At 40.4% G+C, this 71,498-nt stretch overlaps 5 protein-coding genes and 1 long non-coding RNA gene across 9 annotated transcripts; 3 read left to right on the forward strand and 3 right to left on the reverse strand.

Moving 5' to 3' along the window:
- Positions 1 to 200: 200 nt before the first annotated feature.
- Positions 201 to 14,532, reverse strand: LOC129748478 (signal transducer and activator of transcription C). The gene is made up of 3 exons (XM_055743119.1): positions 14,142 to 14,532; positions 13,706 to 14,009; positions 201 to 1,093 (listed from the first exon to the last, which is right to left on the reverse strand). Exons 1-3 carry the CDS (start codon positions 14,156 to 14,158, stop codon positions 944 to 946), a joined length of 471 nt encoding a protein of 156 aa, XP_055599094.1. The 5' UTR covers positions 14,159 to 14,532; the 3' UTR covers positions 201 to 943.
- Positions 14,533 to 16,642: 2,110 nt separating this feature from the next.
- Positions 16,643 to 25,282, forward strand: LOC129745224 (DNA topoisomerase 2). Of its 2 annotated transcripts, none has more exons than XM_055738164.1 (6): positions 16,643 to 17,038; positions 19,319 to 21,869; positions 22,294 to 23,753; positions 23,824 to 23,943; positions 24,002 to 24,316; positions 24,382 to 25,282. In XM_055738164.1, exons 1-6 carry the CDS (start codon positions 17,009 to 17,011, stop codon positions 24,457 to 24,459), a joined length of 4,554 nt encoding a protein of 1,517 aa, XP_055594139.1. In that variant the 5' UTR covers positions 16,643 to 17,008; the 3' UTR covers positions 24,460 to 25,282. The 2 variants fall into 2 exon arrangements, with proteins under 2 accessions (XP_055594139.1, XP_055594140.1); XM_055738165.1 differs by having other exon boundaries at positions 16,643 to 17,023.
- Positions 25,283 to 28,635: 3,353 nt separating this feature from the next.
- Positions 28,636 to 39,491, reverse strand: LOC129745678 (60S ribosomal protein L7). Of its 2 annotated transcripts, none has more exons than XM_055738949.1 (3): positions 39,369 to 39,491; positions 38,957 to 39,295; positions 28,636 to 29,172 (listed from the first exon to the last, which is right to left on the reverse strand). In XM_055738949.1, exons 2-3 carry the CDS (start codon positions 39,292 to 39,294, stop codon positions 28,713 to 28,715), a joined length of 798 nt encoding a protein of 265 aa, XP_055594924.1. In that variant the 5' UTR covers position 39,295; positions 39,369 to 39,491; the 3' UTR covers positions 28,636 to 28,712. The 2 variants fall into 2 exon arrangements, with proteins under 2 accessions (XP_055594924.1, XP_055594923.1); XM_055738948.1 differs by having other exon boundaries at positions 38,957 to 39,313; positions 39,369 to 39,437.
- Positions 30,250 to 30,889, forward strand: LOC129745679 (uncharacterized). Its single transcript, XR_008737166.1, has 4 exons — positions 30,250 to 30,516; positions 30,581 to 30,639; positions 30,698 to 30,764; positions 30,821 to 30,889. It is a non-coding gene; the product is annotated as an uncharacterized LOC129745679 (long non-coding RNA).
- A 1,995-nt stretch (positions 39,492 to 41,486) lies between the features above and the next one.
- LOC129745891 (CDK5RAP3-like protein) lies at positions 41,487 to 43,447 on the forward strand. Its single transcript, XM_055739264.1, has 3 exons — positions 41,487 to 41,624; positions 41,683 to 42,944; positions 43,053 to 43,447. Exons 1-3 carry the CDS (start codon positions 41,619 to 41,621, stop codon positions 43,288 to 43,290), a joined length of 1,506 nt encoding a protein of 501 aa, XP_055595239.1. The 5' UTR covers positions 41,487 to 41,618; the 3' UTR covers positions 43,291 to 43,447.
- LOC129745890 (myotubularin-related protein 14) lies at positions 43,326 to 60,427 on the reverse strand. Of its 2 annotated transcripts, XM_055739262.1 has the most exons (7): positions 59,945 to 60,427; positions 46,482 to 46,980; positions 45,697 to 46,420; positions 45,310 to 45,639; positions 45,003 to 45,107; positions 44,086 to 44,583; positions 43,326 to 43,990 (listed from the first exon to the last, which is right to left on the reverse strand). In XM_055739262.1, exons 1-7 carry the CDS (start codon positions 60,026 to 60,028, stop codon positions 43,834 to 43,836), a joined length of 2,397 nt encoding a protein of 798 aa, XP_055595237.1. In that variant the 5' UTR covers positions 60,029 to 60,427; the 3' UTR covers positions 43,326 to 43,833. The 2 variants fall into 2 exon arrangements, with proteins under 2 accessions (XP_055595237.1, XP_055595238.1); XM_055739263.1 differs by lacking the exon at positions 45,003 to 45,107.
- Between the last annotated feature and the right edge of the window lie 11,071 nt (positions 60,428 to 71,498).

The following is a 71,498-nucleotide window of genomic DNA, read 5'->3' on the forward strand; positions in this document are numbered from 1 at the left end:
TATTTATCCGAGACGGGCGTTGGTTTCGTATGTTGTTCACTACGGAGAGTTTTGCCATTATCTATAGATGACAATTGCCGAAGGGGGGAGACGGAAGACCCATACGCCCAGTAGTAGTTTTAGAAGATCGTAGTCCCCTTTATTTTCGAAACCGATCTTGGGATGAATTCTTTCAATTTTACTATATTGATTTATCCGAATGTTCATCAGGAAACGTACTATGTTTGCTCATTCTATTTATTACATATTCAATTAATACGTAGTAATAATTCATTGATCGCTTCATCAAACATCATAGAGACGAGCTGGAGATAAATAATAAATTTTAAGAAACGGAAATAAAAAGGAAAAATGAACTTTTTATTGTTTGTTTTGTGTTGTCTTCTGAGTTGAGATATTCACAATTATTTCTTACACAGTTGTTACATAAAAGATTGTAAAAAGACATTGGTTGAAATTTAAGATCACCATTATCATATCGTTATGGAATTTGTTTTTATTTTGTTTATGATACGTCGACCTATATTTTGTTTTCCAATCATTAGCATAATTTAGATAGTTCCCAATACCTAAAACACAAATTTAAAATAAATCTTCTGTGACAGTAAATTTCATAAAAGCATAGGTTGAAAATGTTTCTCTGAAAGTTTGTAGCAACGAAGTGTTCCAGTTTTTTGTAGGAGTGAGTTTTGTTTTTTTTTATGATTGCTGGTTTACTAATTTAACCTCGTTTAACGGCGACCTTGCAAATCAATTGTATGTGTAGTGTTCATGTGTGTGTATGTGTTTATGTGGGTGTGTTTGTCTATGTTTCCGATACGTATCCCAGTCCCCCAAAAACTCTCAACTGTAGACTACTGAACGTTTCCACCAGAAAATTTTGGTGTACGCGCACAGTAATCTTTTTTTTTTCAAGATTTTGTTTTCCGCAACTAAACAGCATTTACTGATGACCATGGGTGGAAATGTTGATCTTGTGAACCAACCGCCGACCCCACCAGGCTTCCAAATCGAACGGTGTGAAACCGGCTAGCCGCGGTTCAGGTACACTTTTGTAGAATACTGGCGGCGTTTGATTTTTGTCTTGAGTAATCTGAAAATGAAGAGAAAGAAACAAAAATTGTTGTGAAACTGTACAGTTTTATTCATCCACAGTGGGAAGAGGTCTGCTAAAATACATTTACTAGATTAAGTATTGATCGTTAAATTTCACTACAGCTTTTGCCAGTTGAAAGTGTAAAAAGAGAACAATACCGCGCTTCGTTTGTAGTATTTTTTTCAAATTCATTTTTGAGTCGTATGAAGCGGATGATTAAAGCAAATCCCAACGTCTCAAGTCGTGATTTGGCTAAAAAGATCGGCATGTCGCAGAGCTACGTTCAGAATGCAAAGAAGAGAGGTGGACTACATACCTACAAGGTACAGAACTTCTCAAACCACGATAAGCGGCAACAATCGACGGCTAAAACTCGGGCACGGAAGTTCTACGAGAAGATGCTGACAAAATATGGTCCATGATGGAGGACGAAAGGTCTATAAAAGCCGATTTTAAGCAAATTCCGGGGTTGGAGTTTTTAACCGGCAAGAGAAAGTTCGATGTGGACTAGACTGAGTCGATTTGGGGTCAATTTGAAATTTCTCAAACCCTGGGGTCTAAAAAGCTTCGTTTTGGTTCAAAACTCATCTATGATTTTTTGCAGAATTCAAATTCAATTTTTCTCATACAAACATAAAAGTTCAAAATAACTCAAATACTGCAAAAAATCATTGATGAGTTTTGAACAAAAACGAAGCTTTTTAGATCCCAAATCGACTCAGTCTAATGTGGCGACAAATTTAAGAAGTAGAAAATATCGAAGTTCGCCTCCAAATATCTCGTTTGGCAGGCCACATCTGCTCTTGCGGACTGAGGAGTGAGCCTTTCGTGATAAAAGAGGCACAGTAAATGGCGAGATCTACAAATCTGAGTGCCTCGAGAAGCGTCTTTTGCCGATCTTGCAGCAGCAAGACGAAGCTCCGCTATTTTGGCCAGATTTGGCATCACGCCCCTATTCTAAATGTGTCCTGGAGCGGTATGAGGCCAATTTTGTCCATTTTGTTCCAAAGAACATGAACCTGTCAAACTGTCTGGAACTGCACCCGGTGGAGCAGTACTGGGCAATAATGAAGCGGGATCTTCGGAAGAGCGAGAAGTCAAGTCGAAGACGAGAAGGATATATTAAGAAAATGAAAAAAAAACCGAGAAACTGGTACCAGATGACAGTTAAGACTTTGATGGAGGGCATCAAGCGAAAATGCGTTCAATTTTACACTCAATGCTCCATCGATTAACTTTTCTTTTGATTTTTGAAGTAAATATACACTCAAAGAAATCTTGTTGTTTGAACCAAAAAAAAAATTGATTTTGATTCAAAAATATATTCTATTGAAAAAATTTCTTTTTTATTTGAAACAATGTATTATGAGTACGATTCTAAAGAAAAAATTTTGAAACAAAGGATTTATTCTTTGAATTTAAAAAATACTTTGAATCAAAGAATTTGTTTTAATTTCAAAGGTGAAAAATTCTTTAAAATAAAGGAAAACAGATTAGAGATTTTTTATTTGTCCCAGAATCAAAGTAATATTCCTTTGTTTGGCCACTAAACAAAGTAAAATTCCTTTGTCCTAAAAAACTTTTTCGCTGCGTGTATGTATAAAACTACCCTAAAATTTTGGTTTGATTTTAAACATTACAAGAAAATTGGCATGACGTGTTCAGTGTCGCAATGATTTTGTGTTCGCCTTTTTATTACGTCGAGTGCTGAAAATCGAATTTTGCAAAAAGTTGGATAAGTTCTTTCTTGCTGTACGTTACGAAGATTGCTTTAGAAAAGGCCTGCTTTCCCTACTGAAAAAAACATTGTCGAAAAGTAGTACTTTTCGATACACTTTCAAAACAGTGTCGAACAGTTATAATGTTTTGATTTGGAAGGAGAAAACTGCAAACTGTTCCTTCAAGTAGGAAAGTAGGACGTAGGGCGTAATTATCCTACACAGAATTTTTTTTGACTATTACGTGTCACTGAAACTGCAACCTTTAAAATGAATCAACCCGTAAATAACAAAACCTGTAATTTTAAATTGTTTTCCTTAAAAGTTAACGAAGATTCATTTATTATTAGAGCAAGTTCACTGGTTGAGATGGAGTTGGAAATTTCGAAGGTTTACAACACATCACAACACATTTGCCGTACACCGGTGTTGGGAAAATCTGATATTCGAACAGTTTCGCGCTGCAAAATTTGTATCGTATAACACTTTTTGGTTGAGGGTGATAGAAAAACACGATATTTTGCAACACCAAACCGAGTGATAGAGTCGGCGTTGCAATACAGTATTCGTGCATGAAACGCTTAGGTGCTGCCATCTATCTTATGCTCAAAACCTCAGTTGAGGGGAAAATAAAGGAAATTGAGCAATTTCAGGATTTAAACATAAAGTGATATTTTCTTTTTTTTTAAATCTTTTATCACTTAAATTGATACGAATTGCAATGAAGTTAATCAACTCTGTAAAACTTACAGCCAATTTTTTTCATGCCCTTGCCAATCGAATACATTTTGAGGCGCAGAGATGCCAGATAGCTGGGTGAATAAATAAATTCTGTATGTATGTTTTGTTTGAGCGGTTTTCGGGAGTAGGAAATTGTTTCGCTTTTTTATTTGAAAAAGATATTCCGTCGGAATGTCCGGTAACAAGTTCGGAACGCCGTCTTTAATGGATCCATCATCTTTAGAAAACGGAACCCTCGCTGTTGATTCGACAAGTGTCAATCATATCAAACGCAAGGCGTCGTATCGGAAGTAAAATTCAGCTTGTGTCTGAAATATCTATACTTTTTATTTGTCACTTACTTAATTATCACTTTGAAAATGAAAGTTTTAGAAAGAGTTCAAAAACTTTATCAACTCGTGATATCAAATGCCCTCCAATACAAAACTCCTAATTCTGCAGAATACAGTTTAATATTGGGATGCATTATAACTTTAAAAAAAATTATAAAATAATAAAATTTTCATATTGGCACTACTATTTCAAGTTAATGATCAAGTAAAATAAATTTGATTTCAATTTTCAAACGGTGAATTCAAAATACAAAAAGTCAGTAAAATTACTGAAAAGCAAATTCTCTTGGCATCGCTGGTTGCTTTCAATTTTATACCTTCGTATTCTATCACACCGGTGGACGGCCAACCTTTTTGGTCTATATTTCACGATAGAAAAATTCCCATCTGTGCTACAGACGTCAAAATTCCTACCACTTTTTCCCAACACCATTGGACTTGCTCTTACAACAAATGTCCTGTAAAAAAGTTGTACACTAAAAATTAAATGTCACGTAATTTGTTTTTGTTACAGGACATTTGCATAATTTTACAGGAAATAATTTTTGCTGTGCACTAGGCAAGCCTCGTTGGATAAATTTACCACTCGTGCTGGAAAAAAAAACAACACTTTTTGCATCTTCTTTCATACATAACTTTTATGCTAATTCGAAGAATTCCCTTGAAAATCAATTGATGAATATACAAGAATCACGTCTCAACAAAAAACCGCGACCATGCCAATGACTGAAAATTTCAGACCAAGCAGGTCATGGACTGTTCTTTTGCAAGCAAAACAAAAACAGTGTCGAAAAGTTTTCTTTTCAGTACTGAATTGCATAAAAGTATTATTCATCCGTGGACGCGGGTGGGGGCTCATTTATATCTGCACCTCTATATAAATGAGTTTAGCTTGTCGTATGAGAAATTTATATTCTGATAGTAAAATATCACAATGTAACTCTCATAAGTACCAACGGATCACTATATGAGCTTTAGTGAAACGGAAAACAACGGTGCTGGTTCCACGGCTTTAAACCAACGCCCACCCATAAGCTCAATGGTCCAATCAGCAATGATTGTTTGACCTGTTTATTATTCTACGTGATGAACCTTTTTAATGATATTATATATTTCAGGACAATATAAGATTCTATTCCTACAGAGACGGATTTGTAAACCATCTACCAAGAAATTCAAGCACTTGTAACGTGAAAGTGTAGGTAAACCGGTATCAAAATTGTACCTCTCAAGTAAGTTATTTTGTTTTTCTTGCTCTCCATCAAGATCGGCTTCATTTAATTAAAAGGCCCAGGTTATATACAGATTATTGATTTTTTTCTGCTTATGATGTTGTTCGTTTCAGATACACACTTTTACACATCGTAACAAAAATACTCAGCCCACAGTGGCTATTATTGTCTGTTACATTACGCAACACAGCATTAGACATCGTAACAACAAAACTCAGCCCACAGTGGCTATTATTGTATGTTACATTACACATCACAGCATTACACATCGTAACAACAAACCTCAGTCCACAGTGGCTATTATTTGTCTGTTACATTACACAACACAGCATTAGACATCGTAACCACAAAACTCAGCCCACAGTGGCTATTATTTGTCTGTTACATCACACAACACAGCATCAGACATCGTAACAACAAAACTCAGCCCACAGTGGCTATTAGCTGTCTGTTACATTACACAACACAGCATTAGACATCGTAACAACAAACCTCAGCCCACAGTGGCTATTATTTGTCTGTTACATCACACAACACAGCATTAGACATCGTAACAACAAAACTTAGCCCACAGTGGTTATTATTTGTCTGTTACATTACACAACACAGTATAACACATTGTAACAACAAACCTCAGCCCACAGTGGCTATTATTTGTCTGTTACTTCACACAACACAGCATTACACATCGTAACAACAAAACTCAGCGCACAGTTGCTATTATTTGTCTGTTACATTACGCAACACAGCATTACACATCGTAATAACAAAACTCAGCCCACAGTGGCTATTATTGTTTGTTACATTACACATCACAGCATTACACATCGTAACAACAAAACTCAGCCCATAGTGGCTATTATTATTTGTTACATTACACAACACAGCATTAGACATCGTAACAACAAAACTCAGCCCACAGTGGCTATTATCTGTCTGTTGCATTACACAACACAGCATTAGACATCGTAACAACAAAACTCAGCCCACAGTGGCTATTATTTGTCTGTTACATTACACAACACAGCATTACACATCGTGACTACAAAACTCAACCCATAGTGGCTATTATTTGTCTGTTACATTACACAACACAGCATTAGACATCGTAACAACAAACCTCAGCCCACAGTGGCTATTATTTGTCTGTTACATTACACAACACAGCATTACACATCATGACTACAAAACTCAACCCATAGTGGCTATTATTTGTCTGTTACATCACACAACACAGCATTACACATCGTGAATACAAAACTCAACCCATAGTGGCTATTATTGTTTGTTACATTACACAACACAGCATTAGACATCGTAACAACAAACCTCAGCCCACAGTGGCTATTATTTGTCTGTTACATTACACAACACAGCATTAGACATCGTAACAACAAAACTCAGCCCACAGTGGCTATTATTTGTCTGTTACATTACACAACACAGCATTACACATCGTAACAACAAAACTCAGCCCACAGTGGCTATTATTTGTCTGTTACATCACACAACACAGCATCAGACATCGTAACAACAAAACTCAGCCCACAGTGGCTATTATTTGTCTGTTACATTACACAACATAGCATTAGACATCGTAACAACAAACATCAGCCCACAGTGGCTATTATTGTTTGTTACACTACACATCACAGCATTACACATCGTAACAACAAACCTCAGCCCACAGTGGTTATTATTTGTCTCTTACATTACACAACACAGCATTACACATCGTAACAACAAAACTCAGCCCACAGTGGCTATTATTTGTCTGTTACATCACACAACACAGCATTAGACATCGTAACAACAAACCTCAGCCCACAGTGGCTATTATTTGTCTGTTACATTGCACAACACAGCATTAGACATCGTAACAACAAAACTCAGCCCACAGTGGCTATTATTTGTCTGTTACATCACACAACACAGCATCAGACATCGTAACAACAAAACTCAGCCCACAGTGGCTATTATTTGTCTGTTAAATTACACAACACAGCATAAGACATCGTAACGACAAACCTCAGCCCACAGTGGCTATTATTGTGTGTTACATTACACATCACAGCATTACACATCGTAACAAAAAACCTCAGCCCACAGTGGTTATTATTTGTCTGTTACATTACACAACACAGCATTACACATCGTAACAACAAAACTCAGCCCACAGTGGCTATTATTTGTCTGTTAAATTACACAACACAGCATAAGACATCGTAACGACAAACCTCAGCCCACAGTGGCTATTATTGTGTGTTACATTACACATCACAGCATTACACATCGTAACAAAAAACCTCAGCCCACAGTGGTTATTATTTGTCTGTTACATTACACAACACAGCATTACACATCGTAACAACAAAACTCAGCCCACAGTGGCTATTATTTGTCTGTTACATCACACAACACAGCATCAGACATCGTAACAACAAAACTCAGCCCACAGTGGCTATTATTTGTCTGTTACATTACACAACATAGCATTAGACATCGTAACGACAAACATCAGCCCACAGTGGCTATTATTGTTTGTTACACTACACATCACAGCATTACACATCGTAACAACAAACCTCAGCCCACAGTGGTTATTATTTGTCTGTTACATTACACAACACAGCATTACACATCGTAACAACAAAACTCAGCCCACAGTGGCTATTATTTGTCTGTTACATCACACAACACAGCATTAGACATCGTAACAACAAACCTCAGCCCACAGTGGCTATTATTTGTCTGTTACATTGCACAACACAGCATTAGACATCGTAACAACAAAACTCAGCCCACAGTGGCTATTATTTGTCTGTTACATCACACAACACAGCATCAGACATCGTAACAACAAAACTCAGCCCACAGTGGCTATTATTTGTCTGTTAAATTACACAACACAGCATAAGACATCGTAACGACAAACCTCAGCCCACAGTGGCTATTATTGTGTGTTACATTACACATCACAGCATTACACATCGTAACAAAAAACCTCAGCCCACAGTGGTTATTATTTGTCTGTTACATTACACAACACAGCATTACACATCGTAACAACAAAACTCAGCCCACAGTGGCTATTATTTGTCTGTTACATCACACAACACAGCATTACACATTGTAACAACAAACCTCAGCCCACAGTGGCTATTATTAGTGCTACATTACACAACACAGCATTACACATCGTGACTACAAAACTCAGCCCATAGTGGCTATTATTGTTTGTTACATTACACAACACAGCATTAGACATCGTAACAACAAACCTCAGCCCACAGTGGCTATTATTTGTCTGTTACATTACACAACACAGCATTAGACATCGTAACAACAAAACTCAGCCCACAGTGGCTATTATTTGTCTGTTACATTACACAACACAGCATCAGACATCGTAACAACAAACCTCAGTCCACAGTGACTATTATTGTCTGTTACATTACACATCACAGCATTACACATCGTAACAACAAACCTCAGCCCACAGTGGCTATTATTGTTTGTTACATTACACATCACAGTATTAGACATCGTAACAACAAACCTCAGCCCACAGTGGCCCCTATTTGTCTGTTAAATTACACAACACAGCATTACACATCGTGACTGCAAAACTCAGCCCATAGTGGCTATTATTTGTCTGTTACGTTACACAACCCAGCGTTACATATCGTAGCATCCAAACTGCAACACATTTACACATTAACATAACGAATAGTAAAACCCTAAATTTGCTCGTAATACAGCTCCCTGACCTTCTAACCTATCAGGGAGCAACCAGTGTTCAATTGAGTGCCAGTGCTTAGTCCCTCTGGTGTATTACGGTCTCGTCCAACTCCTTCCCAATTCATGTACCTAGCTTTCCCCCGCGGTGAGAAGTTTTAGCCTCAAAAGGGCTCTGTGATTTTTCACAAGCTGCCGCATAAAAAAAAAAAAAAAAAAAAAAAAAAAAAAAAAAAAAAAAAAAAAAAAAAAAAAAAGAATTGCATAAAAGTATTAATCTTTCTAAGAAAATAATGCTTTAACTTCCGCACTGTTCGGTGAATTGATGGGGGAAATTGAAAAAAATGCTTTAAATAACTTTTTTTTTTTTTTTTTTTTTTTTTTTTTTTTTTTTTTTTTTTTTTTTTTTTTTTTTTTTTTTTTAAGGAATTTAACAGCAAGCTGCCATTCTTCCCAATCCCTTTAAATAACTTCAATTGCTCGATTGTTCAACTGTTATAATTTGTTATAGAAGAGATAAGGGCATGATGGCCACCTTAAGAAGGACGCTTATTAAACAATAGAAAACAGCTATATTATGTGAGTGACATCACTGTTTCGTGTTCAACACTAAAGTAGTCTTTTCGATATCTGGCTGATACTTGAAAAAGTAGAGAACGTTTAAAAAACATGCATTTTAAATTTTTTGTCGGAAGCTGAAAATCGGTCACTATGAGAACAATAATGAGGCATAATGAGAACCACCCCTGGGGCAGTATAAGCACCATTAATCGGCGAATTCAACTCGATGAAGTCAACTAAATTAGGCTGGAACAAATATCAATTTCTTCTTTTGTCAGACCCCCTTCGAAATTTCCAAAAAACGCAAAGGGGGCCATGAATGAATGGGCCATAGGCATGAACTGCTTTTCTTGTGCATTTACCTAGTTTTGTAGTGAAAACATGACGTTAAAAATCCAGTGCAAAGTCGAATTTAGGTGTTCGAACAGTCTCAGAAATTACACATTGATAAAAAGTTATAAAAACGACTACATTTGAAAAGTTGTCAAAAGTTATGTGTTTCGTATTTTTTAATTCTAAAAATGCCCGAATGGGACAAATTACGTCAGCTTTGTAATTAACTTTTTTTCAATTTTGCTATCGAAAACGTGACAGATTTAGTGGTTGATTGATTTAAAAGTATGGTTTTTACACCACTGCACTGAGTGAATACAGGTAGATAAGTAAAAAATAAATAAATAGAAAAAAAAGTATTAAATTCATTAAAAAAATGCAATTCGATTTTAAAAGAACACTCCCTGGGCGTGGTGGGGGGCTCAATTATATCACTCTGATATAATTGGGTATGCCTTGACGCCTAAGTATCCTTTCCGTGGTTATATTATCACACTTTTCGATACTTAGGAGCACCCTCAGTTCACTTAGAATGCAAGTGAACTGAGATATGGTGTTGGCCCCAGGGCTTTTTACAAACGCCCCACCAAGCATTCATTGGTCCGATCAGTAATGATTGTTTGACCGGAAATTTACACTTTACACTACATTACACATCATTCAGTGGTCAATGGGTCAATATTACATAACACATTATCTGTTTACTAAACATATGACACAACAAAACATAACATACCGCAGCAACAAAACTCAGCCCACAGTGGCTATTATTTGTCTGTTACATCACACAGTCCAGCATTACACATCGTAACAACAAAACTCAGCCCACAGTGGCTATTATTTGTCTGTTACATCACACAGTCCAGCATTACACATCGTAACAACAAAACTCAGCCCACAGTGGCTATTATTTGTCTGTTACATCACACAGTCCAGCATTACACATCGTAACAACAAAACTCAGCCCACAGTGGCTATTATTTGTCTGTTACATTACACAACACAGCATTACACATCGTAACAACAAAACTCAGCCCACAGTGGCTATTATTTGTCTGTTACATCACACAGTCCAGCATTACACATCGTAACAACAAAACTCAGCCCACAGTGGCTATTATTTGTCTGTTACATCACACAGTCCAGCATTACACATCGTGACAACAAAACTCAGCCCACAGTGGCTATTATTTGTCTGTTACATTACACAACACAGCATTACACATCGTAACAACAAAACTCAGCCCACAGTGGCTATTATTTGTCTGTTACATCACACAGTCCAGCATTACACATCGTAACAACAAAACTCAGCCCACAGTGGCTATTATTTGTCTGTTACATCACACAGTCCAGCATTACACATCGTAACAACAAAACTCAGCCCACAGTGGCTATTATTTGTCTGTTACATCACACAGTCCAGCATTACACATCGTAACAACAAAACTCAGCCCACAGTGGCTATTATTTGTCTGTTACATCACACAGTCCAGCATTACACATCGTAACAACAAAACTCAGCCCACAGTGGCTATTATTTGTCTGTTACATTACACAACACAGCATTACACATCGTAACAACAAAACTCAGCCCACAGTGGCTATTATTTGTCTGTTACATCACACAGTCCAGCATTACACATCGTAACAACAAAACTCAGCCCACAGTGGCTATTATTTGTCTGTTACATCACACAGTCCAGCATTACACATCGTAACAACAAAACTCAGCCCACAGTGGCTATTATTTGTCTGTTACATCACACAGTCCAGCATTACACATCGTAACAACAAAACTCAGCCCACAGTGGCTATTATTTGTCTGTTACATTACACAACACAGCATTACACATCGTAACAACAAAACTCAGCCCACAGTGGCTATTATTTGTCTGTTACATCACACAGTCCAGCATTACACATCGTAACAACAAAACTCAGCCCACAGTGGCTATTATTTGTCTGTTACATCACACAGTCCAGCATTACACATCGTAACAACAAAACTCAGCCCACAGTGGCTATTATTTGTCTGTTACATCACACAGTCCAGCATTACACATCGTAACAACAAAACTCAGCCCACAGTGGCTATTATTTGTCTGTTACATCACACAGTCCAGCATTACACATCGTAACAACAAAACTCAGCCCACAGTGGCTATTATTTGTCTGTTACATTACACAACACAGCATTACACATCGTAACAACAAAACTCAGCCCACAGTGGCTATTATTTGTCTGTTACATCACACAGTCCAGCATTACACATCGTAACAACAAAACTCAGCCCACAGTGGCTATTATTTGTCTGTTACATTACACAACACAGCATTACACATCGTAACAACAAAACTCAGCCCACAGTGGCTATTATTTGTCTGTTACATCACACAGTCCAGCATTACACATCGTAACAACAAAACTCAGCCCACAGTGGCTATTATTTGTCTGTTACATTACACAACACAGCGTTACATATCGTATCATCCAAACTGCAACACATTTACACAATTACATAATGAATAGTAAAACCCTAACTTTGCTCGTAATACAGCTCCCTGACCTTCTAATTTATCAGGGAGCAACCAGTGTTCAATTGAGTGCCAGTGCTTAGTCCCTCTGGTGTATTACGGTCTCGCCCAACTCCTTCCCAATTCATTTACCTAGCTTTCCCCCGCGGTGAGAAGTTTTGGCCTCAAAAGGGCCCTGTGATTTCTCACAAGCTGCCGCATAAAAAAAAAAAAAAAAAAAAAAAAAATTCGATTTTAAAAGAACACTGAATAGTCCGGTTTAGGTAAATCGACAGGTTGAGAAATATTAAAAAAAAAACCTTACACACATGCCGGAATGAGAAGGAATGAAACAAAAAAAAAGGGAATTGCGATCATGTAAACGAGTTTCAGGAAAGACGGTTGTGACTATTAGGTATTACTGAAAAAAACTTGGGTGCTTAATTGTAAGCTGTGAAAAAAAACAAGTGAAAATGTGTGGTTCTGATAGTGAGCACGACAACCACCTTTTTACATTATTTGTGGCTATGATCTTAAAAAAAAAAAATTCCATATGTACAACGCATAGCAGTTAGCTTCAGTTTACTTGGGCACAATGATTTTTTTTCGAGTGCTCAATATCGATCTACGTCCTTTTATTTAAAACATTTTTATTCGTTTTTTTTAAGAAACAATAGAGTTTCGGCAGAAAATGTGTTTGCCGTTATTTGACCGCTTTATGAAGAGATACACCATATCCGTTATTCGAAAACAACAAAACTTAGAAAAATTATAATAATTAAAAAATATACTATACGGTTGCAAATCTGTTGTTGAGTTTTGATGAAAAAAAATTTGTTTTCAACTTTTTTTCGTCATTTTTGTTGAGTAACTTCTGTGTTTTGACAAAAGTTGCCCGGAATTTTGGATAGTCTATTTTCAAATCAAATGCACAGATTTTGCCAGGTTTTCATAAAAAATTGCCCGGATACGTGCTGAAAAATTTCTGGCAATCTTTAGTATAAGCATTAAAGTAGCTCAAATATAATAAAAATTGGAAAAAAACAACATAAATCACCGATGAGGTTCATCCGAATTTTAGGCTAGCGTGTTAATGACTAAAGTCCTTCAAACTACTAAAAAATCATTCACAGTCAAATGCGTTAAAAGTCGACCGATTTTATGTGGATTTAAGATCAATCGAAAAGAAACATTTTGTCTAACGGGAATGAAGCGTAGTACGGCCCACTTGAGCAGTATTAGTCACTAGTCAGTGGAAAAAAAGTGAAAGCCACTTCTTGCCACCTGAATATAAACTGATCTAAACGTATCGATACGAAGACGCTGGTCTCTTGAACAAGCAATGCGAAAAATTCACACAATAAGATGCGCTTCGAGGAGTTGATTGCTGGTTAAAAAAACTGGCCTAAGCTGATGTGAGGTCGGGTTGATACTTACGCTATTCCATGCTTCGTGAATGTATCGTATCAGCTCGTCGTGCTGGGAGTGCTGGGGTTGGCTTGAACTTTGCTGCTGCTGTTGTTGATGTTGCTGCTGCTGCTGCTGCTGATGTTGTTGTTGATGTTGCTGATATTGTTGTTGTTGCTGCTGCTGCTGCTGAGATTGATTGGATTGATGGTGATGTTGATGTGGACTGGATTGCTGCTGCTGATGGTACGAATGTGATTGGTAGTTATCTCTGGGTGGCATTCCGCCACCTGGCCGCCTGGACATTCCCGGGGACATCATCGGTCCCTGTCGGCTGGAAGATACAGGAAGCAAACTTTTGTAAAACTCATTCGAAACCATGCCAAAAAAATGAAAACAGTAAATTCTTCCAGCTTTAATACATACACAAACGCGAAACGTTTCGTACACAATAAAAATCACTTACCCAATGCTTCGATCCATATTTTTTCCACACGTAAGAGAAAGGATCCGTATGTGAAATGCAAATCGGGTACCCACCGTAAATGAAAGAAAAAAAAACAAACTAGTTGTTCGCCACAAATCAGACTCGGAAGATGCAGCAGGAACTTCACTAGTTTGCTGCACTTCTACCTTTGCACGGTATAATTTTGCTTCGCACGATTCTTCTCCGGTCTACGAAATTAAAGTTTATAATGGGGGGAATCTTTTCGGAGCTGGCTGATGGCCACCAATGACAAAAAAACAGTATGAGATGTAAAAGGTAAACTTTTCGCAGATCGAGTTTTCTCCTCTTCGTTCGATGCTCTTTGTTTTGACAGTCGACGCTGGCAAATCGAACAGCGGAGTGTTTTTTTCGTAATTCGAGAGCCCTATTTTAGAGATGCGACATAAAAAATGTACATTTTGATTCACGAGCTTGTTCTTGACCTTGTAATTTAAATATTATTGAAAACTCTGGCTCATGTATTAAGGGAAATACAATGCTGCATCAACTACTCAGTAAACAGTCAGTTCTATTAAATAACGCATATTTTAACATCAGCAAGTAAATTTCATGCTCTACCTGTGCTAGGCAGAAAAGGTGCAAAACGGAACCAAACAGGCCTTTTGCAAGCCCTTTTTGGGCGAATCAGCTGTAAAAAACGATAAAACGGCCAAAAAAAGGCGACAAAACGAAATAAGAAGCCGCCAAATCTGACATTTGGTAGACCCACGGAGCAAAAACTTTGTGTTCGGGCTGGGTGCCAGATTTAGAAAATTATCTTATTTCATGAAATATTCATTTTTGTTACGAAAAAACGCAAGTATTTTCCCAATGTAATTAATGTAGGTTATAGATTTTTCCATCATTCCATCTAGATAAACGGTATAGAAAAGTTTAGTGGTCAATCTCTGGAAGATCGATCTTTTCAACTCAGGCCGATGACATAGGTGGACAATAGTGGACGGACATAGTACTAAAATGTTAATGCAATATGTATTTAAAATTTTCAATAATTGTTAAGAAGCGCGGACCATTTTTGTTATAACGGTTCTTTCTCACAAGTTCATGATTATTGTAGTAAATATAGGGACATAAAGTAAAATAAAATAAACAAGATAAAGGAATAAAATAAACAAAATACATCCTATGGAAGAAAAATATATGCTGATTTATCCATGATCTTATAAATTGTAAATACATTTCAATAAATATAGCAATACAAACCAATATACCTCACTTTAAAAAAAAACAAGGCCATCATGTGGAGAAAGTTATAACTATCTGTGCGGCCTGGTCGGGGCCGAGTGTTCACCTACGAGGACACACGTCGCTTACCTGGACATTCCGGCGATGGACCTTCTGGGTTACGCGTCACTGGCGTTCGTCGTCGCACGCGGCCGGTTGTATCGCGACTGTCCGACGAGGACGCAAGTGGTTGTGTGCGTGAGAGCCGAACGCATTTAATGACTTGTCGCCGAGGGGCGTCTTGATGGTTGAACAGTTGCATTGTGTAACTGTCTATTTATAGTTATTCGTTCTGTACAAATAGTTCGTCGTATGGTGTCCCACACTATCATGTATAAACATTGACAATCTTAATTACTTCTGGCTGATTCCTGATTTGTTGGTAGTGGATTGACAGTTGATCACTTGTCTCTTTCCAATTGACTTCGAACGATTTCTACCAGGTCGAAACGAATCCTGCTGCCAAACTGAATCGGTTTGACTATAGTTTCGATAGATTTCAACTTGCTTCATTGAAAAACACCAGACCTGTATCGACCAAAATATTGGCTCATTGAACAACTACCACTTAGCAGAAACCAATTGCTGAAGCTTGACTAGACGGTGGAAAAGGATACAAAACAGTTTCACTATACACCGGCAAAAAAGCGCGATTCTTGTTGAATCTAATGTGACTTAAGAGATATCTGTTCTGAATTAAGACCGGTGGTTCGAGTACTTGGGCACTCGTTTCAATTTGAACATAGATTTCAGGAGAAACGAAGTGTCACGTAATTTCTTTTTGAATTTCGTGACTTAATTCTTTGTAATTTCCCTGTGATTCGAAAGTTCATTATCCCGAGAGGAATAAATGCATTCTTATGCCGTATTTGTTTTCATCTGATGGGCAACCGGTTGTGCACCAACTGTTGTCATCTTCATATTAAAAACGCTTTGACAGCACTTGGTGCACAACCGGTGGACCACCAGGGTGAAAACAAATACGACATTAGTGATGCTCATGCGAGAAATAAAAAACTGAACTAAAACAACGCTTGGTATTCAACGTTGAATCAAATTCTTAAATATAAGTAAGTATTTTTTTTTTAAGGTGCCAGATGTTTTGCTGCATGGGTTTGTTGTTGTCCATTTCGGCGTCGCGCTGCCAAATTTCAAATCACTGGCCGCCGAAGAAAATCGTTAGCCGCCCGCTGGCTTTGCTCTCTCTCATTTTCATTTCAACCTCCGTTGAAACCGTGAGCAGCAGCATCGCATTTCGCTTCTAGACGGGCAAGCATTCGGCCGCATCGAGTAGCAGAGAGACAAAAGCTGTGGTCGCTTGTTGTGCGTTTTGTTTAATGGCGGTCTGTGTTATATTGTGGTGAAAAATCGCTGCTTTGAAACTTTGTGACCTGTTCACAGTGAAAATTCATTGGCGAAAGTTGTGTCGTTGTGTTCTGTAGCATTTGGTAACTGCATCGGAAGTAGATTTGGCATTATTCGTCGGAATAGTCGAAGGGTGTCGCCTTGAGGGAAGCGGAAAAACGACAGCCTGTCTGGAAACGATTTCTGGTGGAAAATCTCATATTAGGAACTTTTTATCGTTGAATTAACATACCAACATGACGGATATACGAGTGAGTTTTGAAAAAGTAATATTTCCATAGCATTGTAATAGTTTTTTCGTAGAAGTAATTGGCTTTAGAGTAGGGGGTGTGAAAAAAAGATGGAAAGCCGGTTGGTGGTTGCCGGTGGAGGGTAAAATGCCACCCTTCTATATGTGCGGCAAACGAAAGATGCCAACCTGTGCATAAAGTTGCATTTTCGATGTCCGCTAGTTGAACCATCAGTATTGGTGTTCATGACTTTTTGCAAACAGAACATTACAGTTACATTCTTTTAAATATTAAACAAAGTAATCAGTAACGGTAACGATTAAAGTTTAAACTCGTTAAGTGTAATTTTTAGTGGCGGAATTCATTTTTTGCCGCCATTTTTGTTTTGAATCGAACGGTAACATCTGCCAAATTATAATGATGCGTTTAAATCCGTTTTTTTGCGCTTCAAACGATGGGAATGTTAACTGTTTCTATAACATTGTCACTATGATTAATTAAGGCATTTTATTAATGTGAATAACGTTAACATTAAATGTCTTGTTATTGCTTTTCAATCCGTGAATCATGAATCAGTGTTGCCAGATTTATCAAACTTACAAGTTGACGATCAACTTCATAAGTGCTATGAATAAAGCCTTGTCCTTTTTTCCTTTTCACACTAGTCGCACTAAGCAACTTGAACTGCGATTTTTGGTGTGAGACGAACTTTTTTGTCTGTTGTTTTTGAGACGGTCTTAAAGACTCCCGAATAAAATGGGAGATGTTGAGACAGTCTTCTAGTGTGGGCTAGCCGAAAAAAGCATTTACTTCGATGGCTTTTACTCAACTCGAACTTAAGATTGGCAGAATTTGAAAGCATTTGCTTAACTCAGTATGAAAAACCTCAATGAAACATTACCTGCTAAAGCAGGCATGTCAAACTGGGGGTTCGCGGGCCGCATGCGGCCCGTTGCTTAGATCAATGCGACCCGCGTAGCCCCGTCTTAAATTGTCACAAAAAAAAACACCACTGATTTTATGTAAAATATTACTGCAAATAAACTAAAGCTGAATGTACCACTTCATATCAACCCATAAATAAGGTCGGAACAAATATAAAACTCTTCTTTTGTCACCCGCCTTCCTTGCTTCCGAAAATCCCGAAGAGAGGTAAATAAAGTTCAAGGAATTATATTAAAAAAAGAGAAATTCGTGTATAGAAATATATTGCATGCAAGCTTTTGTCCAACTTGTTCCAATTTATTGAAAATATGGGTTTGGAGTGACAAAAGAAGGATAACGAATTTATTCTGGCCTAAATGCAAAATATTATTTAATAGAATAATTAGATAATTAATTTAGGTAAATTGAATTGTTGCTTTCTTCATTTTTTTTTTCTTTTTTGCGATTAGCTTTGATTGTTACACTTAGAAGGGTTACTAAAAATCATATACAAATTTAACAATGAAATACTCACAAAAATACCATTTTGTAGAATGGTGCAATTTGAATTTAACTATTGATTTATTTATTTCCATATGTATTTGATACATGATGCAATAAAAAAATTGAAGAATGTTCAGTACACGATTCTTTTACCAAGCCATCAGTAAAAATTCAACGACAACTTTGCGGGATTTTTCGAAAAAATCAAAATTTGTAAGTATTGAGCAACAAAAAAGCAATCAATATTGCAATCGAAATTCTATAAAAAATGTGTCTATCTGTAAATTAAATTTCACCTATTGATTAGCTAAAGTTACACATACATATGTCTAAGCGTATTAAAAGTAATGTACAAAAAGTCGACTAAATTATTTTTAAAGAAATGAAAAAGTTTTAAATTTAGAAAAAAGAATAATAATGAAGATGGAACAAAATGCTTGTAAAATGTAAGAACGGTTGTATACTGTTTACCGGGATTCCATTTACCGGACTGTACTATTTACCGTAGCTATCATATACCGGATTTTCTTTGATATTTAGAGATTTCTCCGAAAATTTCGCCCAGAAGGACCATTTCCCAGAAATTTGAATATTTTTCTACAAATTGGTATTCGAAAAAAATACACTCGTTTCCAAAAATAGGATTTCTAGTGCAAATGGAACGTGGATATCGCCATAACATACTGTCAGGTATCAGAAAAGGGGTAGGCTTAACGGGAAATTTGTCAATAAATCAATCTTTACCTGGACTATATCAACTATCTAACTCTGTTATCTAACAAAATTCTTGAAGATATACTCGGTATAGTTTAACTGAAATTTAATGACATTAAGGTTTCTTTACATAGAATAAAAATGTTTTATCCCACTCATCCTATTTACTCGTAGGCCGCATTTGCTGCTCAGCAAAATGGTGCCGGGGCCGCCACATCTAGCCCCAAGATCGGGGGCAAATCCATCGAAAAGATCTACCAGAAGAAATCCCAGCTCGAACACATCCTGTTGCGTCCAGATACGTATATCGGTTCGGTGGAACAGCTCAAGGAGAACATGTGGATCTACGATAGCGAGGCCCAGAAGATGGTTCAACGGGAGATCACTTTTGTTCCTGGTTTGTACAAGATTTTCGACGAAATTCTTGTCAACGCCGCGGACAACAAACAGCGTGATCCGAAGATGAACGCAATAAAGATAGATATAAATCAGGAAACGAATACGATTTCAATCTGGAACAATGGTAACGGTATTCCGGTGGTCATGCATAAGGAAGAAAAAATGTATGTACCAACTATGATTTTTGGGCATCTCTTGACTTCCTCTAATTACAACGATGAAGAGGAGAAAGTGACCGGTGGGCGTAACGGTTACGGTGCCAAACTGTGTAATATCTTCAGTACCAAGTTTACCGTAGAGACTGCCACCCGTCAGTACAAGAAATGCTTCAAGCAAACTTGGGGAGACAACATGGGCAAGGCGTCGGAACCAAAAATTAAGGAAGATTACACCGGCGAAGATTACACAAAAATCACGTTCTGTCCTGATCTAAAGAAATTTAAAATGGAAAAGCTAGACGACGATATAGTCGGACTCATGTCTCGCCGTGCTTATGATGTGGCTGCTTCAACCCGTGGAGTTGGTGTATTTCTGAACGGCAAGAAATTGCCTATCAAAAACTTTAAAGATTATATTGACATGTACATTAAGGACCACAATGATGAAGTTGGTAGCCCAGTAAAGTTATGCTACGAAAGTTGCAATGAACGTTGGGAAGTTGCCGTAACTTTGTCGGACAAAGGATTCCAACAAGTATCGTTTGTCAACTCGATTGCCACTACAAAGGGAGGTCGGCACGTTGATTATGTTGCGGACATGATTGTCAAGCAGGTCATTGAAGTTTTGAAGAAAAAGAACAAGGGTGGTATTAACATCAAACCTTTCCAAGTTAAGAATCATATGTGGGTGTTCATAAACTGTTTGATCGTTAATCCAACCTTCGACTCGCAAACAAAAGAGAACATGACCTTGCAAGCCAAGAGCTTCGGATCCAAATGTGCCCTTTCGGAAAAGTTCATTGGCACCGTGACTAAATGTGGAATTGTAGAATCCGTGCTACAATGGGCCAAGTTCAAGGCACAAACAGAACTAAACAAGGCATCTGGATCGAAAAAATCGAAGGTTAAGGGTGTACCTAAACTGGAAGATGCAAACGATGCCGGTACTAAGAATTCATTGAATTGTACATTAATCTTGACAGAGGGAGATTCAGCCAAGACGTTAGCCGTATCTGGTTTGGGAGTTGTTGGCCGTGATACGTATGGTGTTTTCCCACTGCGTGGTAAGCTGCTGAACGTCAGGGAAGCTACTCATAAACAGATCCTCGAGAATGCTGAAATCAATAATCTTATCAAGATTGTAGGTTTGCAGTACAAAAAGAAGTATCTAACAATTGATGACTTGAAAACGCTTCGGTATGGAAAGATTATGATTATGACTGATCAGGATCAAGACGGTTCGCATATCAAAGGTTTGCTGATTAATTTCATTCACACAAACTGGCCAGAGCTCCTTCGTTTGCCGTTCCTGGAAGAGTTTATTACACCGATTGTCAAGGCCACAAAGAAAAATGGCGAAGAACTCTCATTCTTCTCACTTCCAGAATTTGAAGAGTGGAAAACAGATACGCCCAATGCTCATACATATAATATCAAATACTATAAGGGTTTGGGTACTTCGACTTCCAAAGAAGCGAAGGAGTACTTCCAGAATATGGAACGACACCGAATCCTGTTCAAGTATGATAATTCCACCGATGATGATGCCATCAGTATGGCTTTCTCAAAGAAGGCTGTTGATCAGCGTAAAGAATGGCTCACAGCTCACATGGAAGAAAATCGTCATCGTAAACAAGTTGGTTTGCCTGAAAAATACTTGTACACTAAAGCAACACGTGCAATCTCGTATAAAGAGTTTATCAACCTGGAACTGGTCCTGTTCTCCAACTCTGATAATGTCCGTTCGATTCCGTGTGTGGTTGACGGCCTAAAGCCCGGTCAACGTAAAGTTATGTTCACTTGTTTCAAACGTAACGACAAGCGTGAAGTCAAGGTTGCCCAGCTAGCTGGCTCAGTGGCGGAACAATCTGCATATCATCATGGTGAACAATCGCTCTGCGGTACTATCGTCAATTTGGCGCAGAACTTTGTCGGCAGCAACAACATCAATCTTTTGTATCCCGGCGGTCAGTTCGGTACCCGTTTAGCTGGCGGAAAGGATAGCGCTAGTCCTCGTTATATTTTCACCATGATGTCTTCGCTTACGCGGCTGATTTTCCACCCCTTGGATGATCCTCTTCTGGAGTACCAATACGATGATAACCAGAAGATTGAACCCACTTGGTATCTACCCATTATTCCTATGGTGCTGGTCAACGGTTGTGAAGGTAAGTAACGGAATCATATCTAAAAAGTTCATCATAATTCGTCTTTACCCACCTGGTGTCCATTTAGAATAATATGTGTTGGTTTGATTAAGTTTTCAACATTAATAATTTATTTTTCGAAGCATTTTTTTTTTAATTTTTTTTTTCGATTTTGAATAACGTAGAAATTAATGATTGTAGCTGAATTCTATTTGAGAATAATGTTTAAGTTATGTTACGAGGTTTTGAAAACTATAAATTTTGTAAAAAGTTGTTGAGAAACGGAAGATGTTTTTAATAAGTGACACAAAAAAATACAATACAATACAATAGAATCGAATTATTCAAAAGTCGTTAAACAATCATATAGATTAGAATAAAGCTTTCAAGTCTAGTCTTATCTGATTGAGTTGACTGATCTAAAGTTTTTCCATACTCGCTACAGGTATCGGTACTGGTTGGTCTACCAAGATTCCCAATCACAACCCTCGCGATATTATTGCAAACATTCGTCGAATGTTGAACGGTGATGAACCGAAAGTGCTTCATCCGTGGTACAAGAACTTCCGCGGCTCTATCGAAGCAGTTGGACATCAAAAATATCTCTCCGTTGGTAATGTTGCTCTGCTAGAGAATAATAAAATTGAAATTTCTGAACTTCCGATCGGAACCTGGACTCAAAATTATAAAGAAAACACTTTGGAGCCGCTTTTGAATGGTAATGACAAACAGAAACCAGTTATTTCGGACTACAAAGAGTACAACACAGACACAACGGTTCGGTTTGTGATCTCATTCCTCCCTGGTGAATACGAAAAGCTTTACGCAGAAGATGGTGGATTCCATCGAGTGTTCAAGCTTACCAGCTCTCTGTCTACAACTTGTATGCATGCTTTTGACGATAAAAACTATCTGCGCAAATACGAACATGCCAATGATATCTTCCACGAATTTTACAAACTCCGTCTGGAGTACTATGGTAAGCGTAAGGCTTATTTGGAGGGCATGCTGCAGGCGGAGGCAGATCAGTTGAGCGATAAGGCTCGTTTCATTATGGAAAAATGTGATAGAACATTGGTGGTCGAGAACAAAAAACGCAAAGCGATGATAGATGAACTGATCAAGAGAGGCTATCGCCCTGATCCTATCAAAGAGTGGAAACGCAAGGTAGCCCAAGATGAAGAAGAAGAGGAAGCCGCTGATGATGAAGAAGTCGAGGAGGGCGAAGATGTCAAGCCAGGTAAATCAAAGAAACCTGTTGATCCAGAGAAGGCTTTCCAGAGGTTGACGGATGTGAAAAAGTTCGATTATCTTCTGGGTATGTCCATGTGGATGTTAACGGATGAAAAGAAAAATGAATTGCTAAAGCAACGAGATAACAAGCTGTCAGAGCTCGCTGCCCTGAAGAACAAAACATTGGAAATGTTATGGGTTGATGATTTGGACGTACTTCAGAAAAAAATGGACGAGGTTGAAGAAAAGGAACGTCTTGATGCGATTAGTACTGAGAAAAAACTCAAAGGTGGTGCTGCTAAAGCAGCTGCATCAGGCCGAGGCATGAAGTCAGTCGCCAAGAAAAGCGCCATAGACGACACAAAACCGAGTGTCATGGGCGAAGAGGTCAAGTTCAAACTGTCCGACGAACTCATCAAAAAGTACGAAAAACTTGCTGCTGGGCCGACTCGAGTAAAGAAAGAGAAGAAAGAACCGGGAGAGGATGGTGCTGAAGGCGAAGATGAATTTGATGCCCTTGTCGAGGGTAAAAAGCCTAAGGTAAAAAAGGAACCCAAGGAACCGAAACCACCCAAGGAACCAAAACAACCGAGGGTGAAAAAGGAGAAAAAGGAAGGCGATGGTATGAAACAACCTAAGTTGACCTTTGGAAAGGGTGGAGGAAAGGGAAAAGTAAGTTTTCTAAAAATAACATTTCAATTTTAATGCAGATGCACTGAACATAATATCTTAATATTTGCAGAAGAAGAAGGCAACTAGTGATGATGAGGACGCATTCAATTCAGATGCCAGTGGAGACGATTTCGGAGTTTCAGTAACCGTTCCGGTTCGAGAAAAAACCAATCGACGAGCGGCTTCAAAGGTAAGAATTTTGTTTGTTTGCTTGTTTGGAACTTTAATTTACTTCTAACTTCCTCCAGAAAATAAATTACTCTTTCGACGACGAAGAGGACAGGAACTTTGATAAGTCAGATGATGAGCTGTTTGATAACAACCCGGAGGCAAGAAACACCAGCCGTGTAGCTCCAGCTCAGGGCACTTTAGATGACGCAAGCGACATCGAAGAAGCAGGTCCAATTAGTTTGGACAGCGAAGTTGATTCCCCAGTAAAGCCCAAGAAACCTGCTGTCAAACGAAAACTGGGTCCAAAGCCAGAAGGTGGTCAGACTCCATCAGCAAAGCGAGGACGAAAGAAGCAAAGCACTGGAAGTAGTGATGATGATAAGCCCAAAAAGGTAAAATTGATTGTCTTTACCATTCGTTGAGAAACTAACAAAATATCTTTTATTTTATTTGACAGAAAACCCAGAAATTTGCCGACAGCGCATCAGAAGAAAGCGAACCAGCAAACGATGATAATGATTCAGATTTTGAGTAAACATTCAACGTAACATAGGTTCGAAAATGGCGCGGTGTCGTCTGATGTGTGATTCCTTGAATCGAGGAAGAATTTTAGTAGCATAAAAATATGTCCCCTTTCTTCTTTATTGTTCATCATCGCTGTCTGTCAACAAGAGCAAAGACATCTCTTGGTTAACATCTATTCGTGGATTCATGCACTCACTTATCTTGACGTGGCAATTGCAGTTTTTAAATCATATTTTACAAAACCTGATCTTGTAGCCAACCAGTTTTACGTTTGAGTAGATTTAATTTATAGACTTTAACGCAAAAAATAACATAAGTGTGTAGCGTTTCCATTATCTAAACCAGCACATACACAAATACACTAGATGTTAAGGTTAATTTATAACATAAATATTGTAATAATGGACTCGCAGTTGTACAAGTTTTATTTTTTCCGTTATACGAGTCGTTGGGTTTTTTAATGGTTAATTATCAACCGACGAATTGAAAAGCTATGTGCAGAATGCATCTGCATCTCCATTTTGAAAATTATTACAGAAGGCTATGAATTACTATGAATTTCAATTATGATATCACTAACCCATACAAATGGGTTTCCCAAAAAAACTTCTATTGGAATCGTATAACTGTAACCTCCGGACCGATCAGCTACCAATCAGGTCGATTCTCTAAACACGATCTCAAGTTGATAGCCGGTGTAGAGAAAAGTGTTTGTATAGGAATATTTTTGGTTGTTTTGATATCAGTTTTCAAAATATACCACGGTTATCATTAACTGGAAATCAACTTGTATTGCTGTCTTTTGTAATAATAAAATCTGTAGATAAAACTGATTTGAATGCTGTTTGACGCGAATCAATATCACATTCCATACTTGCATAACTGACATAAACAATCCCCCTTATTCTGCGCCGCGCGTGAGGTGACGATAGTCGAATCGAGTCGGAGTCACGTGTGTCTTGTCACTTTATTCTCGAAGCCGATGTGACAGAGCATACGATTTGTACCTAACGGTGACTATTAGATTAGGAAAAGAACTCAAAAAGTTCATTCTAAAAGACGTTTCTCACCTAAAGCGACTACTGGAATCGGGCGACTCGACTATCGTCACCTCACGCGCGGCGCAGAATAAGGGGGAATGCATTCTGAACGAGTCATAAAAATGAAAAAAAAAAAACGGAAGAATCGGGAGTTGTAGTCGGATTACATCTGTATAGGTTAGATAGACAGGTTAGCACGCTGTCTACACGCAGAAAAATAGAAATTAGTTTCAAAGGAAAGTGTCACGAAAACAAAGGATTTTTTCCTTTGATTTTGGGACAAATAAAAATTACTTAGATTCAAAAACATTTTCCTCTGTTTCGAAGAAATGTTTTCCTTTGAATCAAAGAATGTTTCTTGATTCAAAATCTGAAATACTTTGATTCAAAATCTTAAATCCCTTGAACCTATAGCATTTCCGTTTGATGCCATAACATTTTCCTTTATTTCCAAGTTATTTTGATTTTAATTCGAAAACATTTTTTCTTTGTTCTTATTATTTACTTTCGTTTCTACCACAGGTACCACAAATGTTTCATTTCGAAGAATAATAATACATTTTATTTTTCAAATAATTTATTTATTTAAAGTTTTGTTTCCGGAAGTCTACCTGTAAAGAAGAGAGGAAAATAGAAAAAAATCAAATTAATAAAACACAAATGAATGACAAAAATATATTCCCTAAAAACATTGAATGAAATGTGAGGAAGGAAGTTAAGCACTAGCAATTTAAAGATTGTAGTTTGACAATACATGATATTGAAGGTACTCACATTTCAACATGCTAACATTGATCTGCAGACGAATTTTTGGCAAACAAGCGGATCATGTTATAAACTGAGCAACTTGGAATTTCGCAGCTTTCAATTCGTTCCTTCTTCAGAACTAGTCTTCGTCGGCTGAATAGTTGACCTAAAACTAATTAAAAAATTTAATAATTCACTCCAGATATATTTAAAGAAAACTCACCAAAAATCCTCCACGGCATTGAGAACTTTCCGCCACAATGTTTTCCATCGTTGTTGGTTTCGAAGAAAATTTAATCAAAATCAAAGAATTTTTTCATTGATTGTAGCACAAATTTATTGTCTTTTGATTTCAAGTACAGTACATCAATTAAAAATTCTTGTACACCAACTCAAAATAATTTTCTTTCCTTTTGATAGAAAAAAAAATAAAATCAAAAAAATAAGATTTAGATTCCAATAACACTAGAACTTTGATTCAAAAACGCATTTCTTTTGTTTTAATGGCACTAGTTTTCTCTGCGTGTAAAAAAAATTGTCGACTGTTTGAGACCCCCGAAGGTATGCAAACATTTTTTCTTTCAATGTACCAAAAAAGCCCATAGGCGGATCTGTATGCGAAATTTTCATAAAAAATTTGACATTTCCTGCTATAATGAACTTTAAAAAATACACATTTAAAATACCTTCAACATGTATCTCTTTTCATCTCTATTGTAAAGCGGGCCATAGACTACACCACATTGGTACAATTTCGATGAAATTCTGTCGCTGTGAACACGATTTACATCGTGTATGGCACTGCTTGAATGAGCGCTCAACGGTTTGTTTAAAGCGGGCCATAGACTACACAAATGGCTTGAGCAAATTCGATGATTCCACGGCGATTGTTTGGTTCTATGCTCGCTCACACACGATACAAACATACTTCACGCGAACACAAACGATTGCTGGCGTAAACAGTAACAACAAAAAACCACCTCCACCCCGGCTGAGGCTGATTTTCTACAAGCAACACCATACACCATGCCACAGAGGGTGGTTTGTGCAAAATATTTCGATCCCGACCGATTTTACTCAAACCGTTCGTTGGCGTGATCATTCAAGCAGTGTCATACACGATGCAAATTGTATTCTATGTCACCGAATTCATCGCATTTGTGCAAACGTGGTGTAGTCTATGGCCCGCTTAAAATTAAAAGCTCTTAAGCGGGCCATAGACAACACAACATTTTGTACCAATGCGATGAAATTTGGTGTAATTTTGTCGCTGTAAACACGATTTGCATCACAAACGATGGCTGGCGAAAACAGCAACAACAACGAAAACCACCTCCACCCTGGCTGGGGCTGATTAAACGGTCTGAATTTTGTACAAACAGCACCATGCCACCGAGGGTGGTTTGTACAAAATATTACGATCCGGACCGCTTATAAGCGTGCCATAGACTACACCACGTTTGTACAAATGCGATGAAATTCGGTGTCATTCTATCGTTGAGAAAACGATTTGCATCGTGTATGGTACTGCTTGAATGATCACGCCAACGGTTTGAATAAAATCGGTCGGGATCGAAATATTTTGCACAAACCACCCTCTGTGGCATGGTGTTGCTTGTATATAATCCAAGCCATTTACTCAGCACCAGCCGGGGTGGAGATGGTTTTTTTTTGTTGCTGTTGCTGTTTTCACCAGTAATCGTTTGTGTTCGCGTGAAGTATGTTTGTATCGTGTGTGGGCGAGCATAGAATCGAACAATCGTCGTGTAATCATCGAATTTGCTCAAGCCATCAAATAGTCTATGACCCGCTTTAGGCTTGGGCCTATTAAAACGAATAAAGCTTGTTCTTTACGCTTACGCAATTTCCATAAGAATGACAGCTTATTTGAATGAAATGGGAGTTAAGACTATAGCATTATCTGTTTAAAACATAGGAATTTGTATACTGGGCATTGCGAGCGCGCCTGTATCTCCATTAGTTCAGTTTAAAAACAGTTGCCTCCTGAACCGATGTTCATGAGTTTGAATTAGCCAGTGATGGCAGGTCGGCGAAAATTAGAACAACGAAGCGAAAAATCAGTAGCTTCGTTCAATCATAGCCCTAACCCAAGAGGAAGATTGAGAAATTTTCGGTTTTCGATAAACCACACTATTCTTTTGTTTCCATTTAGCCGTTTCAACATATTTGTGTCATTCGCTATTTCATATCAAGATGCAGTTGGCGGACAGTTATTGAAAAACTTCTGGTACAACTATGTTCGATGTTTACTCGATGAACATCGGCTCAGGAGCCACACAAATGAAGGAAAAGGCCATCGGATCAAAAAGTTAAGGATAGGAATAATTCACATAAAGAATGAATAAAAAAACGAAAAAAAAATTTATCTTACTATTAAGTTCAGTTTTTTTAAAGGTATGTGTTTTATTATAACCCTCGCTCACTTCCTTCTTCGGAACCATACAATTCAACTCGCTTAGATCATACGCTGGATAAGTTCATTGATCTTGTCTTCCCGGTTGCCGAAGTCTCCGCCCTCGACGTAGTGGTTGTTCTTCTTGCGCCATCCACCGGTGGGGGTGTTCAGCTTGAAGGGCCACAGGAAGTTGTTCACTTTGCGGAAAAGTGGACCGGCGGTGTAGATTTGGTACACCAGATCTTCCACGCACTGCAGCTTGTAGCCGGCGCGCAGCTTACGCTCGATCACAAAGTTATCGGTGATCGGGATGCGGCTGTGTCGGTGCTTGACGAAGCCACGCTTGTAGATCAGGTGGCGGACTGACTTCAGGCTCGGGTAACCGTAGGTAATGTAGGGTTCCGCGATCCGCAGCATGTTTTTAGTGGCCTTGTTCAGCTTGATGAACGTGGCGTTGTTGATCTGGCGCAGGCGGAACAACTGCAGAACCTTGCGGACCTTCGGGGCAACCTTGTTGATACTGAAAAACAGAAATTCGAGCATTAATGTAGGGCGCAGACAAAAAGAAGGATTTTTTACACTAGTTTCTCTAAACAGCTTTGTTTCTGTTGTTCTTACGGTCAATTGTTATTAAAACTTAGACCAAATTCAAGTAGTACAGGTTTTTTTAATTTAAATTTACTTTAACTGAATATTATGACATTATGGGTCTTATTCTGCGAGCACGTGACTAACGTAACTCATTGGATTTCAATACTAATACAGTTATTAGATGAGCTTCGATTGGATTTCAGAGCTCATTCGAACAAGCCTATTTTTTTATTGAAGATTTATGTTCAAGAGACTTCTAATTGAATTTTTTTTAACATGATTCGTAGAATAAATTCCAATAATTCTCATTAGTTTTTTCTGTGAATTTCTTAATCGGATTATAACCAATTGAGTATAAAAGCAAAAATTAATGTTATGTACTTTAAACTGAATAATTAACATCCTTAAAGACTCAAGTCTTTACAAACAATTGTAACTTCCGGTTTTATTTCTTTGTAATTATTTTTGTGTTTAATCTTAAGGAGGAGGACCCTTCAGATGTTAAAAAGAACAAATAAACGAAACTTAAACTGAAGTTACAAGTAAATATTGCATTATCTGTATGTTAAATTGCAGGTGCTTTAATTACTGAGCTGCAAATGAGAAGTTTCAGACAGTCAATATAAGCAGACTTTGATACTGCTTTGCATGTAAATGAAATAGAAAGATGACCGTATGTGTGAAGCGAATAAAGTACAAAAATGTCTTTCAATATGGACATTGCTGAATGACTGTCTTTAGCTTAACTCGTACGTAGACGACTTTGATATTCTTTCGATAACATTGACTACTAGACGTTGGTAAGGGTCCAACGAAATTGATAGAAATTTACCAGACTAATTATACCTAGTTGACTACAAGGCAAGTCGTGCTAGTTACAACGTGATGCTTCTTTTTGTCACAAATGTTTGAAAAAATGTTTCTCGATAGAATTACATTCAGAATAAGTTGAGTTCGCTGGATTTCAGCAAACAGGGTAAAAGTACTAATTATTGAACAGCAGTGTCACTGAACTGACTTTCGATACCGAAAGTGCCATTGAACGCACTCGCGCAATGACAGCAGGAGAATTCGAAGATGCGTTCGAATGTGTAGGTGAGAAGTGAGTTCAGGAGTATAGGCGGGAAAAATAAATCGAGATAGATTGTAAACAAAACAAAGATTGTGGAATTTCAATGCAAGTAGTATCGTTTGGTGATCAGAAGAAAATTAAAGCTAAGTTCGCAGTGGTTATTGTTGAGTTTGAATACTTACCCTAAATTTACGTGCTAAGGTAGGCCTAAACACCAAATTGAATTGCGTAACGCAAATAATAATTGAAAATTATCCCAATCTAGGCATTTGCAACTTTAGTACGAAGGCGCGAAGTGAAACTGCGCAGGGAAGTTGAGCACAGGTATGCCTATGAAAAGTGATTAAAAGTGATAGTTCTAATGCATTGTTAATTAATCTAGGCTACAATACCACGCAACGAAGCGTTTTCAATTAGGAATCGCCAGATTGAACCGAAATCGAATTGAGGTGAGAAATTGATTGAGAAAAGTGGAAATTGAATCTCTAACCTAGGTTTATTAAAGGTGTAGGGACTAGCAGCGGAAAATAGCTGGAATCGAGACGGAAGTAAGCGATAGGAAGTTCACTAAACGTAAGCTTGAAAATTGTTCTTAGTATATTCCAAAATTAATTTGTATTCAAATCGTAGGAATTTAAAACGTGTCCCGGTAGAGCTTCGAACGGACAAATAAAAGGGAACGTTACGAATCCGAAAACAAACTTTCGTTGTTACCACGATCCGGAAGTAACAATTTACATTTTAAATTCGTTTACGAAAATGTCCGATTCAGCCAGCACCGCAGCCACTGCTGCCCAAAAAGGTAAGAGCTTAGCGAGTAGTCCCCCTAAGGCGAAAAGTGATACCCCCCCTCAACTCAAGTCCGTTGCTCTTGGCCCTAACACTGAGAACGGCAAATCGAAACCAGGCACGACAAAAACCAAAAAGAAAACCTCTTCCGAAAAACAATACCCTATAGCCAATAACAATACTAGCCATACTTCCTCCGCGAACACGGTCGTTAATGTCGGTCACAGTTGTGGAACCTGTAAGTCGGTCGATAACAGCCAGATGGTTCAGTGCGATGATTGTGATGGATGGAACCATTTTAGTTGTGTGGGAGTGAACCAAAGTGTGGAGAATAGAAAGTGGAATTGTGCACAGTGCCAGGCGAAGCAAAAGAAGAAGAAGACGGGTGCTACGAAGGTTGCCAGGAACACCGCTGCAGCGAAGAAGGTCGAAAAGTCGAGGCCGGAGAAAACCAGCGACGGGAAGAAGAACAAGACTTCATCAGCGATGAAAGAGATGGAAGATTCTTTGCCGAGGAAACCCGTGGGAACCACGAAACCACCCAAAGCAGCATCTGTTAAGTCAGCGGGATCGAGAAGGTCGGCGAAAGCGCACCTGGAGCTGCAATTGCAGAAACTCGAAGCAGAACAGAAGCTGCTAGAAGAGAAAAAGAAGCTGATGGAGAAACACTTCAGCATTCTGGAGGAGTTGGTCGACCTGGAGGATGAAGAAGACGCCGATGAAGAGGAAGTGGACGCTGATACTAAGGTGCAGAACTGGTTAGGCGCCACTGGTGGAAGGCGCCAAGAAGAAGAAGAGGAATCTCCTAGTGCGGATGAAGAAGAAGAGTGCTCCGACGACGAAGAAGAGGAAGAAGGTGGAGAAATGGATTCCAGCGATGATTCCGAGGAGGAAACGGTGACAGACAGCAGCGATGACTCTAGTGAGGACGAAAAGGGAGGAACTAACGAATCCAGCTTCAATCCTAAGGGTCGTTCTACGCCAGCAAAGAAAGGCGAAAACAGGCGAAAAGACGTAACCAGTAGCCGGTTAACTTGTAACCTGACGCGCAATCAGCTCGCCGCTCGCCACGTTGTCGCTAAGGACTTGCCTGCGTTCTCAGGGAATCCCGAGGAATGGCCGATGTTTTTCTCCACTTTTGAGAGCACGACCCGGATGTGCGGCTACACAGACGACGAAAACATGATTCGACTGAGGAACTGCCTGAAGGGAGATGCGTTTGCTGCCGTTCGAAGTTTTCTTCTCCATCCGAAGACAGTGAACAGGGCGATGGATGCGCTCAAATTGAAGTTTGGACAGCCAAGGTTTATCATCGAATCTCTGAAAGAAAAGGTTCTTGCCATTCCACCGGTCGACCCTGAGTCGATGAACGCGATGGTCGATTTCGCGCTGGACGTCCAGAACCTGACGGTGACGATCGACGCCTGTGGTCGGAAGGAGCTCAAGCAGGATGCTTCGTTGCTGAACTCACTGGTTTCCAAGCTTCCGGGACCAATGCAACTACAGTGGGCGAAACACTCCAGAAGTATTCGGAAGGTTAACCTGAAGACTTTCGGCAAATGGATCTACGAAATAGGCGAAGACGCATGTCTGGTTTCGAAGCCGCGTCAGACCAAAGTATCGTCTCACAACCAGGAGCCACGCAGGAGAACTAAGGCATACGTGAATGCTCACGTTGAGCACCAGGGGGAGTACCACGCTCATTTGCCAGGAGGTAGTACATCATCAGCCGGTGCCAGAAGAGCCTACCCCACAGCGTGCATTGTCTGCAGGGGATCTTGTGCATCTCTCGCGAACTGCCAAGGCTTTCGAGAGTTGTCATACGATGGGCGGTGGGCAATCACACGCGAAGCCAAGATGTGCCGGAAATGCCTAAAGCGCCACAGAGGAGGGTGTGTGTCCAGGAACTGCGGAGTCAACGGATGCACAAGCAAACATCACCCATTGCTGCACAAGCAGCTAAACCCAGAGTCCGAGCCCATGCAGCCAAACTCAGAGTCTACGCCCATCCAGACTGGAGACAACGCGCAACGGGAAGAGCGGTCCTGTAACACTCACCTGTCCGGGTCCAGCGCTGTCCTGTTTCGCTATGTTCCAGTCTTGGTGCATGGAAACGGGATAGTGATTCAATGCTACGCCTTCTTGGATGACGGATCCTCGCTGACGCTTATGGACCAAGACCTAGCGGATGAGCTGAACCTAAAAGGAGAACTTCGTCCCTTGGATCTCAAGTGGACTGGAGGAACATATAGAACAGAGGACAACAGCCAAATCGTCAGTTTAGATGTGTCCGGGCTTAAAGGAAAGCGGTATCACCTGAAAGATGTAAGGACAGTCGAGGAGCTGCAACTACCATCTCAAACGCTCGACGTGAAGCAGCTTCAACAAGATAACCCCTACCTACGAGGAATTCCCGTAGACTCGTATATCGATATTCGACCTCGTCTGCTAATTGGAGTGCAACACGCGAACGCGACGCTGGTTAAAAAGAGTCGAGAGGGCGAATCTGGTCAACCGATTGCAGTTAAGACCAACCTGGGATGGACGATCTACGGAGGAGCGCCGACGGGAGAGTCGCATAGTATGGTGCACTATACGTACCACGTTTACGCCTGTGACAACCAGACGGAAGATGACGCTGATGAGAAGCTGGATCGCGCGGTGAAGGACTTCTTCTCTCTTGAGAGTTTAGGAATAACTGCACCCACCAAGACGATGCGCTCCGCCGACGATGAGAGGGCCCTCAAACTACTTCGTGAGCTAACCAAATTCGATGGCGAGAGATATACAACCGGCCTGCTTTGGAGATACAACATCACGCATCTGCCAGACAGCAAACCGATGGCGCTGAAGCGGTTCTTGAATCTCGAGCGACGTATGGCGAAAGACCCGGAGCTGAGGGGAGTACTGCAGCAGAAACTGGCTGATTACGTAACGAAGGGCTATGTTCGGAAGCTTACGAAGGAGGAACTGGAGGAAAACCACGAGCGTGTCTGGTACTTACCAGTTTTTCCGGTCATCAACCCCAATAAGCCAGGAAAAGTTCGACTCGTCTGGGACGCCGCAGCAACAACGTATGAAGTTTCGCTGAACTCTTTACTACTCACGGGACCGGATCTTACCACTCCGCTGGTTTCCGTGCTCTTCAAATTTCGCGAACATCGATTTGGTATTTGTGGCGACATCAGGGAGATGTTCCACCAGGTTGGAATTAGAGGCGAAGACCAGCATAGCCAGCGATTTCTGTGGCGAGAGGAGAGAGAGCTAGGTGAACCCAGTGTTTACGTTATGCAGGTGATGACGTTCGGGGCGTGCTGTTCTCCATCCAGTGCACAGTACGTGAAGAACATGAACGCGGAACGTTTCAGCGAGCAGTTCCCAGCGGCCTCTGCGGCCATAGTGCAGTGTACGTATGTCGACGACATGTTGTGTAGCACAGAGACCGAAGAGGAGGCGATTGAGTTGGCGAAGACTGTTTGGGACATCAACAATCGAGGCGGGTTTGAAATCCGCAATTGGATGTCCAACTCCGTTGGCATACTATCAGCGCTTCGTGGAGATTCCTGTGCAGAGAAAAGCCTCGACCTGTCATCCAGCTTAGCGACCGAGAAGGTATTGGGAATGTGGTGGTGTACTAAGACCGACTGTTTCACCTACAAAATCAACTGGGATCGGCTAGGACGTGAGCTGCTGGAAGGCAATCGTTGCCCTACGAAACGTGAGGTACTCCGCACCCTGATGACCATCTACGATCCTCTAGGTCTCATCGCGCACTTCCTAATGTTTCTCAAGGTACTGCTACAGGAGATCTGGCGGACCCGAGTAGGCTGGGACGAAAACATCGACGATAAGTGCTTCGAAAAGTGGCGAAAATGGCTGCATCTTCTTCCGGACGTTGAGAACGTCAGTATTCCGCGGTGCTACAGGATGTCTTCATCGATCGGTCATCACACCGAGATCCAGTTGCACACCTTTGTCGATGCTAGTGAAAATGGCACGGCGGCAGCTGTCTATCTTCGATTCGTGGAAGGTGACAACATCGAATGCAGTCTCGTCACCGCTAAGAGTCGTGTAGCACCACTCAAGTATCTCTCGATTCCGAGGCTCGAACTTCAAGCGGCAGTAATTGGAGCCAGATTAGCTGCGTTTGTCATGCAGGGACTATCGATCAAGGTTGCCCGTCGAGTTTTTTGGTCAGACTCCCGCAACGTTATCGCCTGGATACGTGCCGACCACCGCAAATACAACGCATTCGTCGCCGCGAGAGTCAGCGAAATCCTAGATCTTACGAGCGTATCGAGCTGGAAGTGGGTCCCAACGAAGTGGAATGTGGCGGACGAAGGCACGAAGTGGCAGTGTCAACCCTCCCTTACGAACGACAGCAGATGGTTCAAAGCACCAGAATTCCTGTGGCAAGCAGAAAAAGAATGGCCAGATACCCCGGAAAAACTGACAGAACCGGTGGAAGAGCTGCGAGCGTGCGTCAACGCGCACTTCCAAACGGAAAGCGAGATCATCCCCGTTAAAGATTTCTCAACCTGGAGACGATTGGTCAACACAACCGCCTACGTTTTTCGGTATCTACGCCAGCTTCGACCAAAGAAATTCACCCGCACCATCGAAATCCTTTCGAGCGAGGAGATACACCAAGCTGAGGACTACCTTCTCCGTACCGCACAGCAAGACGTCTTCCGAACCGAGCTAAACATTCTCCGACGCGACGACCGCAACGCAACGATTCCCAAGCAAAGTCAGCTGTACAAGCTCAACCCGTTCATCGATGAAAAAGGATTGCTGCACATGCACGGCAGGACTGGAGCGTGCAAGTTTCTAGCAGTGGAAATCGCCAACCCTATTATCCTTCCGCGCGACCATCCGATTACGAATCTCATCGTTGAAAGCTACCACCAGAAGTTTCATCATCAAAACCACGAGTCAGTCATCAACGAAGTTCGCCAGAAATACTGCATCAGTTGTCTACGCAGAGTATACGCCAAGATCAGGTCCAACTGTCAACGCTGCAAGCTGCGGGAAGCTCGTCCCCGACCTCCAGCAATGGCTGACCTACCAAAGTGTCGACTAGCAGCTTTCGTTCGACCGTTCACACATACCGGCATCGACTATTTTGGACCGATGGAAGTGGCTATAGGGAGAAGGGTTGAAAAAAGGTGGGGGGTTTTATTAACTTGTCTCACTATTCGCGGGGTCTACCTTGATTTAGCTAGCTCTTTAACAACAAGCTCGTGCATAATGGTGATCCGCAACTTCATTGTGCGACGAGGAACACCTTCCGTTTTCTACAGCGACAGAGGAACTAACTTCATCGGAGCCGATCGGGAGTTGAAGCAAGCCCTGCAAGACGTCGACCAGCACAAGATGGCTCAGGAGTTTGTTTCGGCGACCACCACTTGGTGTTTTAATCCACCGGCAGCTCCCCATATGGGGGGGAGCTGGGAACGACTCGTGCAGTCCGTCAAGCGCACCTTAGTGGAACTGCAGCTACCCCATCGCCCGAAGGAGGAAGAACTGAGGAGTGCTCTGGTCGAGATCGAAGGCATCATCAACGCACGGCCGCTTACCCACGTACCCATCGAAGACGATGCCGCACCAGCGCTCACACCGAACCATTGGTTGCTGGGTAGTTCCGACGGATTCAAACCATGGACCGCACCGGAAGTCAACTCCATCGCTTTGAGTCGAGGTTGGCATCTATCGCAGCAGATCGCGAACCACTTCTGGAAAAGATGGCTGCGGGAGTACCTGCCGGAGATCACCAGGCGTTCCAAGTGGCATCAGAACGTACCACCGATCAAAGAAGGCGACATCGTGGTCATCGTCGACTCGGAGCTGCCGAGGAATTGTTGGCCCAAGGGACGAGTTATCGGAACGGTAAACCGAGACGGGCAGGTGCGTACCGTAACAATAAAGACGGCGAAAGGTGTCTACGAGAGACCGGCGGTAAAGGTTGCAGTGATAGACGTAAGAGCTAAGAAGGAGTTTGCTGACTCAGAGGCGGAGTCAGCAAACTAGGGGGGAGTGTCACTGAACTGACTTTCGATACCGAAAGTGCCATTGAACGCACTCGCGCAATGACAGCAGGAGAATTCGAAGATGCGTTCGAATGTGTAGGTGAGAAGTGAGTTCAGGAGTATAGGCGGGAAAAATAAATCGAGATAGATTGTAAACAAAACAAAGATTGTGGAATTTCAATGCAAGTAGTATCGTTTGGTGATCAGAAGAAAATTAAAGCTAAGTTCGCAGTGGTTATTGTTGAGTTTGAATACTTACCCTAAATTTACGTGCTAAGGTAGGCCTAAACACCAAATTGAATTGCGTAACGCAAATAATAATTGAAAATTATCCCAATCTAGGCATTTGCAACTTTAGTACGAAGGCGCGAAATGAAACTGCGCAGGGAAGTTGAGCACAGGTATGCCTATGAAAAGTGATTAAAAGTGATAGTTCTAATGCATTGTTAATTAATCTAGGCTACAATACCACGCAACGAAGCGTTTTCAATTAGGAATCGCCAGATTGAACCGAAATCGAATTGAGGTGAGAAATTGATTGAGAAAAGTGGAAATTGAATCTCTAACCTAGGTTTATTAAAGGTGTAGGGACTAGCAGCGGAAAATAGCTGGAATCGAGACGGAAGTAAGCGATAGGAAGTTCACTAAACGTAAGCTTGAAAATTGTTCTTAGTATATTCCAAAATAAATTTGTATTCAAATCGTAGGAATTTAAAACGTGTCCCGGTAGAGCTTCGAACGGACAAATAAAAGGGAACGTTACGAATCCGAAAACAAACTTTCGTTGTTACCACGATCCGGAAGTAACAATTTACAAGCAGTTTATAAATACGAACCAATTTGAATATAACCTACAGTGGAAAAATAAAATAAATCCCTCTGTTAAAAAACTCTACGAGCTCCTGAATCTGGGAAACTTGAAATTTCACTCAAAATTGTACTTGCATTTTCGAACGGCAAAATACTTGTATCATTGAGATTCAAATTGAATGAAATCAAGATAAAACTCAATATTAATTACTGTTATTACATATATGTATTTTTATGATTTCTGAAAGATATGTAGCTTCTACAATTTTCGATTGCTTGTTATTTATGAAATTTAAGCCGTTTTAAGGTCACACAAACTTCTATGTTTCGATCATTCAACGTTCAATGTTGCAGCAACCATTTCGTAAAGAAATGCAAGCATTAATTCCTGAACAGAGATCGATTGGGCGCTTAGAAATGTAAATTAACTATTTTCAGAACCCAAAATGTTAACAATCAAATGTGTTCTTCAATAGAAACATAACCTGTGCAATATTGAATATTTTTAAGCATATTTATGCAAAAAAAAACAATCTAGCCGAACTGTGGAACAGGCTTAAGATCTACTATCGAAACTTTATATCATAAACCCTTGATGATTTTCACACTTCTTATGATGAAAATAATAATGTTAGCATAGTTCTAAAACTTTCATTTGGAAAACAAGAAACATTCATTTTCAACGCCTCGATACCAAAAAACGAGTTGGATAACAGTAGGCCACGTTTAACATAATATTACCTGTAATCCGCCGAAATGGCACAGGAATGATATCTAATTAAATTGCTACAATCGGTTAAACAGCTCATTGAAAAAGTTTAACAGTGGTTCAGTCAACTTCAATACCACCATAAACAGGATGTCAACAAATAAATATGCTAACATTTTTCTGCGGTGGTTCACAATTTTAAAGCACATTTAGCACAATCACACTTCGAGCTTAAACCATTCCCCTTATCGGAAATGCATTATAGCAATCCAAACGCGGTTCCCGATCGCTAACTTCTACTCACCCGCGGATTCGCATCACGAACGCAACCTTGGGCTCAGCAGGAATGTAGATGTTGCCGGCCTTTTTGGCTTCCCGGGCTTTCTCAACCACATCCCGCTCGATACGCAGGTACTTCTTGGCGTATTTAGCAGCGCGGAGCAGATTCTGGCGGCGTCGGAGCAGCTTGATGGACTGCACCTGTCGGCGACGAAGCAAGCTTCCAGGACGGGCGAACACTTTCGCCTTGGTAGCCTTCAGCTTCGATTCCGGCACTGCCGGTAATTTTTTCTTCTCCTTGACCTTCTTGTCGCCGGAGGCTGGTGCCTTGGCGGCTGCAGCAGTCTTAGCCGTGGCAGGCATCCTGTAACGGTGGACGGATCTGTTAGAATTTACGAAAATAACGAAATTATTCGCGGAGAGTAACAACAAAGCACCTCTGTATCGTTCAGCACGTTTCACGTCGAAAAGACCGTAAAAGAAGGAAGTTGTTGTCAAGTTGGCAGCAATGGGATTTGACAGCTGGTTGACAGTCCTGGGAACTAGCACACTGAGTTAATTTATCGACTAAAATATGCTCACAGAGCAAAAAAAATCTTTTTAAGCAATAAGGTATTTCCCGACTTTGTCAACCGAACAGCTGGTTTCTCATGTTTACAATTTTCGGCACCTGGTGGTAGGGTAAAAATAACAACAACACTACGCATGTTCAATGGCGGGATAGTAACGAAACCAAATTGGCGGTGCAATAGTTATGCATAACCATGGTTTTGCAAAGTTCTTAACTTTTTAAACTACCTAAAATTAAATAATTGTAGACATGAAATACTTTGAAGGTAATATTGATGTTATGTAATGTTAATTTAAAAAAAAAAGTTCTTTCGAAGAAATGATTGAACAGTGCAAATCTCTCAAGTTCAAAATGGCGACCAGTAGGTGTTTACAAATATCAAAACAAAAACAAAAAGCTACCCTACCACCATCTGTCTCAGGAAATGCTCTATATGATGCGGATGCCATCTGGAGCGAGGGGCTGAATGAGAAGCCGATTTCCAACTGATATTTCAGTACCACACTGACGTTTTGGAACCAAAATGCCATATATAATTGAAATCGGATGGGAACTGACGTTTTGGTTCCAAAAAGTCGGTACGGTCCGTTTGTATGTGATTTGGCAGTTACTTCAGTCCTTTGCTCTGGAGTATATGTTGTTTATAAACATAAGTTCTTCGAAAATAGTTTGTTTAGCTTCGGTTGAGTTGAAATTGATTATTTTATTATTCATAGATAGTTCAATGAAAGTTTCTTCTTCTTCGCTTTCTTCTTCTTGGCTACACACAAAACTTTCGAGGCCGGAATTTAGCAAAATTTTGCTCAAATTTGACCAGCTAGAAACTTAGCAATTAATTTAGCAATATTTTTTAACTAAAATTTGAGCAAACGAGAAAAAAAGTTAGCCGCCGCATTTTTTACTAAAATTTCTAGCAAAAATCGGAGGAAAAGATAGCTCCGGTTTTTAAATTTCAAAATTTATTGTTTTTTTATTGAGGGAATGTTTGATTTAGCATTAGAATACACAAAAAACTTCATTTTGATTTTATTTTACAAATTTTTTCGAAACTTAATTTTCACTTTTATTTAATAATTTACAATCCTGGGAACACACCTTTCGGCGAGTGAAATGCCAAGCGACCGATCCTAATTCACGAACGCACCGGGCTTGTTCCGGTAGCAGCGGGTTCAAAATTCCAATTTCAACTTTTCATTTCCGGACTGTTGCAAAAAACCCGTCGTGTTTGCCGGCGTTTGTCACCTGGAAGAAAAAAAAACAATTTTTTCGATTAAAAATCGGAAAATACACTTTAAAATCGGATCTTACCTGTAAGCATCCGGTGTCTATTTAGCTACCATTTCCTCGTGGAGTTGGTCACCACAAGCACCACCAGCAACGAACATCCGGGACCGCACTTAATCGCGTCAACTTTTTATTTTTCTCCCAACTGGCGCGGCGGCTGCTGTCTGTGAATAAAGCGGCTAAAAAACCTTTGTTTTACTAAAATCAAGTAATATGGTCTTTTTTATTGCTAAAATCAAGTAAATTTAGCTTTTTGCTAACTCGAAAGTAAAAAAATATTTTTGCTAATGGAAAGTAACACTGAATTTTTGCTAAGTGGAGCCCCGAAAATTTTGTGTGTAGCTGATTAAGCTAAACTGCCAAAGTGAAAGTTTTAGTTTTTCAAATTTTGTTTCATTCGAAGTAATATAAGCTCACGCGAAAATTTATTTCAGTTTTTATATCGAAAACAGGAAATGGTACACTTTTTGCCGATAAGGCAATCATTTAAGTTCCCAAATTGAGAACAAAAATATTTTCACCCACCGTCATTGACAGTTTGTTGTTGTCATCATCAAAATAAACCCAATAGCCCTATTTGCCGCTGATAGTGTTGGTGTTATTATGCTGGTTGTTTCACCAACACTTTTTAGTTTTGGGACAATCAACCTCAAAAACGACCAAGTTTGTCGACCGTCTGTCCGTTTTTTGTACCGAGAGTTTTGGAGGTTAATTGTCCCGTCTCATCTGTACACGCTCAGCAAGTGTGCGTAGGAAATGTCAAAAACAACTCTATACGTGGATGATATTTTTCGGTTCCGTTCTTTTTCAGATCGTATAGTAATTTTTCACGATGAATGTAAGTTATAACAGATATTTCAATCATTTATCCTAGTTTAATACATTCAATTTACCAGGAAGCTGATATACCAATTGATATTCATGCCGGAAAGCTGTTGGATTGGTTGGTGTCGAGGAGAATTGTGGATAAAAATTGGCACTTGAATGTGAGAGATGTCCGCAGCAAAATAAGCAATGCCCTCACTGATATGCCAGCCCATGACGGGTTGGTGCAGCTATTGAAAGGCGCACACATCAACTACTTCCATTGCCAGCAGATCATCGACATTCTCAAGACGACGGAAGCGGATTCGCGTAATGTATTTGGTCGATACGGAAGTCAACGTATGAAAGACTGGCAGGAGATAGTAAAGCTGTACGAGAAGGATTGCTTGTACCTTGCCGAGGCTGCTCAAATCCTAGTACGGAATATAAATTTTGAAATTCCAGGCACTCGCAAGCAGATCAAAAGCTTTGAGCAGCTTGGCGAAGAATCAGACAAAAAAATTGTAGATTTGGAACGATCAGAAATCGTCATCTTAGGAGAATATCAAAGCTTGTGCAAACAACTTGGAATCTTAGGAGAAAACGTTCGTAAAGAATTGGTGGAAAAAGTCGGAGAATTACCAGAAATGTACCGCACAATTGCTACCTCGGTTCCTCCTCTGAAGAAAGCTTTGAAGCTTTATGGAGCATTTCTGTCTAACGATGCATGTCTACCAATTCTAAGACACGTAAGCTCGGCTGGAAATACAACAGTCTATGAGTTTCTGTATTCCGAGCCACCTCTCTCGATCGAAGAACCTCCAGTTAAGTTCAGCTTAAAGGACACGTCGGAAGAAAACTCTGGAGGAATTGATTTCGGAAATGATGGTGCAATAGATTTTGGCGAAGCAGAAATAGATTTTGGCGCCGACACGGGTGAAATAAACTTGGAAGTAGGGGACATAGACTGGGGAGCAGGCGAAGATGTTCCAGCTGGAAACGGAAACGAAATCGATTTCAATATTTCTTTGGAAGAAAGTGGGATAGTGGTAGAGGGCGATGGAAATGCTGGAGGAGTGGCGAAGGGGGATGAGGCGTATACTATTTTCGATTCGCCTTCGTATCGGGACAAATTTTTAAACGAGCTGTTGGAGTTGGAAGCTTTTCTCAAAATGAGATTGTACGAACTGAGCACATCGGACAAAGTAGAAATTTTGTCTTTAACAATGATGGATAATTTTCCTGATCACGATAGCAAAAGCTTAACGGAGATGCTCTCGTTTGTGGACGTTGTCTATAGCAGAATTAACAGCCAGCAAATTCAACACTTGCATCAAATCAAACATTCGCCTAAGTAAGTGAAGAATAATTCTGGGTCAGCTATTATTTTTTGTTACAATTTTCTGTAGCATTCCTAAAAAATCTTCTTTGAAAAATTACCTTTATTCTCATACCTCAACAGATTCGTCGATATCCTCACATCCAAACTAAAACAGAAGCTTATTGCCGTTGATAAGCTCAAGGAGACGGTCAAGCTTACCAAACAGAAGGCCATCAGCTTTCGGCAGCAGGGAGTAGATCTGAAACCCACTCTGGCTCGGATCATTGAACAAACGAAGATCCTGCAACAGCAAATCGAGAAGGACATTTCCAAACGGTATAAAAACCGAATTGTTAACCTAATGGGCTCTAACCTATGAGAAGCGTTTCTTTTAAATTGAAAACAATATTGTGCTTCGTGTAAATGCAAACTATGAGTTTATTCTTCGCATTTTGTTTATTTTCGATTACTATTATAGTTGTATATTTTGCGGATGATAGGTTTATTTTTGTAGCCAATAAAAGAATGTGAACGTTTTAGTAGTTTATTCAATCGTCTTACAAACAGGAGAAAAAAATTCGTTGGGTAAATATAAAAAAAGTTCTTATTGACAAAAAAAGATTAAAACTAAAATTTACAAATTTAATACAATACCAACAAATGTTATAAATCTTATACGTTTAATGAAATAACTTCGAAAATTATGACTCTCATTTGGAAGGACCTTAGTCTATGCTACACGGTTATGATTGTAAATCTTCACTCTCAAACATTCCATTCGATTGCTATCGAATGCTCGCAAACAGTGTCGACTTTCGGGAACTTCATCTAAAACGCAATCGCACACGACACGAGAAGGAAGACACCTGGTTTCAACTAGAAATTGTACAATGCTTCTAAAGAAGAAAAAACAATCCTAGGCCTAGACCGAGGTACGACTAGCAAGTCCGACTTTTTCAGCGAAATTCCCAAGGAGGCTTCCGAGACCTGAATCTGGACCGGAGTTAAACTTGAAGGCGATCGTCGAGAAGTAGCAATTGTAGAAGAGAGTGCGCAGCTGGGTCAGTTTTTCGCGACGCCTGTTGAAGGTAAGATAGTGACATACGTGAGTTAGATTATCTTGCGGGGATTTCCAATCAAGATGGTTGATCATACTGTCAGTTCAGTTACTCACAGTGCATAGAGGTCGACTTGGTTTGGATGATAGCAGTCGTCTTCTAGGACAGAACAGCAGCCTCCGGTGGAATCCTGACTGGTGAAAAACAGGGAATTGGCGGGTGCATTCAAATGGCTGTGATGATGATGCTGCTGCGGCTGGTGATGGTGATTGTTATGATGCAGATGCTGAGGATGATGGTGCTGGTTGGCATTAGGCGTAGTACCACTTTCCGATTGGAATACAGTCTGGCACTGTGGTTGATGTAGCTGTTGGTGATGTTGGCTCGAATTGGAATAGTTGTTCGGGTGCATGCCACCCTGATGACTAACGGTCGGATGGTGGAACCGGGAGCAGAAATTCTGCTGCAGATGGGACTGAATCTCGTTTACCGATTCGGCACTCCTGAAGCTACCAGTACAAGTAATCATTTGCCAACTACCGACCGACAGAGACGATGTTGATTCCTGCCTTTGTCTCAACCTGTTAGCACTCGGTACGGTAACTGGACTAGTTCTAGGGATAAGAAAAATAATTTGATAAAAATAATCGATTCAAATATTTTTACAGATCAAAATTAATTTGGTTTTCAAGTAATATTATTCTTTGTATGTAACTAACTATGAACTAGTGGAAATTTCACAAGGCAGTAATGGGTGAGACTTATTCTCTTATTATCCTGTCTTGTTTTTGGAGACTTGACTCGAGGTTTATGAATATCGTCCAAAGACAAATACCTACTCAAAAAATCAATTCTTGAAATTGGAAAGATTTAGTTGGCTTATGATTATGAAGCTATTCTGAGAAATTTTTTTAAACCTACATAAAAGTTGAATAAATTTGGCTAGTTAAACTTTACTTATGCCATTCAGGAATTAATAAAGAAGGAAATTAGGTGACATAAAGACAGAAAAATGTTTCGCATATAATCTTACCTTTTAGATTGCGGAGACCATTGGATATTGTGATTCGAACTATCATGAGATATGCATCCAATACTGCTACTACTATCGTTACTGTGTGCCGAAAATCCATTATTGCTGCAACAAGAGCAAATCTCTACTCAATATTCTAGCTCTACGCATTCTTATTTGCTGAACGACTGAACTCAGAATTGACAGGAGACTCAAATTTAAATGTACAACACAATCACAAATACCTTAAAACATGTTCCTTAACTTCAAAAATGATAAAAAACTTTCTAATACTGTTTATGTAATAAATATAGAAACAAAAGCTTACCCGTTAAAAGAATTCACACCATCTTCTCCAGTACAATTTCCACCGGAAGTGTTTGCAACATTCCTAGGAACGCTACCGTTTCTGGCACCGGAAATAGCTATGCTATTGCTCGCACCACCGCTTGTCAATCCAATGCCAGCATTGATGACGCATGTCTGAGTATCGTGCATCGACGAGCTTCGACCACTAGCAAAGCTAGACGTGGAATTAAGGGAAATGCTTGATCCTCGACTTTCGCCATCAAAAAGCATACCATCTAGCATACTTTCACTGTCTGTTCGTATTACCCCTATGCTACTGCTGCCGCTGCTGCTCAGCTGACTACGGAATCTACAATGAACGGAAAATATTCAACTCAAACTCTACAATTGCTTCAAGATTGTTTACCTATGAGTCAAGACACTAAATTCGTCATCTACGATGTACTTGAGTATGTAGAAGCAGAAATAGAATATCACTTCGCCCTTGTTCAGGCGGTCGGGCAGGTTGTGGCCAAAAAGAAGCCAATCGTAGGCGATTGTAAAGTACAACAGTTGAGCTGCATTCAATGTTTGATGTATTGCACCATCGGCCCACAGGGAAATCCTCAATAGCGACACAAACAAAGGTGTGCGATCCCATCCACTTATGCAATGTACTAGGATGCCGTTGTTACCTTCCTGCAGGTATTTGAGTAAAAGTCTCAGATAGTTCTGAGTGATCTTGACTAAATCCCACTGTTTATAGTTGTTCCAATCTATGTTCAGCTGCGATGTAACTGAGTCGTCTGGAACCCGTATTCCCGCGTCTACGTAAGACTGATTCCAGTCGAAAATTAAACCTTCTCCTCGGCAATCATTGTCACGATATTCCCGGAAAAACTCGCAACCGGGATAAGGCAGTGCCAGAATTTTGAAAAAGCTATAACGATTTTCTTTGTCAACTTTTTCAGAAGATGTTACATTCAGCCAAAACTTTACTTTTTTGTTTTCAACCATAAAATCGATTATGGTTCCCACATTCAAGGCCTTCAGCAATCTAATATCTTTTCGCCTCAATCTACCAAACAGCGGCCAATCCTTGGTATCCGGTTCATCCGATAACGAGTCCTGTTCATCATCATACGCCTCATCTGGAATAAAGAAAACATGCTATAAAAAAAATACATAATGTGATCCGTCGGCGCTAAATACCTCCTGGTTCCGGTGGCGTAGCTTCAGCCGCGTACGCAAAATATTCCAGGCCAGATCTGCCGTATATTTCCGGCCCACCGGACAACGTTGCAGATCGACATATATATTTTCCACGAAACAAGATAACCGGTAGTGGAAATCTGGCACGACACCTTGCCAAACGAGCACGCCATATAAGATACCGCAACCGTTGTGCATCCAAACGTCCATCTACGACCAACGGATCTCGGGTCGACGATGCCGTTGAAGTAGAGATAGGTTTCGTGTCCGCGCCAGAATCTTTAGATGATTTCGTTGCGACCGGAGGATCGCTACTTGCTCGTGTGAATGTTGAAGAAGTGGGATTTGCAGGTACAGTGTTGGGCTGTCTGATTTCCTGCTCCGGAATCAATAGCTTGCCGGGATAGTGTGCCGACAATTCGCCATTGGAGTTGGATATCTCGATAACGCTGTAGTCGGCACGCATCAGTGCATTGCATTTTTGAACGATTTCATCACCCTGGAAAAGACGTAGATCATCAAAAAATTAACATCGAAAACGGACAGTGACAAACACGGATGAGTCTATCTCGATCCCTTGTCGTGTTCAGACGTGTCTCCCGCTCAAGCGTATTAAAGTGTCCATCTTCTCTATCACAGACATCTGAAGCTGATTGGTACAACTATCAAAATGAGGTTTACGACCTTATCCTACTTGAAAATCCTTCAACTCTTTCCGTTTTTACCAAAGTATTGCATACAGCCGCTCAAAACAGTATCCCTTAAACCAAAGGAGTCCCTGGGAAAACAGCAGTTCCATGGTGGAACTCCGATGTCCGAGACGCTTTAAAACTTAGAAGAAAGAGATCATGATACTCTAACTAAAGTAGTCTGGGACAAAATTCGTGTTCTAAAATGGATTCCTATCACCTATTGATCAACCCACAATTTATAAGTGATCCATCTCAAATAGCCGAAACCTTTTGCAATCACTTCTCCTCTATCTCCTCTACTAATACTGAATTTTCTTCTTTCCCTAACTCTTCTACTAACCAAGATAGTTCATTTAACAATTTACTGCCCTACACTCAGAGGAAATCTTATTATAAATTTCATAAGATACATCTTATGAACCACTTTTTTGCGTCCAAACTAATTTTTCATAAGAGTCTTATGAAATTCTTTCAATTTTCATACGATGTTCTAATGAAAAATAGAAGAAACGGCATTGTGAAAAAATGATGAACACATTCATTCATAGCATCAGTTTTTTTTTCATCATCTAACAGAACGAAGCAATCGCCAGTTTATAGTTATTATAGTTTTCCTTCAATGTTAAATGTTATTGTTATCTCCGGAATGGTAAGTTCGATTTGATGTTTTTGGTGTGAACGTTGAATATATTAGTAAACCACTGATGAACTGATGTACAAGCTAAGCCTTGAAACGTGTGTAAAGTTCCAACGACCGTTTTCAATCAATTTTATGTGTTTTGGTTGAGCCACCAGATGTCTCCAAGGACACCAGAGAGAACTGTCAAGAAGAAAGTGAAATGTAAACAAAACAAAATAACAAACTATTATTCAGTTATGAATATGTCGAATTATTATTTGACGAGTTTTGAGCAAATTGATGTTAGGGGAACTGGGTATAAAATGCGCAGTCGGGACAAGATGCGCCACCATCAGTATTTCACTAAACAAACATTGTTCAACATTTCTGAATATGCCAGTTCGTTCTATTTACACTTTTATGCGTTTATAAACATTTGTGGGCCTTCTAAGTTTACTATATTGCGTAAATTTGACGAAAAACGAAAACAAAAATTTTTTGGAGCTTTTCTTGCAATTTTTCAACTTTTCTCGTAAGGATTTGCGGCATCTATCAGCAAAACATTCACCTGGCATCTGTTCCAATGATGAACAATAGCCTTGACAATCATCACACAACGAAAAATTTCCTTATTGAATTATTTTTTCTGTTATTTTAAACGATTTTTAATAAACATGTCTAGGCAGGGCAAAACGCGCCATGTCCGTTTAACACTAAGCATGTCTCATATTTGTTAAAATTTATATTCAGTTTTCATTACAACAATTTTAAGGATATTTATATGTTGAATTGGAAAACATAACTTGAATATGAACGTATATACTTAAAATTCCTAAATTTAATATAGATTTAATTATTTATTCACAAGAACGACAGTATATCTGGCAGCACTGCGCGTATTAATACATTTTTCCATCTGTGAAGTAGAAAAGAAGTGTTTTTACCTGCCAAACACTTTCGGAAGCTCTTGAATTAAAAAACACTTATTAATCGTTAAACGGTGCGTTTGGGTACACACATATGCGCACTTTGCCCCGAACGAAATGGAAATCATACTTTAGAAAGCCTTTTAAAATTCAACGATTAAGACTTATATAATTGGTTTAAGTGTTCCGGTTTGTTTATTTCTGGTGAAGAACAGTCCCCTTTTCAAAACTATTGTCGAATTTACTGGATAGCATTCTTCATTTACGAGTAATGAAAGATTCTTCTTAACGTGGGCATCTTACCCCCGGTTCCCCTATAGATTCGCGACACATTTATGATTTGCGTAATGGAAATTTTTAGCTTTAAGCTGTTTTCTAATTGCTTCGAACTAGCATGAAGCACTAAATAGAAACAGATATGATACGAGAGAATGCTCGCTCAGAAAAGCCTAGAATCGGTATTGTTAATTTTAAACTCAACTGGATAACTGGTTCGTCTGGCTTGTCCGAAGTTCTTAGTTAGTCTTTTTTAGTAAAAAGAATCAAGATAAAATTAAACAGGCAAATTTATGTTGCTGTGAATATATTGAAGTCGTCAATTCTACTACGATGTTAATTTATCAATTTTTGAGATCATATACGATTGTGCTCTTCCAAGAATGAGGTACTTCAAAAGTTTATTCGGCTTGTTTAAATGATAGCATTCGAAACTTTGTACTGGTTTCTGGAATATAATAATTCAAGCTTGTACATCTGTTTGTTATTTTGGTAGTCTCTGTAGTGAAAAAAATATGATGATGCTATTTTCCCCAGCTTGAAATAATTATTGGTTAATCTAATTGTATAGAATAATTCGTCTTATTGTATTTAAATTTATTCATTTTTTAATTCAAATACCATTGCGTCCTTTCGAAAAATTGTTGCATTTAAAAGAGCTATCTAGAAACAGTGCCATCTATTGCGCCGTTCAAAAGTTAGAAATCTAGCAATAGATGGCACTGTTTTCCATCATTTTTTAACGGCTTCTTTAAAATAGAGCACTGGAAATTTTACACAAGTTTCTGAAGATTTTTTGTTCGAGCTTGTACATCTGTTCATCTGTGAGTAAACTAAAATACATTATTTGTTTACTTTTCAGCAAGCTGATCGGCAAAAAACGAAAGGTCGAGGATTAAGATGCGACAAAAAAAAACTTTGATGCAGCCGTCTGTTGATGCGCTGCTGATGATGACAATGAAGGATTTAATTTTAAACGAATTTGGCAAACAAAAAAGTGAATGTTTTCAGCATGAAATATCGAGAATTTTTCTTATTAGAAAGTGATTTACTGTTTCCATAAGACTCTCTTATGAAAAGCAACAACCTCTCATTGAAGTGGGTGTTCATCTTCAGAATCCATTCGCGTCATAAGACAATCTTATGAATTTCATTAATTTTTCTTATGGCGCCACTTCATAAGAGAATCTTATGGCATACATAATAGTATTTTTCTGAGTGTACAATACCGACATTAAGTTGGATGAACTTGAGTTTGTTCTACACAAAGTAAAGGGAAATTCAGCTGGTCCAGACGACCTGGGGTACCCTTTCTATAAAAACCTTTCTCTCTCTGCCAAATTAATTTTGCTTCAACTAATTTACAAAATTTGGAAAGAAGGTTTTATAACCGACGAATGGAAACTGGGCCTTGTAATTCCTATCCCGAAACCCAAAGTAAACACCCATCACGTGGCTAATTATCGCCCCATAACACTTCTTAACTGTTCAGGCAAAATAATGGAGAAACTAGTAAATCGCCGGCTACAAGCTCTACTGGATCAAGAGAACCGTCTCGATCCTAGGCAATATGCCTTCTACCCTTGAAACCCTCCTGGACGAATCCCTTAATGAAAACCGGCATATCGAAGTTCTCTCCCTCGATTTAGCCAAAGCGTTCGATAAATTCGACCGAACTATTATCATCAATAACCTTATCAGCTGGGACGTAAAAGGGAACATGATCCAATACATACGAAGCTTCCTTTCCAACCGATCGATACAAGTACAAATCAATGGATATCGATCTAGCCCTAGACCCATTCAAACCGGCGTTCCTCAGGGATCCGTAATTGCCTCAACCCTATTCCTGATAGCTATCAACTCCATTTTTCAACTCATCCCAAGTAACATTTCAACACCCTTATCTATGCTGATGACATCCTCTTTACTTCCATCTCCCCGTGTGCCCGTCTGGCTCGTAAAAGACTCCGAACAGCCCTCAATGATATTGCCGCCTGGGTCTTCAGCGGGTTTTAATTTCTCCCCAACAAAATCTCAATTGATTCACCTTGGCCCAAACCGAAAAAAACTCTACAAATTACCTCCGTTAACCTTAAATAGCCAATCGATTCCACTAATTCACTCATTTAGATTACTAGGAGTCTGAATAGATGATGAACTCAATTTTAAATGTCATTTAAATCTAGTTCGTAAAGTTACCCTCAACAAAATTAACATCCTCCGCATCTTTAGCAATAAAACCAGCCTATCACATCGTAAACCTCTCTTCCGTTTTGTTTATGGTTGGCTGCTACCAGCCTCCCTGTACGGTTTGGGTTTTATCAGTAGAGCTGGAGAAACTCTTCTTAAAAAACTTGAACCCCTGTATAATGAGTGCATACGAACAATTGGATACACCTTCAAAACCAGTCCTATACTATAACTAATGGCTGAAAGTGGCCAAATGCCCTTCAAATTCCTTATTGCCCAACCTCTCTTCGAAGTCTTTGCGATGGTTAGCCTTGGGTGGCTCTGAAAATGCCTGCATTGTATCCCGTATATACCAATCTCTTACTCCAAGAGCTGACTGGTTCTCGTCTCCCTCCTATATGCCCTAGGAAAGCTACAAGATTCCGTTACTGGTCCGATAAAAATCCATCAATCGACTTAAGTCTCCTGAACAAAGTGAAAGCTGGCCAACCTTTATCTTTATCTTTATTGGAGACCTCCCCAAGTTGTGCTACCTCAATTTCGATCTCTTGTTGAGCAAAAATACTGCTCTTATATTCATATTTTCACAGATGGATCCAAAACCGATGACCATCGAGTGGGATGTGGGATCCACGATGGCTCCAACAACAGAAGTCTTGCTCTGCCTGCCGACTGTTCCGTGTTCAGTGCCGAGGCCTTACTTAACGCTTTACGAAACTTGAATCCAGAAGTTGGTTCCCACGTTATCTTTACCGATTCTGCCAGCGTTCTTAATGCGGGGCCCTCGCCGGCAATTTAAAACATCCTGGTATGGATTCCTGGACATGCAGGTATAACGGGGAACGAAGCCGCAGACCGACTTGCGGCCGAAGGCACTAAATTATCTCCTCCCTTCCTACCTATTCCTCAACAAGACGCCTACCGATCAATCAAAAACACACTGTTACGCTTGGGAAGCCAAATGGAGTTCTATACAGAACTATAAACTCCGGGAGATTAAAACAGCTCCCTTAGATGGGTAGATCGTCCCAACCCCAGGGAACGCCGCGCTCTAACACGGCTACGCATTGGGCACACTCTCCTTACCCACAGCTACCTGATGGATCAAAAGGATCCTCCCATATGCTTTTCATGTCACTGCCAACCCACAATCAAGCATGTTCTTATCAATTGCCCCGTCCGTTCAAGTCTAAAGCCTAGTCCACACTATGCGAGATGAACTGCGATTTTTGTTATGAGACGAACTTTGTTGTCTGTTGTTATGGGCGATGGGCGCGCTCGCAACCCGGGTATACGATTTCTCGTGTGTTAGACAGAGAAAGCAATAGCCTTCACTCCAATTTCACTCCGATTAGCTGTCATTCTTATGGAAATCTGTGTAAGAGTAAAGAGCAAGCTTTATTCTTTATAGCAGGCCCAATCCCAATTGTTGGAAACCTAAGACCACTGACCACACTGACATGACACTTAGAACAAAAATTCAACCATTTTCTGTCTAATTTCTTGTTGTCAGATTTTGCAGGTTCGCAATACCGACGGCAGGTGATGAGCCTGAAAAATTTGACAAAAAATGCCCTGTAGGAAAAATGGTCCTGTTTAGCCCGATTTTATCGTAGAAATTGCGTGTTTTATTTTTATAGTGGGGTGGCATTTCCGAACTGGGATAGCATTTCTTCAAATCAATCGATGCGCACTCTGGAATCGATATTGCGTACTGTTGGAAAAATTATCCAGAAAACGAAATCAAGTGTCCAGTCAGTATGATCAGTGCTACGACGGTCTCAGCACTGACCATACTGACTGGACACTCGATTTCGTTTTCTGGATAATTTTTCCAACAACCGTCTCGAGACGAACCGTATCCTATAGGACTAGACAGACACGGACGGAGTCGGAATGAATCATCCAAACGGATAAAAATCTTGCAAATAAAATAAAAACACAGACATCCGTTTGGTGTGATCCTTTTTCACCGCCAAGCTAGTAAAAATATATCCACACGCAGAGAAAACTAGTGCCATTAAAACAAAAGAAATGCGTTTTTGAATCAAAGTTCTAGTGTTATTGGAATCTAAATCTTATTTTTTTGATTTTATTTTTTTTTCTATCAAAAGGAAAGAAAATTATTTTGAGTTGGTGTACAAGAATTTTTAATTGATGTACTGTACTTGAAATCAAAAGACAATAAATTTGTGCTACAATCAATGAAAAAATTCTTTGATTTTGATTAAATTTTCTTCGAAACCAACAACGATGGAAAACATTGTGGCGGAAAGTTCTCAATGCCGTGGAGGATTTTTGGTGAGTTTTCTTTAAATATATCTGGAGTGAATTATTAAATTTTTTAATTAGTTTTAGGTCAACTATTCAGCCGACGAAGACTAGTTCTGAAGAAGGAACGAATTGAAAGCTGCGAAATTCCAAGTTGCTCAGTTTATAACATGATCCGCTTGTTTGCCAAAAATTCGTCTGCAGATCAATGTTAGCATGTTGAAATGTGAGTACCTTCAATATCATGTATTGTCAAACTACAATCTTTAAATTGCTAGTGCTTAACTTCCTTCCTCACATTTCATTCAATGTTTTTAGGGAATATATTTTTGTCATTCATTTGTGTTTTATTAATTTGATTTTTTTCTATTTTCCTCTCTTCTTTACAGGTAGACTTCCGGAAACAAAACTTTAAATAAATAAATTATTTGAAAAATAAAATGTATTATTATTCTTCGAAATGAAACATTTGTGGTACCTGTGGTAGAAACGAAAGTAAATAATAAGAACAAAGAAAAAATGTTTTCGAATTAAAATCAAAATAACTTGGAAATAAAGGAAAATGTTATGGCATCAAACGGAAATGCTATAGGTTCAAGGGATTTAAGATTTTGAATCAAAGTATTTCAGATTTTGAATCAAGAAACATTCTTTGATTCAAAGGAAAACATTTCTTCGAAACAGAGGAAAATGTTTTTGAATCTAAGTAATTTTTATTTGTCCCAAAATCAAAGGAAAAAATCCTTTGTTTTCGTGACACTTTCCTTTGAAACTAATTTCTATTTTTCTGCGTGCAGCTTCATAAACTCAAAGTGCACAATATAAGGTGCACAGGCGGATGGACCCAAACGGAGCGTACGGACCGATTGAGTTCCTGCTGCTCAAACCGAGCTCGTCGCCGTGCAAATCGTTGGAGGACACCCGTGCGATCAAGGACGAGTTACCTGCTGAAAGTGCGATCTCAAAAACAAGTGGCCAAACTGCAATTCGTCTAACAGTTGATTGATTAAACTCCCTTTACCAGAGAGCTCACCCATCCCGAGCAGACTCTGATGCCCAAATCGAAAGCAAAATGAGGAGTCAACAACAAAATGAGAGCATAATTTACTGTCGTTTTTTTTGTATATAGCAAAATAAGGCATCATTATGGTGTCAAACATTTCTTTATGATAGCACACGGAGATCATATTAGGCTATCAACAGCAAGCTGTTAACACAATTTGAAGTAGAATTTATCAGATAGCAAAACTAGCTATCAACTGGGTTTCATTATTTATCAACATAGTGAAATGTGAGGCCAAAATGATATCATTTTTTGATGTCTAATAATAAAAGATTTTTTTTAAGGGTGCTTTTAATTTATATGAAATAACAAAATCACATGCAGTGAATCAAAAATCGCCTACTATCGAAAGATAATGACAATGTCCCAACTTGAACTTTTCATGACAAAAAAATAAAATCTTTGTCGTTGTCATACGCTCGGAACGATAAAGACAAATTTCTTTGCTAATTTATTCCGATAATATTTTTTCAGAACATTCGTTTATTAAGCCCGGTTTACAGTTCTTGTGAACTCGAACTCGAACGTGAACGTGAACTCACCACAGTGAAAAAAATATTCCGCAGTGAAATGTCAAATCGGTCAAATCTTCAAAATTAGTAAGAGGTTTGTTCAACTGCGGGTAGAAATTGGTTTCGATCGGAAAACGACAGATCATTTAACCAATGTTTTGATCGATACTCGTCGAACCAATGCTCAAATTTAAATTCAAATTTCTCAAAAAAAACATATTGTTCTTCTTCAAAACATATACAGCTTTGAAAACGATTGATTTAATCAAATAATCCCAAAGATAAGAACTTTGAATACAATGAATTTAAATTAAATTTTATCATCAAGGAGTAACGAGCTTTAGCGATTGGTTTCTTTTCAAAAACTTATTGAAAGGACGTTATGAATATAACTTCTACAAGATAGCCATTTTTTGTTCTTGATTAAAAATTGACAAACAAAAATTTCAAAATTACTTTTAATTAGTGAAACAATTGAAAAGGTTTTTATTTAATTAAAATGCATCAGTACTCTTTTGTTTGTTAATTTTTCTGCTTTTCAGTTCTCCTTAAAACACATTATTTTTGAATTATTTCATAAATTTTTATAATTATTTCCATACATTTTCTGAAACACACATTTGAACAAAGCGGAATCTATTTTTTTCATTTCAATGGAATCTGGCCATTCGATGATCTTCATTTACATTTATTCGTTGAGAACAAGGGATTGCAGTGGAGAGAGAATTCTTTGCATTTGGAATGGTAATGATCAAAATTCCACAAAGCTTCACAAATTGCAACAATTTGCAACAATTAGCACATTTTCACTCTCTCTGAGCACCGTTTCCTCTCATTTTAACTTAAACCTTCTAATTCTCTCTCACAAATTGCCACAAATTACCACAAATTCAATCATTGGCTTCACAATTTGTGTGATCATTGACGATGATTCTCCGTTTATCTCAGTCCCCTGGTTGAGAAGCTCTTCCAACAGGTACATTTATTCGTCGAGAAACTCTTCCAACAGGTGCAATTAAATGATGCCCAAGCGGGCTTTAAAGTTAAAAAAAATATATCGTATGCGTTTCATTTCAAACTCGTAGTATTTTAAGCCTTTAATTGCCTTCAAATGTGCTTACAAATAAAAAAAACTAATTTTTTATGAAGCAAAAATTTTTCCGTCATCGGTGAAATTTTTTTCAGAATGCACCTTGCCATTCGGACGTGAAAATGAACGCGGAATTTATATTCACTACTCTTGTTTGTTTTCCGTTTTCACGTTCGCTCAGTGCGTTTACACTTCGAGCGGAATGTCAGTGAACGCGGAAAAAATATTCCGCAGTGAAAATCGAGGGAATTGAAATAAAATTAATATTAAAGGGCTTTTAACAAGGAAATCAGTTCAAAAATAATCGTTCAACCATTCCGCATCTATTCCACCTAGTTTCGCAGCCATGAAATAGAGCATAGTCGAGTTTTTGAAGAATATAAGTTTTTTCATTTTCACGTTCGAAAGAACTGTAAATGCACCTTTACTGTTGAAAAATATAAGGATAAGCGGTTCCGAAAATAGCAACTAAAACGCATCGGATCATAGCTTGAGAAATATTGGAAGAATGCTCTTGGCCTCTTCATTAAGGAAATCGATAGGAGAATCGATTCGGGGATACTGGGTCGTGGCCATGGCCAATCTGGCCGGTTCCGGAATGAAATATGTCAAAGTTATCGGATTGAAGCTTGCGACATATCGATAGAAAGCTCTTGGCCTCTCCATAAACGAAATCGATAGGAGAAGTGATTCGGGGACACTTGATCGTGGCCATGGCCAATCTGGCCGGTTCCGGAACGAAACATGTCAAAGCTATCGGATTGAGACTTGCGACATATTGATGGAAAGCTCTTGGCCTTTTCATGAAAGGAATCGATAGGAGAAGTGATTGGGGACACTTGATCGTGGCCATGGCCAATCAGGCCTGTTCCGGATCGAAATATGTCAAAGTTATCGGATTGAAACTTTCTACATATTGATAGAGAGCTCTTGGCTTCAACATGAAGGGAATCGTTAGGAGAAGTGATTCGGGGACACTTGATCGTTGCCAAGGCCAATCTGTCCGGTTCCGGAACGAAATATGTCAAAGTTATCGGATCGAGACTTGCGACACATTGATGGAAAGCTCTTGACCTCTTCATGCAGAGAATCGATTGGAGAGGCCAAGACCAGCCAGATTGGACCCAGAGTCCCCGAATCACTGCTCCTATCGATTTCGTTTATGAAGAGACCAAGAGCTTTCCATCAATTTGTCGCAAGTTTCAATCTAATAACTCTGACATATTTCGATCCGGAACCGGCCTGATTGGCCATGGCCACGATCAAGTGTCCTCGAACCACTTCTATCGATTCCTTTCATGAAGAGGCCAAGAGCTTTCTATCAATATGTCGCAAGTCTCAATCCGATAACTTTGATATATTTCGATCCGGAACCGGCCTGATTGGCCACGGCCTCGACCTAGTGTCCCTGTTTTACTTCTAGCATGGTTTCCCTTTAAGTTAGGCTAAGAGCTCTTCTCGGATAGCTTATGATCTGGTCACATAATTTTTCATTATTACGAAATCAGATAGATTACCCACATAAGCGAAGCGGATTGTCCCAAGTTGTAAATTTCAGGACAATTTCACATTAGAATTTGTCATTATCTTCTCAACGACGCGACAATTCTTGATTTCCTATTTCATTTTGTCATGATACACTTACGGGAGAGACATAAGGTTGTCGCACAGAGAGAGAATAAACCCCCTTATTCTGCGCCGCGCGTGAGGTGACGATAGTTGAGTCACCCTAGTCACCCGATTCCAGTAGTCGCTTTAGGTGAGAAACGTCTTTTAGAATGAACTTTTTGAGTTCTTATCCTAATCTAGTAGTCAGCTGGGCATGAACCTCTGTCACATCTGCTTCGGGAATAAGGTGACAAGACTCACGTGGCTCCGACTCGACTCGACTATCGTCACCTCACGCGCGGCGCAGAATAAGGGGGAAAGACAAAACCACACGTCTACTTTGTCGCTTGTTTTGAGATAATATCAGGGACAATTTGATTCACTGCATATAAGTAATTCACGAACACACGAATTCACGAACAATCACAACTTGCGGAATGTCCACTAGTTTCAAGAAAAAAAAATTCAATAAATTTCAGGTTATTCGCTGAGTTTAGGAGACTTTGATTTAAATCACCAATAAAAAACAAGTGAATTAAATCAAACTTTAGATAATTAGCTAGAGTAGGATATACTTCTTAAACGGTTTAACAAGTGAAGTATTAAAGCAATTACATATGTAAATGGGAATGTACTTCAAACTCAATAAATAAACTAACTAACTATAACTTCAGAGTTTCAAGTTTGGAATCTTTTTTTAAGGTTTTATTAATGACACTTTACTATCCTTGTGGCATTCGTGTCTTATTGAAGATTTACAGTATAAATTGTGTTGCTTTTTTTTAAATTCAATAAGTGGTTTTACTCTTTATTCAACATAAAAGCATAGTTGCAAATGAGTGCGAGCTCTTAACTAAAGCTCAAAATAAGAAAATAGCAAAGGGTGTATAAACAGGATAGACAAAATATTACGTGAGTTAGATTCTATCTACAATAGTGCGTTGTTTTTTCATGAAAATTGATATTCCTCTATACTAAAATATAGGGGATTCTTATAAAGTTAAAGTTGCAGAATTTCTTTACAAAATCCGCAACGAATACACTTAGCTTCATCCTCCGGATTCAAAATTCTAAGAGATAGATCTGGGGAAACCGTTAAATGTTCCTTTCAAAAACAATGGTCATTTTTTTATTTTGTTCTACTTCACTGGTACTCAATCCAATATTCACATAATTGTTTCTACTTGTTAGCCAATGATTCGAAACATACCTGTTGGTACTTTTTTAGAGCAAAGGCGTATTCATTTAAGTGAAAAACAATTTTATAGCTGAAATTTGCTTTTGTCGCATATAAAAACCTTTGATGTGTACCCAACGGACCTCTTGTATGCGTATATAGCAAAAGCCCTTATAAAAAAGGGCAGTGACAAATAGAATAGAATTTGTTTACTCTTTTGTTTATTAAGCCAATTAACGTTACCCCTAAAGGCGTTGTAAATGTAGTTTGCAACAGGCTCGTACAAATTGTAAATCGAGAGTACACAAAATCATACAACGCAAACACCCTGCTGATAATATAGGAAAGAAAATAATACCAAAATAAAATGTAAAACCATTACTCAGCTGACGGGAGAAAAACAATTTTAACACAAAGAAAATACCCACACGACTCATCCTTAACGCTCGACGCAAATCGCGAATAACAAGAATACCAAAAGATACATAACATTCATAGTTTTGTTTTTTTTTTATATGAATGCATTTAGAAACTATCGTAGCTTTTACATGAATTTAGTTAATGGATAGAATGGTTAGGGACAAATTTGTGAAAGTACCTATAACATGTTTTAGAATGTTGTTTTTCTTAATCTTTCTATTTAAAAAAGTTCACAATATACGCAAAACTACAAGGACACCTGAGTCCATGTTGGTTATCATCGAATAACACTTGAGAACTCATAACATGTGCAATCTCTAAGTGGATTTAACAAAACGAAACGAAAGGGGAAAAAATGAAGGTCGGAAACACAAGATCACAACCTTTTTTCGCACTGTCGATCTAGGTGACTGGGTTAGGGATTATTGCATTTTCTGGATATTACTTTATCCAATAGAGTACGTAGCAGAACCATTCAACTTGTAAAATTTTTTACATAAAAATGTTCATTCTTCCCCACATGTGGAATAAGAAAACTTATTAAAAAATAAAAAACAAAACTCGATGAGAGGGTGATTTGATTACTCAACCGAGTGTTATATGTAGCCACACTTACGATTTCACATTCCTTCGCGCGGTACAAGTTTTTCGCGAAGTACTCCAACAACTGCTGGATGTCCTGCTGTAGGATTTCGCCCATACTGCTCCGTCCGCTGCCAATAATCACTATGTTGCTGGCGCTGTTTTGAATGTTGCTCTGATAGTTGAAACCAGGCGTCTTCGTCGTCTTCGTGCTTGTTGCCAAACCTCCGGAACCACATTGACGTTGTTGGGACTGGAAACTGCGCTGCTGAGAACGCGACGAAACAAAGTGCCTTTCGGGGAAAATTTTGACACCTTTTTCCTGGCCTAAACACACACTTTCTGGGGCGATAACTGATACCGCAAAGAATCGCGCTTGTTCTCAAGAGGATCCGAATTGTAGTACTGCGTAAAATAAATGTAATTTCCCGAAATTTACAAATCACACGCGATTTTTTTTCTTTCTTTTGCAAAAGCAGCCACGACACGACACCATAATCAGAGACCAGAAGGAAAACAAACGTAACTTTTGCTTCTTCTCTACAAAGAGTTTTGAGCTGCGCTTGCACCAATACTCATGCACTGTTCGAGTGGAGAGTTTTTTTACACTGAGAAAAATTCATCAGTTAATGTGCTCGAATGATACTAAATCATTTAAAATGAAATCTCGCGTGAGCTTTCATTACGTCGAATGAAACAGAAACACCGAACCGAGAAAAACGCGTCTGAAATTTAAAGAGTGTTTTTCAAATCCTATTTTCATTCCTTCGCCGATAAACCTTCAAAAAATACGCAATATTCATGGAAACTAATTGTGTCAGATATTCCACATTATGAAATTAATTTTTTGCAATTTTTAGAGCTATTTTTTAATCATATAGGAACATACGACATATTCAAACATAAATCGTTCATACGTCTGAACACGTTCGTCGTTTGGAGGGGAAATTTGTTTCATTCGTCTCTTTTCTTTCGTCCTTTGATTCGTTCAACTTGCACTTACGCCCAAATGTTTCTGATGCAAATACTATGGGAAATTTTCAATTTTCTCGGCATAGTGGCTGTTTAATAAGTGAAATATCTAGTGTAGCGGTAAATTGGTGAGTAAATGCATAATGAAATGTGTGAATCGGGTGCGCCATCGGTCAAACCAGCTCGCTGCTGCTGATCAGCTTTCTGTTGCCGACCAGCTGGAGGGGAAATTTGTCTCATTCGTCCTTTGATTCGTTCAACTTGCACTTACGCCCAAATGTTTCTGAGGCAATTACCGGTAAATTTTCAATTTTCTTCGCATAGTGAATGTTAACTTATTGAGTTGTCGAGTGCAGCGGTAAATTTATTAGTGAATGCGTAATAAAAGTGTGGATCGGGTGATTGGGTGACTAACAGCAGCAGGCTGCTGCCGCTCAGCCTGATGCAGTTGTTAGGTTTGCTGCTACTGCAACTGTTCGGTTTCTTTTCCTTGCTGCATTATTTTACAGCGTTCGAAAGCCTGCTTGAGTATCGATTTAAGAACGCTTGAAAATAAGAATCTGAAATAATATTCATTGCCAGGTTGATATTCTGAAAACCTCTACCTGTATACACTTGTTTGCTCATGGAATCCATAGCGAATGTGCTAGGTTTTTCTTCCTCTGCACATTCACCGTTTGGAAGAAGGGACGTAAGCAACAATGAAATTTGCAATCAAGGTTTTGTTTCATTCGTCATTTTGGAAGTCTTAAATTTTATATATTAAAAGGGTTTAAATTGATTGTTTTATCAATCACATAGGTAGATAATGTTATAATGAAGCTTTTTTAATGAATATCTCAGTTTTTCAAATTTTGTTTCATTCGACGTAATGAAAGCTCACGCGAGAAATGTTACGGGCCCGAATGCAGAATTGCAATTGAAAAAACCATGAGTTCCATATTCACAGACCGCAATTTAAATGGTTTACACAATGATTATCATCGTCCTCAATACTGCGAATGCACGTTGGAATTCATAGTTTTCGACCATACATTTCATAGTTTTGACGAAAATAACCATGAAAAAGGGGTATTGTTATGCAGCGTGACCATGAAAAAAATGGCGATTTTCCATACATTCGGAAGCCAAAAAATATAAAGTTCATGGTTTTAACAGCTTCCAGTTTTTCAGAGTAAAACCATGAAAATACGACGATTTACATTGTTTACCCACTGAAATAAAAATCTTTGCTTATGGGGGGATTTTTTTTTATTTGTTTTTGGTTGTCATCATTTTTGTACATTAATTTTATTAAAATTTAAAACTTATTACTTACTTTGAAGTCATTTATTTTAAGAAAGGATTTAAAGAACACTGATACACACAAACTTTGTTTTCATCTTTCTTGATTGTCGGCGGCAAGGCGGTCCTCATCCTGTGCAATCATTCACCACATCTTATAGTCCCAGCACCGGATGTACGAGAGCATAAGCTTGGTTTGTGCTCCGGACTTATGTCCGGTCCCAGTCAGCCACATTAAGAGGGCCACGTCTGAAACCTCGAAGCCAACGGTAAAAATTTTCTATCCTTAGATTCTGAAAAGAAGCAATTTTCAATTAGTTTTTTTGTTTAATATGGTTATCAAAATCACTTACCATCATTACCAGCGTTTGTGCCATCGTCTTCCGGTTCAATCTCGACTACTTATTATGCAGCACAAGTAAAAACTTGTCGGGATAAGCTGCTTGCAATCGCGCGAAAATAAAACACCAAAAATCGACCGAGAAAATGGCGTCCGTTGATGAAAATAAGCGTGTTCAACAGCCAATTGAAATCGGTTTCAATCGATTTCGATTGGTAAATTGTTGTTCACTCAGCCAATGTTGTGATTGAAACGAATTCAATTGACGTTCAATGAAGCCAATCGAAATCGATCGAAACCAATCGAAAACGATCAAGCTCAGAGGCAGGATTCGTTTCTATCGATTTCTATTACACTAACACACATGCAGTTGTTTACTGTCAAAAACAGCTGTTTCGATTTGTTTTTAATTTCTGTCGTGCAGTGCAAGTTACAGTGGAGTCAACCGGTACAGCGTCGGTGGTGCTGTGTCAGTGGTGTTGTGCCAGTGGTTCTGTGTCGGGGTGGTGGTGCAGTGCTAGCAGTCTGGTGTCAGTAAAATCAGTTGCTGTAGGGAGTCCGTGTTGATGTGGTCCATCTTGGGTGGTGCGGTGCTGGTACCATCCGTCGGTGCGGTGTCGGTGTTTCTGCGTTGGTCTCATCAGTCGGTTTGCTTGCAACTTCTTCTTCTTGCTGCAGCAACTGATCAAAAAGTGTGGTGAATAAAGTGTTTGTCAAATATGGTAAGATGCCAAATAAATTTTAAATTAATACCCTGAATTTTATTTCTTAATATCATGATGACATTTAATATTATGTTTGTATTTTATCATTAATTTCCAATTTTGAAAAGGTGTTTCTGGCAAAAAATAGGCCTGAACATGTTGGTTGTTCACCAAATCCGGATAAGCAACAATGTGACGAAGGCTGATCGTGGTCGGTGCCACAAATAAAAGAATTAAGATTGCGAAATTGCGAGAGATAATTTTGCGTGTATTGGGCAACATTTTTGTAACTCATCCCTCCCATTATCCCCAAAATAGCGTGTACTCACTCTTTTCACAAGCTTCCAATGTGCTTCCTCCTCGGCCTAAATTGCTCCCGCCCCGGGTGCGGCGTTTTGCTGTACACGGATGCGGCGATCGAAGACAGTCGGTTTCGGCGGCTGATGCACCGATTGTTCTTCGCCTGCTGCGGCGATCAGAATTTGGTCCGACTTGACGGTTTTGCCACCGGATTTCTGCCGCTGGCGCGGCGGTCACTGGCGAACGGATTCGGCGCCGGAACCACCAAGATCTCCCGCCTCGGTGTGGCTATCTGCTATGCACGGACTCGGAACCAGTGCGCCGGATGTTCGCCCCTGATGCGGCGATGGAATTCGGCCCGGATTGTCAGCTGTTCCTCCGGATATTCGCCACCGAGGCGGCGACGCGCTACCAACGAATTCGGCGGCTGTGCCACCGAGATTTCGCCACGGGTGCGGCGATCTGCTGCCCTCTGATTCGGCACCTGTCCACCGGGATTCTCGCCACAGATGCGGCGGCTGTGCTGCCGACTATTTGCCCCTGACGCGGCCCACCGGATATTCGCCACTATGCGACGATTGAACGCCCTCGGATTCGGCGGATGTTCGCTCCTGATGAGCCAAGGAACTTCGGTCCGGATCGACCGCGGTACCCCAGGATTCATTCGCCACTGGTGCGGCGACGACGAGCGAAACTTGTCGGCGGCTGTGCCACCAAATGCTTGCCCCTGCTGCGGCGATAAAACTTGGTCCTGCTCGGCAGCAGTGCCCCAGGATTCTTCGCCACCGGTGCGGCGACGAAAGCGAATGGATTTGGCCCTGGTTCGCCGAGATTTCTTCGCCACCAGTGCGGCGTCGATGTTGGCCCCTGTCGCGGCGATAAAATTCGGTCCTGCTCGGCAGCAGTGCCCCAGGATACTTCGCCACCGGTGCGGCGACGAAAGCGAATGAATTTGGCCCTGATTCGTCGGGATTTCTTCGCCACCAGTGCGGCGTCGATGTTGGCCCCTGTCGCGGCGATAAAATTCGGTCCTGATTCGCCGGGATTTCTACGCCACCAGTGCGGCGTTTATGTTGGCCCCTGCCGCAGCGACGAAATTCGCTTCGGTTCGGCTGCAATACCGCCGGTATTCTTTCGCCACTAGTGCGGCGACGAAAGCGAACCCGATTGGCTGCTGTCCCACCAGATGATCCTCGTCTCGGATGCGGCGATGAAGAGCGATCCTAATCGCACCGATTCGCCGCGATTTTCCACCGGATCGACGATCGATGGCAGGTGAATTCGGCAATCGTCTCCGGGCTTACTCGCCACTGGTGCGGCGACCTGAAGCGCTTAGTTTCGGCGGAGGTTCCACCGGATCTCACGCCACTGGTGCGGCGTTCGGGATTCCTTCAGATTCGGTCGCTGAATTGCCGGACTTCCACCACGGATGCGGTGATCGGATTTGGCAGACTTGGCGGGATTCTTACCTCACGTTCAGCGATCTGCTGCGCTTGGATTCGGCAGGCTGAATAACCGCGATTCCGCCACTTGAGCGGCGAATGAACCCGCTCGAATTCGGCTGCTGTTTCCCGGAATTCGTCGCCACTGAAGTAGCGAGACGGAAGTGACCGGAATCTTGAATGCGGCCCTTGTAGCTGTGCAGCCTGTTCCGGTGAGGATGTTGTGCAGCTGGGCTCGCCAGATGAATGGTGGTTGATGTGTGGAAGGTGTGGAGGCCACGTGGCGAAGGCTTTGTCACCTACTAGGCCCTGTAGAGTTGGCCAAAAGAAGAAGAATTTGCCAAAAAGGGGTCCTGGGGATAAATCGTCTTGTTAGTTATTCCGCTGGGGTTCTTCCGAGTTGTCTGAGATACTTACGGACTTCCGACCCCTTCTCCGTTATTTCGGTTCTTTTCAGAGCGTGTCTGTGGCCCGGGCGAGCACTTGGCTTGAGCATTCTGGGGGGAAAAAAACAAGGAACTTTTAGTTTCCTTCCCCTTTCTGCTTTTGACGAGACTTACCGGACACTGTGTGGACGTTTGGTTTTCCTCTGACCCGTCCCGTTGTCCTGAGCTCTGGCCTAGCCACTCTAGCGATTGCCGGATTTTTCAGCCGAGATGCCTGTTGGAGCAAATTCTCCGTTAAGAAGCTGTCTGCTGCGATTATTTTCACAAGCTTACCTTCTAGTCCCCGTGGAGCAACGATTTTCCCTTTTCTGAGGCTTTGACGAAAGGCTCACACGCTTTACTGGCCACTTATTTAATTTTTGCGAAACTCTTCGCGCGGCGTCCACCAACCACCTTTTCACCGGAACTTTTAATGACGTCTTGTCAAAATTTTCCGTTGAGATTGCTGCCAACTTTTTTGCATCAAAAAGGCAAAACAATGCCCAGTCGGAAATTCCATCCGAATGTGGTCCGATTCCGTAAGATTTCGGCTCGTCGAGCAGATACTTTCGATGATTGTTTTTCCAGTCAGGGATTTTTCCTGCTTATCCGATGCACGCTAATAAAATGTTGAGGAAGGATGGGTTCTTATTGAAAAATGTTGCCAGATCGCTAGAATCGTATCAAATTAACAGATTTGTTGTTACAGAAAAAGTCAAATGCAACACAACATTGCTGCTTTGGTAGAATTTTTCATGGATCATGACAAGGATCCATGAAAAATTCATAATCACGCCACTAGGAATTCGAAGGAGATATGCAAATCGACGGCTGTGCCGAGAAAACCTCGCACTTATGTCACCCTGCAGTGGTGAGTTTCTTCAAAACTAAAGACGAATCAATAAACTAGATCTCTACGCCAACGAATCTTGGCAGAATCCAACAAAAATTTAAGCCAACAAGTTATGGCCAATGTGTCGATCATTACCAGTATATCTGGCAGAAAGAAACTCCTTCGAATCCTTAAAACAATCTACTTAATAACATCCACCTCAGCAGCATACGGAAATCCAAAATCAAATGGTTATTGATAGAGATAATAACCTAGATCTTACAAATAGAACTTAACAAACGAAATTTAGGTGGGAACTTAACTGGTTTATACTAAAAGCAACAGAAGTCTAAGGAAAAGAGGGATTTAATCCTCTTAATTACCAAGGGCCCGGAATGGAGGTTATACCGCGCCTCCAGATCGCGTTCCTTTTGATATTTCCTTGGCAACCCCCTTGACAACTGTGCATGATCCATTATGTATCATTTTGTGAGGTTGGTGATTTGTGGTCAAGTCTGAATCGGACAGTTGAACTGTCGACACCATTTCAGGCGAGGGTAATTTGTGGTTCCGCTGCGCGTATTTTGGGGTGTGGACCATGGTAGATGGTGTTCTCATAGCTTGTGGTCTTGACAAAGTTGGTAGATAGCTTTTGATAATTTCGTCTAGATCGGGAAGTCGTAATCGGAAGTTGACATGGTTGGTTGAAGATGTTCTTGATCGGGAAGTCTTAATCGGGAGTTGACATGGCTGGTTGAAGATAGTCTTGATCGGGAAGTCTTAATCGGGAGTTGTCATGGTTGATTGAAGATGGTCTTGATCTGGTAGTCATGATCGGGTAGTCTTTATCGGGTAGTCTTTATCGGGTAGTCTTAATCGGGAGGTCTTAATCGGGTAGTCTTAATCGGGAGGTCCTTGTGGATGTACTTGTTCGGTTTTCTTATTTCTGGGAAGCCTGGTCAGCTATGGTCCTCCGGACTAGGAGAAAGTCAGCAGGAATCTTGCAACCTCTTTCAAGCTACCCTGGGCGTTGTCCTGATTCGTCCTGTTGATACTGTGCTGAATAAGCAGGGTTCGTGTTAGCGGGACAAAATCGGATATTGCTGCTGCTGCGAATGAGCTCCCTCAGACGGGCCCTTCTTCCGGAGTCGTCGAGCAAAGCAGATGGTTGTGGTGCTGACGATGAACGTGTTTTTCGCATCGGCGATGCTTTTGTTGGCAACCTTGGGTAGCGGACATAGCTAGACTTGTTACTGTACTCACGAGGAGGTAGATAAGAGATATTGCTCACTGCGTTTTCCAGATGCACGATTTTTCCCGATCGGCCTAACGGTATTTCCTGCGCTGTTGCGCTTGGTTGACAGGCTTTGGCTGTGGTCATAGCTGAAGGGTTTTTGTATTGATTCGGAGATTTTTGGGGTTGGTGGATGATCTCCTGTTTGTGGTAGTAACGACTGGCGTGTTTTGACCTCGTTAGGCTCTTGTTGACTACCTTGGGTAGCGGTCATAGCTGGATTATGGGCGTGTGGCTTTTGACAGTTAGCGAGAGAGAGTCGATATGGTAGTAGCGGCCGTCATGATGTCTACTCCTCACAACTTCTTCGCTTAACTGTATTCTATGGTGCTGAATCCTCTTCTTGATGTCCTGACAATCCTTTCAATTGCAGCGACGTGGTGTTTGGAGCTGCTGTACTTGACTTTCCGAACATTCCAATATCCCGAACCTGGATGGGTTCTCTGCGATGGTGTGTAGCGCCTGGCTACGGTGGCTCACCAGTACTACTATCCCCAGCGCTGCTACGCTGCTTCAGATGACAGGATTGCATTCTGGACAATGAGTGGCGGCAATCCCACGCAAGGTTGCCAGCCCTCTCCAAATTCTGACGAACTACCTGGCAGAGTTCTCAGAGTCCATTCAGCCGACGCTGGTCCCGCGCAAGGCCGTTGTCTCCTTCATACACGCCTGCTTAGTTGTGTTCGTCGGTGTCCTAGCGACGAATTTGCATCAGCTGTGCTCCATCGAGTTGTTCGAATAGAAGAGTTCTGCATAATTTATTCCGAGTTGTTGGGGGCGAGGTTTCAAAGATGATGTTGGTCCTTCAGCCTTCTCCATTTCGTGTTTTGTGCTCCGAGTGAGCTTGTGGTCAGCGTTGTTGCTTACATAGCTTGAATACTAATCAGGTTTGATGTCCTTCGCATGGTAGCGCCCACGCTTTCCTGTGACGACATCCTCTAGAACATACAAATTCGCTCCCCGTTTCTCCTTCACGATGGCAGCGATGAACTTCGGATCCAGCTTCTTGTTTATGTGGTCCGCCTTCGACGATAGTACAAACGAACGACGCCATACTAGCTCGCCCGGTTGGAACGAGACCGTGCGCTTCCGTAGATCGTAGCGTTCCTTCGTTCTCTCATGGTTCTTCTTGATTCGCTGCTGGATGAACTTGTGAATCCTGTTGATCGTGGATAACCTCATCTCCTGCGCGACCTTTGGATCATCTGACACGTTTAAGTCTTGCTGAGTGTAGAGATCCGTGTGCAGCAAAAGTTCCCGACCGAAGTTGGCGAAGTGTGGACTGACCCCGGTGGATTCGTGCTTTGCACTGTTAATAGCGGCGGTAATGGCTGCCAGATTCTTGTCCCATTCGCGGTGATCTTCTTCCAGTAAAGAACGAATACATGTAATGAGAACTCTGTTCACCCGCTCGGCGTTGTTGACCTGCGGTGCGTAGAATGCTGTCTTCATATGGATGATGTTGTGACGGCTAAGCAGCGCTCGAAAGACTTGTGACTCGAACTGCTTCCCGTTATCTGACAATACTATCCTCGGCCTGGAGAATTTCAGGAATACCTTTTCCTCGAGAAACTCGACCATCTTTGTTGAATCGGCTGCCCGCATCGGGTGGGCAATGACGTATTTGGTGACCCAGTCGACGATGACCAGAAGAACTGTGTTGCCCTTCTTGGATCTGGTGAGCGGTCCGACGAAGTCGATGGATATTAACTCCCATGGTACCCTTGCTGGCTTGAGTTTCCCCATCTGAGGCATCATTTGTTTGTTGGGAGCTTTGCTGGCTTTGCACGTAGCGCAAGCCTTCACGTAACGAGCGACCATGTCCTGCATTTTCGGCCAATAATAGTGTTGTTGAAGTTTGTGCCATGTTTTGTAGAAACCTAAGTGCGCGGCTGAAGGCGAATCGTGAAAACGACGGATCAATTCTGCTCGCTCTTCCTCTGGAACGACCTTCTTCCATCGATGACTGATAACGCCCGTCTCGTCTTTGACCTGGCAATTTTTGTAGAGTTCTTCATTCGCTATTCGGAAGTCCGGATATTTTCCGCCTTGATTCTGCACCTGCCTGATGAGGTTTCTATACCACGGATCGTGTACCTGCGTGATTGAGAAGACCAATGAACAAACTATCCTGGACAGTGCGTCTGGAACGATATTACAGCTGCCTTTCCTGTATCGTATCTCAAAATCGAACGCGTTGAGCCTCAACAACCACCTGCTCATGAGGGCCGTTGGATTCTTCAAGGTCTTCAGGTAACTGAGGGCTGAATGGTCACAGTAGACCACAAAGCGTACTCCTTCGACGTAGCCACGGAACTTTTCAATTGCTCGTATTACGGCCAGGCATTCCTTTTCAGTTACGGTGTATTTCCTTTCCGCTGAAGAAAGTTTTTGTGAAAAGTAGCAGATTGGGTGCTCGTCACCGTCGATTGTCTGCGTCAACACGGCTCCAATTGCCATATCGCTGGCATCGCAAGAAATAGAAAATGGCTTCGTGTAGTCTGGCATGGCTAAGACTGGAGCTGTTACAAGGGCCGACTTAAGTTTGAGAAAAGCTTCCTCGGCTGCTGTTGTCCAACGAAACTTCGTTTTGGTCTTCGTAAGCTCGGTGATGGGAGCTGCAATACGGGAGAAATCGGAGATGAAACGACGGTACCACCCACACATTCCCAGAAACCGTTGTACTTCCTTCCTGGTTGTTGGTACGGGGAATTTTACAATACACTCTACTTTCTCGTCATCCACCTTCCAACCTCCTTCGCTGAGAATGTATCCCAGATATTTGATTTGCTGCCGACAAAACTTGGACTTTTCGGCCGAGATAGTGAGCTTAGCTCGATGTAGTCTTGCCGCAACTTCTCTAAGAACTGTAATGTGTTCCTCAAACGATTTAGAACATATGATGATGTCGTCCAAATAATGGAAAACGTACGGCTCCATATCCGCAAACAAGTGAGTCATAATCCTCGCCAGTCCTTGGCTGGCTGTGCACAGCCCAAAAGGGACCACTTTGGATTGAAAGTGCCCTCGGGAAGGTACTGTAAATGCCGTCAGTGGCCTTGATTCCTCATGAAGGGGCATTTGCCAAAAGGCATCTTTGAGATCTATCGACGATATGAATGAACAGCCTCCCAGATTGTTGATAATCGATGAAATTTGTGGGATTGGGTAGCCCTCGTTGACCATAATGGAGTTAAGATGCCTTGCATCCAAGCAGACGCGGTAACTCCCGTTTTTCTTCTTGACTGCCACAAGAGGGTTGTTCCACGGCGAAAAAACTGCCTCCTCGATCACATCCAACGAGATCATTCTGTCTACTTCGCGGTTGACCTCCTCCAGGACATATTGGGACATTGGGTAATATCGCTGCTTCCGTGGCATGGCTTTGCCCACATCTATACGGTGTTCATAAAGCTCCGTTCTTCCCAATTTCCCTTCCTCGGCTTTCGGAAATAGCTTGATTGTCTCATTCAGTATCTGGCGTTGTTCTACCGATAGTTCCTTCATCGGTTCTGCTTCAAGTTCTTGCTCAGTAATCATTGAACAGCATATTGCTTTGACTCCGAACGTTTGCCAAAAGTTCATGCCCATGATGGCGCAGTCTGGCAGACTCGGCACAAGAAGGACTGGTAATATTTCATTTCGATTGTTATATGATATCGGTAGACGAGTGAAGTGGTTTATTTTGTGTGGTGTTCCATCCGCTGTTTTGATCCCACCGTTCAGTGCTTCTTTTCGTAGTCCAAGCTCTTCCACAATCTGTGCTTTACTGCCACCTAACAAGGAACAGTTTGCACCACTGTCCAACAAAGCTGTAACTTTCTTTCCAAGAACGTCCAGAACGGCGTGTGGACGGTTGTCATGTCCGGGATTGATAATGATAGAGTTGATGTCTTGTAAATCGTGAGGTATTGAAGGTTGATAGCTGTGTTGCGAAGAATCTGGCCCTCCATCTACCACCTCCTCGCTGCGGCGTTTTCCGCTTCACTGTTACA

This window comes from Uranotaenia lowii, chromosome 2, assembly GCF_029784155.1.
Source record: "Uranotaenia lowii strain MFRU-FL chromosome 2, ASM2978415v1, whole genome shotgun sequence".
Taxonomy (NCBI): Eukaryota; Metazoa; Arthropoda; class Insecta; order Diptera; family Culicidae; genus Uranotaenia; species Uranotaenia lowii.

Excerpts from the sequence above, each read along its gene's own strand:
- LOC129748478 (XM_055743119.1), bottom strand. Across the intron at positions 1,094-13,705 it reads TTCACGAAGCATGGAATAGC|ATTACTCAAGACAAAAATCA; the intron begins GTAAGTATCAAC and ends CTTCATTTTCAG.
- LOC129745224 (XM_055738164.1), top strand. The coding sequence starts at position 17,009 with ATGACGGATATACGAGTGAGTTTTGAAAAA. Across the intron at positions 21,870-22,293 it reads GCTGGTCAACGGTTGTGAAG|GTATCGGTACTGGTTGGTCT; the intron begins GTAAGTAACGGA and ends TACTCGCTACAG. Across the intron at positions 24,317-24,381 it reads ATGATGATAAGCCCAAAAAG|AAAACCCAGAAATTTGCCGA; the intron begins GTAAAATTGATT and ends TTTATTTGACAG.
- LOC129745678 (XM_055738949.1), bottom strand. The coding sequence starts at position 39,294 with ATGCCTGCCACGGCTAAGACTGCTGCAGCCGCCAAGGCACCAGCCTCC. Across the intron at positions 29,173-38,956 it reads TTCGTGATGCGAATCCGCGG|TATCAACAAGGTTGCCCCGA; the intron begins GTGAGTAGAAGT and ends TCTGTTTTTCAG.
- LOC129745891 (XM_055739264.1), top strand. Across the intron at positions 42,945-43,052 it reads CAAATCAAACATTCGCCTAA|ATTCGTCGATATCCTCACAT; the intron begins GTAAGTGAAGAA and ends ATACCTCAACAG.
- LOC129745890 (XM_055739262.1), bottom strand. The coding sequence starts at position 60,028 with ATGGGCGAAATCCTACAGCAGGACATCCAGCAGTTGTTGGAGTACTTC. Across the intron at positions 45,108-45,309 it reads GGTGTGAATTCTTTTAACGG|CAATAATGGATTTTCGGCAC; the intron begins GTAAGCTTTTGT and ends CTCTTGTTGCAG. Across the intron at positions 43,991-44,085 it reads CAAGTCGACCTCTATGCACT|GCGTCGCGAAAAACTGACCC; the intron begins GTGAGTAACTGA and ends TACCTTCAACAG.